General features: G+C 41.8%; 3 protein-coding genes, 1 long non-coding RNA gene and 1 pseudogene across 7 annotated transcripts in view; 1 reads left to right on the top strand and 4 right to left on the bottom strand.

Annotated features, from left to right (window-relative positions):
• Positions 1-1,422: 1,422 nt before the first annotated feature.
• LOC118368193 (eukaryotic translation initiation factor 4E-like) lies at positions 1,423-24,725 on the bottom strand. The gene is made up of 7 exons (XM_035752051.2): positions 24,585-24,725; positions 4,474-4,577; positions 3,800-3,895; positions 3,556-3,619; positions 3,271-3,384; positions 2,990-3,129; positions 1,423-2,785 (listed from the first exon to the last, which is right to left on the bottom strand). Exons 1-7 carry the CDS (start codon positions 24,657-24,659, stop codon positions 2,671-2,673), a joined length of 708 nt encoding a protein of 235 aa, XP_035607944.1. The 5' UTR covers positions 24,660-24,725; the 3' UTR covers positions 1,423-2,670.
• On the top strand, positions 23,699-42,276 carry LOC118368192 (methionine aminopeptidase 1-like). 2 transcript variants are annotated; one of them, XM_035752050.2, is made up of 12 exons: positions 23,699-23,716; positions 25,082-25,272; positions 26,563-26,614; positions 27,123-27,229; positions 27,493-27,553; positions 37,921-38,012; positions 38,123-38,206; positions 38,337-38,475; positions 39,999-40,130; positions 41,200-41,343; positions 41,505-41,570; positions 41,707-42,276. In XM_035752050.2, exons 2-12 carry the CDS (start codon positions 25,159-25,161, stop codon positions 41,871-41,873), a joined length of 1,158 nt encoding a protein of 385 aa, XP_035607943.1. In that variant the 5' UTR covers positions 23,699-23,716; positions 25,082-25,158; the 3' UTR covers positions 41,874-42,276. The 2 variants fall into 2 exon arrangements, with proteins under 2 accessions (XP_035607943.1, XP_035607942.1); XM_035752049.2 differs by lacking the exon at positions 23,699-23,716 and adding an exon at positions 24,657-24,806.
• A 2,073-nt stretch (positions 42,277-44,349) lies between these two features.
• Positions 44,350-49,312, bottom strand: LOC118369072 (alcohol dehydrogenase class-3-like; annotated as a pseudogene).
• An 8,639-nt stretch (positions 49,313-57,951) lies between these two features.
• On the bottom strand, positions 57,952-59,968 carry LOC118368009 (uncharacterized). 2 transcript variants are annotated; one of them, XR_008091376.1, is made up of 4 exons: positions 59,872-59,968; positions 59,202-59,564; positions 58,304-58,624; positions 57,952-58,186 (listed from the first exon to the last, which is right to left on the bottom strand). It is a non-coding gene; the product is annotated as an uncharacterized LOC118368009 (long non-coding RNA). The 2 variants fall into 2 exon arrangements; XR_004822248.2 differs by having other exon boundaries at positions 59,202-59,638; positions 59,872-59,965.
• Positions 59,969-61,085: 1,117 nt separating this feature from the next.
• Positions 61,086-62,136, bottom strand: part of LOC118368191 (uncharacterized protein FAM241A-like) — a 7,544-nt gene continuing 6,493 nt past the window's right edge. For both annotated transcript variants that reach the window (XM_035752048.1, XM_052496735.1), the window contains exon 2: positions 61,086-62,136. This exon is cut by the window's right edge and continues 3,807 nt beyond it. The gene's annotated coding sequence lies outside the window, so the exon portion shown is untranslated.

Below are 62,136 nucleotides of genomic sequence, written 5' to 3'. Positions count from 1 at the left end.
TTGAAAGCAGGTGAGTTAATTAAGCAATTAGGGTCATGGGTAAAAATGTCATTGCCCATTATTTTGGTTACCATGGCTAGAAGAAGAGATCTCAGTGAATTTGAAAGAGGGGTCTCAAAGGAGCATAGGGGGTTTAAAGTGAGTGTGTCAGTTAGCAGAGATTCTGGAGCGGCGTCTCAGACAGCGTTTTTTTACCACCATCAACAAACCACTAAATTATGGAATTTCTTGTGGAAGAATGGTGGTGTCGCATCGCATCCCTCCAAGAGAGTTCCAGACAGTTGTAGAATCTACAGTATGCCAAAGCGCATTGAAGCTGTTCTGGCAGCTCGTGGTGACCAAACGCCCTATTAAGACACTCTATGTTGGGGTTTCCTTTATTTTTGGCAGTTACCTGTATTCCACTAGTAGGCGGTGTATGTGTTAACCATTTTCTCAGATGATTTCAGCTCATTAGATCTCCCATATGTTTCATGTGTATGTCTAAGTCAAAGGCATTATACTAAATCCTTAAGTGCGTCTCTGATTATCCTTTCTATTCCCATAATCTCATTTAACAAATCTTGCCATTGATCTTCACACTAGTGGGGGTGAAATGAAAGCTCCAACCAGACCCTCTGTAAAATGATCAACTGTCATCCTCGCCACTATAGCCTACAATACAAGTACAGAATGGAATAGAATACTTCAACTCTTTAAAAGGGAATTTTTCTTGTGCATGCATGCTAATATCCGCAGTACTGACAGTAATGCCAAAGTACTAGGATTAATTAAATGTTTATGTACTGCTTTGGAATTAAGTATATGGTGTACTAATGGGTTTTGAAGTCCTCCTTATGTAGGTACCCTTGAAATAAAGTGTGGGTTTGTTTTTGTTGGCCTTTGTAATGTATGTGAGTCAAATAAGTCTCCATGTCCTTCTGTAGCTCAGTTGGTAGAGCATGGCGCTTGTAACGCCAGGGTAGTGGGTTCGATTCCCGGGACCACCCATACGTAGAATGTATGCACACATGACTGTAAGTCGCTTTGGATAAAAGCGTCTGCTAAATGGCATATATTATTATTATATATTATGTCAAAATAACACCTCTGGACAAGACACCCACCGTGGGAACAATGTTCTAAATTGTAGACATGCCCATTTGTGATTAGTAACCGTGGCAATTGACTTTTAGTCGTTCTGCCATCACTGGACCTGGTATAGATTTTTTAGGTCTAGTTTTATGTTGTGGATTTTGGTCTGTGGAGAACTGACAATCAAGATCCCATACCGGCTGGTCAAATAAGCCCCTATTCCAATGACTGCCTGCGATTCAAAATGGGGTCACAGCACCCTCAAGAGGGAAGAGATGAAACTTCATGGTGACTTCAAATGAGTAAATCACTGACCCTCACTGTAAAGCAATTGGATAATACTTCAAATTCAAGTGTAAAACTCAGTTTATTAATGCATTGCAAATAAAATAACCAAATTCATAAAATATTGTATGAATGTTGAAGAGCGGTTATGAAAAGTAAGTAATAAGAATGAAACATGCCTGAAATAATGGCAACTTTTATTTTATGAAATGGAAAGTATTTGAAAGCTCTGATTTGGTGACATGACAATGTTATAGGTTGCCATTGTTGTAGGCTGTCATGATATGCTGCAACCGGTGATATACTGTATGTACTGTAGGTGTAGCTACTATAATATTTCTTATGGCTTTATACATTATTCAGCTCTACATGAAGTCCCTAGGGGGCTACAGGATGGTTGTTTCTGGATGGGGCCAAAGAGCTATGGCAATTACAAGTGGCAGAGAAAGAGATTATTTCCTGTTGGTTCCTGGGGTTGTAATGGCATATATTATATCATACTATATAATATTATAAAAAATCATCCAAAGTCACAGAATAACTTTAAAGAATCATTAGTGCTGTTTCCATTGCAGGCAGAAGATCAAAACAAATCACTAATAAATGTATACTTTGCAAAAAAAAAACATCACTGTAAGTCAAATGTAAGACCATTTCTAACAAGAAATGTACAAATAACAAGTTGCAAAAAGTACTCCACAATATAAAAACAGATTCTATTGAATTGCAAACCCAAAGTTTTAATCATGTTAACACAGACTAATTGATTCATGAGATGATCAGAAAGTCTTGATTACATCCATTTGAAGTTTAGGGCCATAGCACAGAACAACTCTAAAAATAGCTAAAAGGCGAATTGGTATAATAAATTAAAATGGCGTAACATAATTAAGGATAACAGCAATTACAATGCTGTATAAGGGCAGAGAAATTTTGACTTTTTAAATGTCAAATTAATTCCCTGCCATTAAATAAATCAACAAAATAATTTTCTTTATAAGAGCACTCTGAACATCTTACATTTCTATGAAAGGTATTAATTTGCGTTTTGAGGTTTGCATGTTCACCTGTGTGGCTGTGGCAGGTGTCTTTGTGTGTGTGTGTGTGTGTTTCCAGAGAAAGTAGTGTGTCCGTGTTGTGAAAGTGTTTCCTGATTTTAGGTCCAGGACGGTTCTGTAGAAGTTTTTGTATATAGTCGTGAGTTTTTCCAAGATTGTGTCACGCAGTCATTGTAGCTATGTAAATAAATGCACCCACAAAGAAATGTAGTAGACCGCAAAAAATGTAATAGACAAGGCACCTGGTGCATTTTCAGACCACAAACTTGTTTTTGGTGGTCGAGCCGCTCTTGGTGGAGGTGTCAGAGTGTGACTGGTAGCCAATGGTCATCTTCATGGGGATTCCCAAGCGCTCCTTATACACTCTCCTGTTGTCACACAGATGGCCATATTTGAAGGGAGGTGGTAGCAACAAACTTTTTGGTATTGGATCTTAGTAATTTAACCAAGCCCAAAATAATTTACAAATACTAAGACTATACACTTTTTTGTAAGTCAGTACATTTTCCTGAGTCCTGATCAAAGTTGGAGTGATAACTAACAAACATTGACTTCACATTGATCTAACTTACCCGATGTGTGTTATGGCTTCCCTGTTGTCAAAGTCTGCCGTCCAGATGGCGATTTTGTCTCCTTTCGAGCGAATATTGACTACTGCTCCACACACTTCGTCACTATAGTCATCAAAAGTCTCCCCAACAAGGCAGAGAAGCTGAACAGGTGAAGTGTCAGGAAAAATATGGATCCACACATTAACATTTCAGTGGCATCACATAATTCCTTAATCCAGCCACACAGGGTCAAGGTTGCATTTCATTCCAAATTGTCTTCACGCCCACACACACAAACTCACGGTTTCTAGCCAGAAGCGGTCCAGGTCTTGTCTCCTCTGCTGCTTGCTGAGAGTGATCAGCCAGCGCCCTCCACGCTTGTTCCGCTCATCCTCCCACATGGGCTCAATGCCATCCTGTCACACCAGAGGAGAGACACAGCTATACTTGCATTAACAAGGCCATGGCTGAACAGTCCTAAACAACTTTCTTCCAGGTACAATTCTGAATTAAGTTGCAAAGATACTATGTAGTAACATGGAATAAAATGAGTTCCTTGTCTGCTTTTTGAAATGCAACAAACCTACCTTAAAGAGGGAGTAGTCGCATCCAGATATCAGATTGCTTGACAACTGAATATGATTATAGAGACTGAAATGACAAGATAATTTCGTAAGTACAATACACAATTGCAGTGTATTATTGACAACTGAATGCTATCAAGATGATGAATGAAGACAAATGTTGTTATAATCTCAAATCATCCTTTTCATATTAATTCAACCCTTGTCATCACAAAACAAGATCAACTTTAGTCTTATTGATTCTTACGCCCAGAAATCTTCAACAGTGTCAAACGTGGAGATGAGGCAGAGGTTCGCCTGCCATGTTTTGGTCTTATCATTTTTGAAGAACCAAAGAGACCATCTGTTGGGCCAAAAGAGAAATGGGATTTACATAAGGTAAACACTGGCTACTTAAACACATGCTAAACAAATGTAATCAACAGCCCATAAGCCTCAAAGCAAATTAGGACCTTATGGATGATGGGGAAAACATTGACACGGTTTATTGCTTTGTGACATTCATTCAATGTAAAATCCTTAGGCAGTTCAACTGCGCTTGACTGCAATAAGAAAGGGCAATGCACGGTTGGTAATCACACACAGACAGCCTCAGCTTGTGGTGGTATGAACACTCATAAACCAAAGTCACCTCTTTAGGTTTGGGTCATGATACTACCAATGTGAATTCACCATGCCTGAGACCTGGGGGGGCACAAACTCAAAGTGGTAACACACAAGATTGAATTGGTGCTTTGCATTGGCAGCTGTGCAACACTGCAAACGGGTGGGATCTATGTGATACTTTACATCAGATTAATACCCACCACTCTTACAGAAAACAACTCCCGAAGGCCTTTTGCAGGAAAAGTTTCCTAACCACGGAGCAGCAGCCTGTAATGAACAAGGGTTTTTAAAGAGCAGTAGCCTGGGTCAGCTTACTTGTTCTGGAGGGGGTGTTTGATATAGCTCTCAGGATTCACTATCTCCTGACCAGTCTCTGCTTCTTCTCCTCCTTCAGCATGTTGGGGATTTAAATTGATCTCCTAGTGGAAAACAATTTTAAAGAAGTAAGAAGCGTGATCTTGCAGGACTGTCATGCCTTGGGTCATTATCATGTTTTTTTTGTAGTTTATTTTATACAAAGCTGGGATGATAGTGAGTATAGGTAACAATCAATGAAAGCTTTTCCTCATGACCTCGGATGGAGTTTTTTTTTGCAACATATTGTAATTAAAAAAAAAACTTTATATAGACACTAATCACATAGATGGTCCAACATTATTTAAAATCAATTAAATAAACCGTTTGGTTTTGCTAGGGTGGAAATATGGACAAGCATAAACTTTTGCACCAGCCATAATGATTGGGCAAGTTGGTGAACTGTCTATCATCTAGATCTGGACAACAAAAGGGGGTTTAAAGCTTCCCCTCTTGGGTTCTTAGCTGAAGGTATGGACCACAGCTGGCTCCATGTGAACTACAATCCCGACCCTCTGTTTTAATGTTTAGAAACGTTATAATGCTCACTTGCGATACAAATTTGGAAACATAAAGCCATTAACCTTTCACATCACACCAAAATAATTTCACAAATAGAAAATGCACACCTCACCGGTTGTAACATAGTTGAAGCTGACAGTATTTTTCTGGCATCGTTCTTCTGTTACACACGTGTTTGAAGACATTTCAATTAGAGGTTGACCGATTAAATAGGGCCGACTTCAAGTTTTCATAACAATCGGCATTTTTGGACACCGATCATGGCCGATTACATTGCACTCCACGAGGAGACTGCGTGGCAGGCTGACTACCTGTTATGCGAGTACAGCAAGGAGCCACGGTAAGGTGCTAGCAATAAATGTATCTTATAAAAAAACAATCTTAACATAATCACTAGTGAACTACACATGGTTGATGATATTACTAGTTTATCTACTTACAGCTGAAATCCCGCTAACGGGATTGATATGACAACAGCCAGTGAAAGTGCAGGGCGCCAAATTCAAACAACAGAAATCTCATAATTAAATTTCCTCAAACATACAAGTATTTTACACCATTTTAAAGATAAACGTATTGTTAATCCCACAACAGTGTCAGATTTCAAAAAGGCTTTACGACAAAAGCACACCAAACGATTATGTTAGGTCAGCACCTAGTCACAGAAAAAAGCAGCCATTTTTCAAAGAGAGGAGTCACAAAAAGCAGAAAGAGATACAAATTCATCACTAACCTTTGATGATCTTCATCAGATGACACTCATAGGACTTCATGTTACACAATACATGTATGTTTTGTTTGATAAAGTTCATATTTATATCCAAAAATCTCAGTTTACATTGGAGCGTTATGGTCAGTAATGTTTTGCTTCCAAAACATCCGGTGATTTTGCAGAGAGCCACATCAATTTACAGAAATACCCATCATAAACATAGATAAAAGATACAAGTGTTATGCATGGAATTATAGATCCATTTCTCCTTAATGCAACCGCTGTGTCAGATTTCAAAAAAACTTTATGGAAAAAGCACACCATGCAGTACAGCGCTCAGAGACCAAACAAGTCATACAGATACCCGCCATGTTGTGAAGTCAACAGAAGTCAGAAATAGCATTGTAATTATTCACTTAACTTTGATGATCTTCATCATAATGCACTCCCAGGAATCCCAGTTCCACAATAAATGTTTGTTTTGTTCAATAAAGTCCATCATTTATGTCCAAATACCTCCTTTTTGTTCGCGAGTTTAATTCACAAATCCAAATTCATGAGGCGCGAGCACAAGGTCCAGACGAAAAGTAAAAAAGTAACATTACAGTGCGTAGAAACATGTCAAACGATGTATATAGAATCAATCTTTGAAGATTTAAGTTAAAAACATCCTAATAATGTTCCAACCAGAGAATTCCTTTGACTTTAGAAATGCAACGGAACGCAGCTAACTCTCACGGGTGCGCGTGACTCTGAGCTCATGGACCTCTGGTTGAAACAGCTCTCATCTCTCGTCTGATCCAAGATGGCATAGCAGTTCAGACGTCTTTTGTCCTCGTCTTGTCGTGTCTCATATATATATATATATTTACTTACAACTTTTTTCACATACATTTTTTAAATTTTCCATAAACTCATCTTCAAAACACTCTCCTGCAACCCGCCTCACCAATTTATATTTATAAAAAAGTATTATTTACCTCAAATCTGTAATCCTCCAAGAAGCTAGCCAGAAACTAGCCAGGAGCTAGCCAGAAGCTAATCCAGAAGCTAATCAGAAGCTAGTTAGCTTCTTTACTGGCAAATCTTTAGTATTCAGCTAACCACGGTTTGTGGTCATGAGCTATCCTTTAGCTCGAAAATCTATCGCCAGTTTTGTATGGCGCAGCGCAGCGCGGCTCGGAACGGAACATACCGGACCAATTTTTTTCTCTCCATGTCCCTGGATTTCAACTGTTAACTCTGGACATTCATACCTGGATCTCACAGCTAGCTAGTTGCTGTCCGTGTGACTATCGGCTTTCTGCGATTCCGGAGCAAACATCAATTATTCCGGAGCTAGCCGGCTGAAGAGTTCCATCAATCACTCCTGGGCTGCAGTCACCTATCCGGACCCATTTTACTGCCTACGCGGATCCCCACCGGGCCTTCACAACTGGACTGCCGACGTTATCTACCCGAAGGAGTTATCCGTCTGGCTCTTCCGTCGCGACGTTACCTGAACGCCCATCTGCAGCCTGCTAACCGTTAGCTGTCTTATCGGCTGCTATCTGAATAGACAATCGGACAATTTATTTTTATTATTATTATTATTTATTTTTCTTCTTGGGCCTCTATAACTATATCTATTGTTTTTATTTTTGTTGTTGTTGTGTGATATGGATTAATCCCCTCTACCACACGGAACCCCACTAATCTACTGACGGAACGCAAGAGGTGGCTAATAACAGACCCCCATCCTATGCTAGCTTGCTACCGATGACCTGGCTAGCTGTCTAAATCGCCGTGACCCCCAACCAACCTCTCCACTCACTGGACCCTTTTGATCACTCGACTAAGCATGCCTCTCCTTAATGTCAATATGCCTTGTCCATTGCTGTTCGTGCTTATTGGCTTATTTCACTGTAGAGCCTCTAGTCCTGCTCACTATACCTTATCCAACCTATTAGTTCCACCACCCACACATGCAATGACATCTCCTGGTTTCAATGATGTTTCTAGAGACAATATCTCTCTCTTCATCACTCAATACCTAGGTTTACCTCCACTGTATTCACATCCTACCATACCTTTGTCTGTACATTATACCTTGATGCTATTTTATCGCCCCCAGAAACGTCCTTTTACTCTCTGTTCCAGACGTTCTAGACGACCAATTCTTATTGCTTTTAGCCGCACCCTTATTCTACTCCTCCTCTGTTCCTCTGGCGATGTAGAGGTGAATCCAGGCCCTGCAGTGCCGAGCTCCACTCCTATTCTCCAGGCGCTCTCTTTTGACGACTTCTGTAACCGTAATAGCCTTGGTTTCATGCATGTTAACATTAGAAGCCTCCTCCCTAAGTTTGTTCTACTCACTGCTTTAGCACACTCTGCCAACCCGGATGTTCTAGCTGTGTCTGAATCCTGGCTTAGGAAGACCACCAAAAATTATGAAATTTTAATTCCAAACTACAACATTTTCAGACAAGATAGAACTGCCAAAGGGGGCGGTGTTGCAATCTACTGCAAAGATAGCCTGCAGAGTTCTGTCCTACTATCCAGGTCAGTACCCAAACAATTTGAACTTCTACTTTTAAAAATCCACCTCTCTAAAAACAAGTCTCTCACCGTTGCCGCCTGCTATAGACCACCCTCTGCCCCCAGCTGTGCTCTGGACACCTTATGTGAACTGATTGCCCCCCATCTATCTTCAGAGCTCGTGCTGCTAGGAGACCTAAACTGGAACATGCTTAACACCCCAGCCACCCTACAATCTAAACTTGATGCCCTCAATCTCACACAAATTATCAATGAACCTACCAGGTACCTCCCCAAAGCCTTAAACACGGGCACCCTCATATATATCAGACCACTGATAATCTCCCTCGATCTGGGGCTCCACGCAATATCTCACCCCGTGGGGTCAAAATGATCACAAGAACGGTGAGCAAAAATCCCACAACCACACGGGGGGACCTAGTGAATGACCTGCAGAGAGCTGGGACCAAAGTAACAAAGCCTACCATCAGTAACACACTACCTGCCAGGGACTCAAATCTTGCAGTGCCAGACGTGTCCCCTGCTTAAGCCAGTACATGTCCAGGCCCGTCTGAAGTTTGCTAGAGAGCATTTGGATGATCCAGAAGAAGATTGGGAGAATGTCATATGGTCAGATGAAACCAAAATAGAACTTTTTGGTAAAAACTCAACTCGTCGTGTTTGGAGGACAAAGAATGCTGAGTTGCATCCAAAGAACACCATACCTACTGTGAAGCATGGGGGTGGAAACATCATGCTTTGGGGCTGTTTTTCTGCAAAGGGACCAGGACGACTGATCCGTGTAAAGGAAATAATGAATGGGGCCATTTATCGTGAGATTTTGAGTGAAAACCTCCTTCCACCAGCAAGGGCATTGAAGATGAAACGTGGCTGGGTCTTTCAGCATGACAATGATCCGAAACACACCCACCGCCCGGGCAACGAAGGAGTGGCTTCGTAAGATTTACTGCAATGCATACTCTGCAGAAGTCAGAGCAAACATGCTTTTTGCTGTTATGAAAGAAGTTGTCATGGAAGTGAGTTTGTTTTTATACAGGACCTCCTGCCCTCACATACCGTCAAACAATTACAGTGCATTCGGAAAGTCTTCAGATCCTTTCCCCATTTTGTTACGTTACAGCCGTATTCTAAAATGGATTCAATCTTTTCCCCCCTCAATCTACACACAATACCCCATAAAGACAAAGCAAAAACAGTTTTAGAATATTTTGCTCAATTAAAAAAAAAAATCACATAAATATTCAGACCCTTTGCTATGAAACTCGAAATTGAGCTCAGGTGCATCCTGTCTCCATTGATCATCCTTAAGATGTTTTTACAACTTGATAGAAGTCCACCCGTGGAGCATTTTATTGATTGGACATGATTTGGAAAGGCACACACCTGTCTATATAAGGTCCAACAGTTGGCAGTGCACGTCAACGCAAAAACCAAGCCATGAGGTCGAAGGAAATGTCCGTAGAGCTCCGAGACACAGATAATGGGAAGGGGTACCAAAAAAAAATGTCTGCAGCATTGAAGGTCCCCAAGAAGACAGTGGCCTCCATCATTCTTAAATAGAAAAAGTTTGGAACGACCAAGACTTTTCCTGGAGCTGGCCACCCAGCCAAACTGAGCAATTCGGGGGAGAAGGGCCTTGGTCAGGGAGGTGACCAAGAACCCAATGGTCACTCTGACAGAGCTTCAGAGTTCCACTGTGGAGATGGTTAAGCCTTCCAGAAGCACTCCACCAATCAGGCCTTTATGGTAGAGCGGCCAGACGGAAGCCACTCCTCAGTAAAAGGCACATGACAGCCCACTTGGAGTTTGCCAAAAGGCACCCAAAGGACTTTCAGACCATGAAAAACAAGATTATCTTGTCTGATGAAACCAAGATTTGAACTCTTTGAACTGAATGACAAGCTTCACATCAGGAAGAAACCAGGCACCGCTCATCACCTGGCCAACAGCATCCCTAAGTTGAATCATGGTGGTGGTAGCATCATGCTGTGGGGGTGTTTTTCAAGCGGCAGGGACTGTGAGACTTGCCAAGATCGAGGGAAAGATGAACAATTTAATCAATTTCAGAATAAGACTAACGTAACAAAATGTGGGCAAAATGAAGGGGTCTGAATACTTTCCGAATGCACTGTATAATGGAAAAACAGAGTCAAAACAAATCAAAAGGAAGTTGTTTTGAGAGATATGAAAGATCAGGACTGATCTCCCTTTCTTTTGTCACTAAACTACTTCCATAGCCTATATACTTCCATTCATTATTGACTTTTTTTACTGGTACTGGGCTCCCTTCAGACGAGTCTTGAGAATTGGGGGTGTCCTAGAGCAAAACTCCTTTCCATGAAGGGGTCATATTAGTGTATAGCCCAAACTGCTCGGATGCTACAGACAGAAGTTGGCAGATCGGCTGAACCGACTTTAGAAGGGGTCGTAGAGCCAAACGGAGAACACTATCATATTCGTGAGTCTCATCGTTCCATAGAGGGGTCGTTAATAGTTTGCCAAATTGTTCGGACACTAGACGTTTGTGAGAACACCGATTTTAGGGATGTCTCCTGGTCTGACAAACACCACTGTAACTCTGCCACCCTCCACCGCTGATGTGCAAGTCTGACAATGGCGTATGTGGTGGATTGAGATGCAGCCCATGCAACAACAAAAAAACATCTAGCTTAAACAGACATTTCTTTGGGGATTGTTGTATTATGCTAATTATATTTTTGTGGGGACATTGACTCTAGGGGTTTTTAAACTATCTTTAATATAAAGCCCATAAAATAAATTATATAGATCCTATAAGTATAATTCAGACTCTGGATGACACTTAAGTGAATTTACTGCTGTATGCTAATACCCTTACATAACATCCTGACCTTGAACGCAAACACTAACACGACTTTTGTAATTGATTTATTTGAACAGGGAAACGTACCAAACCTGAGCTGAAGCATTTAAAGAGTTGAACCATCATAATTACATTGCAAAAAATTCAGCGAAAAAAATTGCATCGATTTAAGGTTCAAAATGTTATGGCCCCCCTAAACTGAGTCTCTGCCCCACCTTGGCCACCCCCTTCATAATATTCTGGGCACGTGCACAAGACGGAAGTATATGCCCACGATACATGCCAATGAAAGTCTTGCATGTGTTTACATGGTTTGGCATATATATGCCAGGTGATATAAATTTCAAAGGCTATACTGGCACTCTAAAAAGTCTGGTAAATAATACTTTCCTGTGGATATTTTGTCTCAAATTTCAACCAGCAGAAGGACCAACCACACTGACAACTGGTAGAGTAAGTTCAAATGTAATTTTATTCAACATTCTGGCTTGTAAGGGAACTTTCCATGTTTTTGCAGTGCTTTGTTTCCGACTGTATACCAAGAATGTACAGGTAACTGCCAAAATAAAGTAAACACAAACAAAGTTTCTTAATAGGGCGTAGGGCGACCACGAGCCAGAACAGCTTCAATGCACCTTGACATTGATTCGACAAGAGTCTGGAACTGTATTAATTTTTTTTATGTAACCTTTATTTAACTAGGCATGTCAGTTATGGGACTCCCAATCACGGCTGGTTGTGATACAGCTTGGATTCGAACCAGGGTGTCTGCAGTGACGCCTCTGGCACTTAGATGCAGAGAAATTCCATAATTTGTTTGACGGTGCAAGAAAACACTGTCTCAAGCACCACTCCAGAATCTCCAAAAAGTGTTCAATTGGGTTCAGACAGACAGACATAGCATATGGTTTACATCGTTTTCATGCTCAAACCATTCAGTGACCACTCAATTGTATATTAACTGATTCTCCCTATGTATCCCTCATTTACCTGTTTCCAGTTAAGCGATAATACAGGCAAACCATGCCAATATATCCTCCAAATGACGGCTTTGATGGCATTGTCACTTTTATACAACGGGCTACCAACATATTCGGCTGGACATTCGTTCTATTGGTTCGGTTGTCAGAGACCCAACCCCGTCGTTCAGTCTTTTTGTTCTGCATCTATGGACGAGACCCTGTCGTTCATTCTAAAATGTTCCATTTCCATACTGGCTGCTTGCTAGTTGGCTGGCTGCTTGCTAGCCAGACAACTACGGCTAACTTAGTCACGTCAAAGAAAAACAACAGAGCTACAGTAGAGCAGCTTCGCATTTGCATTTGTTTAAGTTGTTTCTAGTGACATTTATTTGGAAACATCCATAACAATAGGCTAATGAGGTGCGATTTTTCCCGGGATAGAAAATGTACTCTCTCGTCAGGACACTATTGTTCAGAGGAGCTAGCCAACAACACAGCTAACACAATCACTTCAAACACTGAAGCTGTAAAGACTGCAAACTAGCTGCACTTTGTTTCATTTGATTTTTTTCAATTGACATGTATTTATTTGTGTGTGTATATATATATATATAAGCCTTATATATAAATGTATGTGTGTGTGTGTGTGTGTATATATATATATATATATATTTGTGTGTGTGTATATATATATATATACGTGTGTGTGTGTGTGTGTGTGTGTGTATATATATATATATATAATTTGTGTGTGTGTGTGTGTGTGTGTGTGTATATATATATTTGTGTGTGTGTGTATATATATATATATATATGTATTTGTGTGTGTGTGTGTGTATATATATATTTTTTTTTGTGTGTATATATATATTTATATATATGTATATGTGTATATATATATATGTGTGTGTGTGTGTATATATATATATATATATATGTGTATGTGTATATATATGTGTATATATATATATATTTGTGTGTGTGTGTGTGTATATATATATATATATATATACACACGAAAAATGATGGCAGCTGATTCATGATTTCGACTGGCTGAGAAATGCTGCCTGCCTGTCTGTCTAATCCAGACATCTGACCCATACACGTTCATTACTATAGGTAGGCTGGACAATAGAACGAGTCTAAATTCACCTAAGGCTGAAAAATGGCAAAAGAACATTGGCTAAACTGGAACACAAGCGCGAGCCCATCGCAAATGAATGGAACGTTCGCAGAGCCTGTCTTGATTGGAGTGACACTTAAGATTTTTCAATTTTCCTTAATAGAACCCCAAATAATGTATTCCTTTCTATTTTATCACCACAATTTGTTCTTAGGATGAAACTGGAAAAAAAAAAACGTGTGTAGAAAGTAAACATCTGCACCTCGATGGTGCCAAGTGTTCTCATCTCTGCATCATGCCTTAGCTAACCCTTTAGCTCCACCTCCCACACATGCGGTGACCTCACTTGGTTTAAATTATGTTTCTGGAGACAATATCTCTCTCATCTTCACTCAATGGATAGGTTTACCTCCACTGTATTCACATCCTACCATACCTTTGTCTGTACATTTTGCCAAGAACCTATTCTATTGCACCCAGAAACCTGCTCCTTTTACTCTCTGTTCCAAACGTACTAGACGACCATTTCTTATAGACTTAACCGTACCCTTATACTACTCCTCCTCTGGTGATGGAGAGGTTAATCCAGGCCCTGCAGTGCCTAGCTCTACTCCTACTCCCCAGTTGCTCTCAATTGTTGACTTCTGTAACCGTAAAAGCCTTGGTTTCAAGCATGTTAACATTAGAAGGCTCCTCCCTAAGTTTGTTTTATTCACTGCCCTAGCACACTCTGCCAACCCGGATGTTGTGGCCGTGTCTGAATCCTGGCATTTTCTGAAAAGACAGAACTGCCAAAGGGGGCAGAGTTGCAATTTACTGCAGAGATAGCCTGCAGAGTTCTGTCGTACTATCCAGGTCTGTGCCAAACAATGAGATTCTACTTTTAAAAATCCACCTTTCCAGAAACAAGTCTCTCACCGTTGCAGCTTGCAATAGACCACCCTCTGCCCCCAGCTGTGCCCTGGAAACCATATGTGAATTGACTGCCCCCCCCATCTATCTTCAGAGCTCGTGCTGTTACGTGACCTAAATTGGGACATGCTTAACACCCCGGCCATCCTACAATCTAAGCTTGATGCCCTCAATCTCACACAAATTATCAATGAACCTACCAGGTACAACCCCAAATCTGTAAACACGGGCACCCTCACAGATTTCATCCTAACCATCCTGCCCTCCAAATACACCTCTGCTGTCTTAAACCAGGATCACAGTGATCACTGCCTCATTGTCTGCGTCCGTAATGGGTCTGCGGTCAAACGACCACCCTTCATCACTGTCAAACGCTCCCTAAAACACTTCAGCGAGCAAGGCTTTCTAGTCGACCTGGCCCGGGTATCCTGGAAGGATATTGACCTCATTCCGTCAGTAGAGGATATCTGGTTATTCTTTAAAAGTGTGTTCCTCACCATCTTAAATAAGCATGCCCCAATCAAAAAAATTAGAACCAGGAACAGATATAGCCCTTGGTTCAATCCAGACCTGACAGCCCTGGCCAGCACAAAAAAAATATTTTCAGGGAATTAGGAACCAATATACACAGGCAGTTTGAAAAAGCAAGCCTTTGCTTTCCTAACAGAAATGTGCATGCTGTAGCACAAACTCAAAAAAGTTCTGGGAGACTGTAAAGTCCATGGAGAAGAAGAGCACCTCCTCCCAGCTGCCCACCGCACTGAGGCTAGGGAACACTATCACCACCAATAAATCTTGGTAATTGAGAATTTCAATAAGCATTTTTCTATGACTGGCCATGCTTTCCACCTGGCTACCCTTACCCCTGTCAACAGCCCTGCACCCCCCACAGCAACTTCACCAAGCCTCCCCAGCTTCTCCTTCACCCAAATCCAGATAGCTGATGTTCTGAAAGAGCTGCAAAATCTGAACCCTATCACCCGGGCTAGACCACCTGGACCCTCTCTTTTAAAAAAATTATCCTCCGAAACTGTTGCAACCCATATTACTAGTCAGTCAGATACTTAGATACTTGTATGCTTGTATGCTCAGTCAGATTATATGCAACACAGGACACGCTAGATAATATCTAGTAATATCATCAACCATGTGTAGTTAACTAGTGATCATGATATAGCTGTCTTTGTATCCAAGATAATTGTGTAGTTTAGAGTGTGTAGTCTTGGAGTGATTATCTTAATTTACCGAGGTTAGCTAGCCAGCTATTTGTCGTCCTTAACGTAGGAGACTCTGCTAGCTAGCCAACAGCTAACAGCTAACAGCTAGCCAACGTCTACTGAATTGAACTCAACAACATTACAGCACAACGGTTTGATTTGTTTGATCGTAGCTAGCTACAAAGCTAGCTACATAGCCGTCTTTGTATCAAAGATAATTGTGTAGTCTAGAGCGATTTTCTAGGTTAGCTAGCCAGCTATTGTCGTTCTTTAACGCAACGTAACGTATACAACACTGCTAGCTAGCCAGCTAGCCCCCGAATAGCAGCACTGCAGAAACTATTACACTCAACGGAACGACTTGATTAGTGTAGTGTCAACAACGCAGCTATTGCCAGCTAGCCTACTTCAGCAGTACTGTATCATTTTAATCATTTTAGTCAATAAGATTCTTGCTACGTAAGCTTAACTTTCTGAACATTCGAGACGTGTAGTCCACTTGTCATTTCAATCTCCTTTGCATTAGCGTAGCCTCTTCTGTAGCCTGTCAACTATGTGTCTGTCTATCCCTGTTCTCTCCTCTCTGCACAGACCATACACACGCTCCACACCGCGTGGCCGCGGCCACCCTAATCTGGTGGTCCCAGCGCGCACGACCCACGTGGAGTTCCAGGTCTCCGGTAGCCTCTGGAACTGCCGATCTGCGGCCAACAAGGCAGAGTTCATCTCAGCCTATGCCTCCTTCCAGTCCCTCGACTTCTTGGCACTGACGGAAACATGGATCACCACAGACAACACTGCTACTCCTACTGCTCTCTCTTCGTCCGCCCACGTGTTCTCGCACACCCCGAGAGCTTCTGGTCAGCGGGGTGGTGGCACCGGGATCCTCATCTCTCCCAAGTGGTCATTCTCTCTTTCTCCCCTCACCCATCTGTCTATCGCCTCCTTTGAATTCCATGCTGTCACAGTTACCAGCCCTTTCAAGCTTAACATCCTTATCATTTATCGCTCTCCAGGTTCCCTCGGAGAGTTCATCAATGAGCTTGATACCTTGATAAGCTCCTTTCCTGAGGACGGCTCACCTCTCACAGTGCTGGGCGACTTTAACCTCCCCACGTCTACCTTTGACTCATTCCTCTCTGCCTCCTTCTTTCCACTCCTCTCCTCTTTTGACCTCACCCTCTCACCTTCCCCCCCTACTCACAAGGCAGGCAATACGCTCGACCTCATCTTTACTAGATGCAGTTCTTCCACTAACCTCATTGCGACTCCCCTCCAAGTCTCCGACCAGTACCTTGTATCCTTTTTTTTCCTCTCGCTCTCATCTAACACCTCCCACACTGCCCTACTCGGATGGTATCGCGCCGTCCCAACCTTCGCTCTCTCTCCCCGCTACTCTCTCCTCTTCCATCCTATCATCTCTTCCCTCTGCTCATACCTTCTCCAACCTATCTCCTGATTCTGCCTCCTCAACCCTCCTCTCCTCCCTTTCTGCATCCTTTGACTCTCTATGTCCCCTATCCTCCAGGCCGGCGCGGTCCTCCCTCCCGCCCCGTGGCTCGACGACTCATTGCGAGCTCACAGAACAGGGCTCCGGGCAGCTGAGCGGAAATGGAGGAAAACTCGCCTCCCTGCGGACCTGGCATCCTTTCACTCCCTCCTCTCTACATTTTCCTCCTCTGTCTCTGCTGCTAAAGCCATTTTCTACCACTCTAAATTCCAAGCATCTGCCTCTAACCCTAGGAAGCTCTTTGCCACCTTCTCCTCACTCCTGAATCCTCCTCCCCCCCCCCCTCCCTCTCTGCAGATGACTTCGTCAACCATTTTGAAAAGAAGGTCGACGACATCCGATCCTCGTTTGCTAAGTCAAACGGCACCGCTGGTTCTGCTCACACTGCCCTACCCTGTGCTCTGACCTCTTTCTCCCTCTCTCTCCAGATGAAATCTCGCGTCTTGTGACGGCCGGCCGCCCAACAACCTGCCCGCTTGACCCTATCCCCTCCTCTCTTCTCCAGACCATTTCCGGAGACCTCTCCCTTACCTCACCTCGCTCATCAACTCATCCCTGACCGCTGGCTACGTCCCTTCCGTCCTCAAGAGAGCGAGAGTTGCACCCCTTCTGAAAAAAACCTACACTCAATCCCTCCGATGTCAACAACTACAGACCAGTATCCCTTCTTTCTTTTCTCTCCAAAACTCTTGAACGTGCCGTCCTTGGCCAGCTCTCCCGCTATCTCTCTCTGAATGACCTTCTTGATCCAAATCAGTCAGGTTTCAAGACTAGTCATTCAACTGAGACTGCTCTTCTCTGTATCACGGAGGCGCTCCGCACCGCTAAAGCTAACTCTCTCTCCTCTGCTCTCATCCTTCTAGACCTATCGGCTGCCTTCGATACTGTGAACCATCAGATCCTCCTCTCCACCCTCTCCGAGTTGGGCATCTCCGGCGCGGCCCACGCTTGGATTGCGTCCTACCTGACAGGTCGCTCCTACCAGGTGGCGTGGCGAGAATCTGTCTCCTCACCACGCGCCTCACCACTGGTGTCCCCCAGGGCTCTGTTCTAGGCCCTCTCCTATTCTCGCTATACACCAAGTTACTTGGCTCTGTCATAACCTCACATGGTCTCTCCTATCATTGCTATGCAGACGACACACAATTAATCTTCTCCTTTCCCCCCTTCTGATGACCAGGTGGCGAATCGCATCTCTGCATGTCTGGCAGACATATCAGTGTGGATGACGGATCACCACCTCAAGCTGAACCTCGGCAAGACGGAGCTGCTCTTCCTCCCGGGAAGGACTGCCCGTTCCATGATCTCGCCATCACGGTTGACAACTCCATTGTGTCCTCCTCCCAGAGCGCTAAGAACCTTGGCGTGATCCTGGACAACACCCTGTCGTTCTCAACTAACATCAAGGCGGTGGCCCGTTCCTGTAGGTTCATGCTCTACAACATCCGCAGAGTACGACCCTGCCTCACACAGGAAGCGGCGCAGGTCCTAATCCAGGCACTTGTCATCTCCCGTCTGGACTACTGCAACTCGCTGTTGGCTGGGCTCCCTGCCTGTGCCATTAAACCCCTACAACTCATCCAGAACGCCGCAGCCCGTCTGGTGTTCAACCTTCCCAAGTTCTCTCACGTCACCCCGCTCCTCCGCTCTCTCCACTGGCTTCCAGTTGAAGCTCGCATCCGCTACAAGACCATGGTGCTTGCCTACGGAGCTGTGAGGGGAACGGCACCTCAGTACCTCCAGGCTCTGATCAGGCCCTACACCCAAACAAGGGCACTGCGTTCATCCACCTCTGGCCTGCTCGCCTCCCTACCACTGAGGAAGTACAGTTCCCGCTCAGCCCAGTCAAAACTGTTCGCTGCTCTGGCCCCCAATGGTGGAACAAACTCCCTCACGACGCCAGGACAGCGGAGTCAATCACCACCTTCCGGAGACACCTGAAACCCCACCTCTTTAAGGAATACCTAGGATAGGATAAGTAATCCTTCTCACCCCCCCTTTAAGATTTAGATGCACTATTGTAAAGTGACTATTCTACTGGATGTCATAAGGTGAATGCACCAATTTGTAAGTCGCTCTGGATAAGAGCATCTGCTAAATGACTTAAATGTAAATGTTACTAGCTTGTTCAACCTCTCTTTCGTATCGCCTGAGATCACAAAAGATTGGAAAGATGCCACGGTCACCCCTCTTCAAAGGGGGAGACACTCTAGACCCAAACTGCGACAGACATTTTTGTATCCTACCCTGCCTTTCTAAGGTCTTCGAAAGCCAAGTTAACAAACAGATCACCGACCATTTCAATTCCCACTGTACCTTCTCCGCTATGCAATCTGGTTTTCCGAGCTGGTCATGGGTGCATCTCAGCCACGCTCAAGGTCGTGTCCTGACTACACGGTGCACTACACAGTGAATGTTCGTTTTGTTTGATAAAACATCCATTTATATAGCCTAAGTCGAAACATTTGTAAACCGTTTGCGTCGTGATTTGTCTCATTCAACTTTGGACGAAGCGTTCGTGGTAATTACACACACTAAACAAATGGTTTCATTGCAATCCTCTGGTTGTTACTACCACAACCATACGTGACGGTTCTTTTCCCGGGACGTATTGACCGAAACAAACCGATTTGAAGACACCAATCAATGACCTCAATGCGCACCAATGGTAGGACCGGTCTATTGTTGATTTGACTCTATTTTGGCCCAATGATCATCTTGAAATCTAGCTTGGAAGATAGCCAATGAGCTGAGGTAAACGGCAATATGTAATGGTTATACGTTCGAAGATCAGCCTTTGTCGTAAACTCTGGTGTAACAGAGGTTCATTCGCCATTGCAAGTCCTACTTGACGGAGCCACAAGTGTTACGCATAGAAGTTTAAATTATGGCGAATAAATCAGAAAAAGCTAAAACAAAGTCTAGATATAGTCTAGACCAAATTATAGAGGAAATTGATAGAGAAAGCGAGACAGAGTAAATAGTTATTTTTTATATATATATTATTTTGGTGTGTGTTAGAATAGCATTTATGTATATAGTTATTTCCTTCAAAATATATCACTGTACCAATTCGACCACTTGGTTACATTTGTGGGGGACACCTGGGTGACTTCATGCTCAATGTCATGTAGCTCGCTCATTTTTGAAGTTATCTGTCTCAACCTTTGCTCAGCTATTGATGTCATCTTATGTTCTTCATTAAAATCATCCCCAGCATCCTATCTGTATGTTTGGCTGTTCTTGGTCATTTGTAAGATGATGCAGCAACAACAAAAAACAGAAAACGGAGGTTTATGTCCTTGTATTTTCTTCTACCAGATCTATTGTGTTATATTCTCCTTCATTCAAATGACATTTCCACAAAATTCAGAGTGTTTCCTTTCAAATGATACCAAGAATATGCATATTCTTGCTTCTGGGCCTGAGCTACAGGCAGTTAGATTAGGGTACGTCTTTAGGCGGAAATTGAGAAGAAGGGGGGTACCCCAAAGAAGTTAATGCAACCGCTGTGTTAGATTTCAAAAAGGCTTTACGGCAAAAGCACACAACGCGATTATGTTAGGTCTGCGCCTAGCCACAAAAACCATACAGCCATTTTCCAGCCAAGGAGAGGGCTCACAAAAGTCAGAAATAGCATTAAAATTAACCACTTACCTTTGATGATCTTCATCTGGTGGTACTCCCAGGTCTCCATGTTAGACAAATGTTTGTTTTGTTCGATAAGGTCCCTCTTTATGTCCAAAAACCTCAGTTTTGTTGGTGCGTTTAGTTCAGAAATCCAAAGGCACAATATGCGCGCTTTCAACATCAAGACGAAAAGTAAAAAAAGTACAATAAAAGTTAATAGAAACATGTCAAACGATGTTTAAAATCAATCCTCAGGTTGTTTTTGTCATAAATAATATTTCAACCGGACAAAAGCTTTGTCAATAGAAAATGAGAAACAAGCAATGCACGCTCCCGATCATGCGCAGGACTCATGGCTGGAATTTTCCACTGGCCTCTCATTGAAAGTGCTGTATCTCCCTCATTTTTCAGAGTAAAAGCCTGAAACCATGCCTGAAGACTGGCCACGTGTAGAGGAAGCCATAGATATCGTGAACTGGGTACTAAGTCTTTGTATGGTGGATAGGCTTTCAATGGAAAAACAGCCTTTCAAAATAATAGTACTTTCTGGTTGGATTTTCCTCAGGTTTTCGCCTGCCATATCAGTTCTCTTATACTCACAGACATAATTTTAACAGTTTTGGAAACTTTAAAGTGTTTTCTATCCATATCTACTAATTATACGAATATCCTAGCTTCTGGGCCTAAGTAGCAGGCAGTTTAATTTGGGCACGCATTTCATCCAAAATTCCGTATGCTGCCCCATACCCTAGTGAAGTTAACCCACTGTTCCTGGCCCGTCATTGAAAATAAGAATTTGTTCTTAACTGACTTGCCTAGTAAAAAATATATATATATATATACACATACATTTGGGAAACAATTGTATCAATTTTTTGGGGCTGGTACCCCAGTAGCTCAGCTACTTTAATAATTTCAGTGGTGCCTTTGTGCTTTGTCGTTTCCTTAACACTGAACAAGGCCATGTTTTGCAAGGCGTCTAGGTTGTCTGGGAGCCTTACTTGCAGCTCCTTGCTTAAAGCAACAATGTAGTTGATGCATTGTCTCCGAATGACCTTTTCGTCCTCTGGCGCAAGACTGAGTTGGTACACCGTGCTCTCGAAAAGGTACCCAAGGTATGGTGATGGACTGAGATGTCCATCAATGGCATCCTTCAGGACCTCAAATTTTTTGCCATAGGGTTGACTACGCTGCTGAAAATGTATGTTAAGAGGTGTACCAGACTGTCCAAAAGCTTGACAGGATCTGTTAGCTCTCCCTCAACTGACTTCACTGCAACTTGTACTTCGGACAGGATTGATTTCAAGAATGTCAGGTAGAAATAGTTGGTCTTGTCCATGTACATGAAGTGGAGCACATACGCCATGTAGTAATGCTCACTGGCCTTGGTCAACTCAAAGTGGAGTTTCAGTTCTTCCCACTGGCTCAATATACCAGTTACCGCAGGCACAATCGATAGCCAACGTGTGGCACACACTTTGGTGCTCTGCAGGGGTTTCTGGCCACAATTAAATGGAGGCACACGCTGCTTTGTATGCCTCACACCATTTTGGGGAAATCGAAAACCAGTTGTAGGTTTCCCTGATTAAGTACTCAACACTCCTAGGGATAGTTTCTTTGGATACTGCACTGACAGCCAATTGTAAAGACTGGCACACACAGCGGATGAGTACCAAATTGGGCAATGCACATTCTTCCTTTAAATCTTGTGAACCCCGTTGTGCACCCCAGTCATCACAGACGCATTATCAGTGCCAATACCCTGAAGATTCTCCTTTTTAAGGTTACACTTCTCAAGAAACTCAACTACCGCCTTTGCTATTGATCTGGCTTCACCCCCTCCAATTCAACCAACCCGAAAAATGTGTACACAATTTATTTAGCTCTGAAATACCAAATCACCACACCCAGGTATTTCGAGACACTGACACCAGTGTACTCATCCAAAAGAAGACTGAACTTCTCATCCCCCAAATCTGATGTTACCCTTTTGAGAAAATAAGGAGCCAGTACTCCCCTAATCATTTCTGTGCACTTGCTGTGGTGCATTTGGAAGTTTGTTGCTGCCATAGAATCTGAAAAGGCAGCTTTGCAAGCCATACCTAAATGGTCGCATGCTAGCAGGGAACAATGCTCTGCAATGGCCATTGCCATAGTAGCTTCTACAGTTATCCACTTTCTTAACCAACTGTGGTAATGTAGACTGCGTTGTGGGGTTGTACGGTTTTGATTTATTTATATGCTTTGCAGTAGCACAATGTTTATTGATGTCATACATTTTTGCAAGCATATCTGATTTGCAGTACAGTATGCGCGACAATCATCCCCAATTACTGGCTTCAGCCACCCTTTAAATTCAGGTACAGACTCCCACTCTTCTATACTTCTGGCTGTACAATTTTGTAAGTTCTGTTCAAGATCAAACATTCGTGACCAACTATATTCATTGGGTTTGTCTCGTCGAACACATACTACTGCTGCAGTCAGCCAACCTGTGTTGCCAACTAATTTTCAGGGTAAGTTGCTAGAGGCAGGTTGATTTGTTGCTAAAAGTTGCTAAATGACGTTGTGATGTCATTGCGTGATAACTTAAACTGCGTCATTACTTAGAATACACAATAACGTTACTCAAATTGACTGGCCATTTCAGCTAAAAATACGATTTGACATTTGTTCAGGTACAGACTCCCACTTTTTTCTGTACAATTTTGATTGAAACTTGTTGATTGATGTTGTAAGTTCTGTTCAAGATCAAACATTCGTGACCAACTATATTAATTGGGTTTGGCTCGTCATGATTTGCAATTTGCTGAAATTGCTGCTGGCCTGCTGCTGCCTGTGCACGAGCTGAGCGCTTGCTGCTGACGTCACTCACAATGCACTTTTGCAGCCAGGCACGTGTGTTGTGACAGTGTGTGACAGAAAAGTTTTTTTCTCATTTAGAGGGGAAATGCGTGAATTTTAGCGTTTGAGTCACCTTTCAAAAGTTGCAAATACATTTTTTTAAGTAGCTAAATTTGTTGCTAGGTGATGAGTGAAAAGAAAAGTTGCCAGGGTAGTCTGAAAATTGCTAAACTGGCATCACTGGACAGGTCTCATTGCCAAAAATGGCAACGCACACATTGTGACGTCGAACAAAAGGCAGGGAATAGAACGTTCGGAAGGCTAAAAATGCCCTAAAATAAGGCCTGCTTTTTCGTGATTACTTAAACTACCGCAAGCAGCTGGGACATATGGTAATATTATTAAACTGGGCTCCACGGCGGATGCAATAAACGTTTTTAATCAGAAAAAAAAGCATTGTTAAAAATGTAATGTGTCCAGCCTACGATGGGGCAATTGGAGATCTAATTTGACTATTGAAACCATGTTGCAAATGTCGGAGAGACAGACAGCAAGGTTCATACAAATATCTGCTGTTAAACTAAATGTTTGTCTAAAAGCAATGTGAGATAATGTCAAGATGCTTTTTATAGTGGATATCAAGTTTATAATTTTCCTGGCTGGGCTGACGAGACAGTGAATTGCCCAGTCAGATGGATCAGATTAAATCGGCTAAATCTATGACCTTAAAAAGCCTGTGGTAACTTGTGGAATAGACACCGGCTGGAATGCGTTTTTAATCAATCAGCATTCAGGATTAGACCCACCCGTTGTATATTACCTGTATAGCGCAGTGTGATTTTATTAGGAAACCAGCTGGAGATAGCTAGCTAACTAGCCTGAAGTGGGATAAAAAAAAGTCCCAAGAAAGCACAAGCTGAGTTATACCATGTATAGTGCACTATTTATTTTATTAAAACATTTATGACCGAGCATATTTAACAGCTGTCACACCGTTTACCGAGCTTGGTAGCAAGCCAGATACTAGCTATTATTAAGGCTATTCACATAACCTAGCGAACATTCCCCTCTCACTTTGCCATGCTGCTTGGGTCGTGGCAGAAAAAGTTTCTACAACCGAAAATATGACCATAAACATGCATTTCATTCTAAGTTATTAGATTTCAGCTACTAATACCATATTTGGAGTAATAGTGTATATTTTTGGGAAACGGATTCCGATAAACTTTATTAAATATTTTGGCCGGTAAAGGTACTCACCGGTTCCGCGGTCGCCATCTTATGAGTCTTCGCGTAAACGTTGACACTCATTGGACTGACTTGGGGTGTAATCATTAGTCCAAACAGTTTCGTTTTGCAACGAACGCGATAGTTTCTTTTGAATAAATTCAGGTAGTTCCCTCCCGGTTTCGTTCCGTTTGGTTCCTAGTGAATCTACCTACCCCTGTTCCTCTTTGGGCATAGGTAAAAAAGTTTATTGAAGTAAGTCATTTAAATATTATTTGCCTACATTTTATTCGTGTAATTGTTAATTAAACACGTAATAATAGTCATAAAAGAGGTGAATTTTTCAAAATATAATTGTATTGTGTAAACTAATCAGATATTATATTACTCGTGCGCACAGTCAATACACAATCCTATTGTAAACGCTAACTATTTTTATGGTGAACACACAAATATACTTTATTTCAGCATATAAAATAGCCAGCCAAGGTCAGAACTACATGTTGAATTTCTCATAATTATGTGCACAGGCAGCGCTCGCGAGGTTCTCTCCAGCTGACAGATCGTCCAGTCCACTCCCCAGTCTCCACCCCTCCAGACTGCAGGCATGGCGGCTATCGAGGCTCGGGAATGCGAAACTGAAGGCTGTAGTAGCAAGGCCAAACTTCAATGTCCAACCTGCATCAAGCTCGGGATCCAAGGCTCATACTTCTGCTCGCAGGTAACATTCATTTTCTAATTCATTCAGTTAGAGAGGGGTCTGACATGATACACAGCCGCCCAGCAATACATAATTCATCACGAGGTAACATAACGGCCCTGATTGAGTTTCCTCACACACCCCTTTAGCTAGCCTAGCACATGAAGCTAACTTACAAGCAATTTTCTGCATAAAACCCTAACGTTAGCTAATAAGTAACGGTTTGTAAATATATTATCTAGGAGGTCAACAACTGTTATAATCATGTATGAAAAAATGCTTGTTAAAGTTCTCTATGGGTTTACTAGTAAGTTAGTTGCTAGCTAGCTACTAGCTAACGTTAAGTCTGTGTTAGTTCATCTGAGCATCAAGTTTGAGAAGTCTAGTAAATTAACGTTAGCTGGCTAGATAGCTCTTCCTTGTTTGGCTATTTAACCATTTCATTCATTTTAACAAACAATGTCATTGAGCAAGTTAACTGAGGCATAGCTAACTGAGGCATGCGTTCAACACGCTGATGTGACGTTAACTAGCTATATTCATTCATTTGATTTATCTGCCCCTGGCCTGGCTGTAAACCACCTGTGGCTTGCTTGTGTGAAATGTTGAGCAACTTTGAACGTTGTTAAATGAATGCATACCATTACCAATGGGTAACTAAGAGTATGTTAGAATGGGATACGATCATTGAAATTGCCAAGGATGCAGGGGCCAAGTGGCAGTTTAGCTGTGTACCACTAGAGATAAGGATAAAAGGCAATGTAATTAGTTTAAAGCTTAAACTTCTCTGGCAGTGTAGGCCTAGATTCATTTTTGTCTGATACAGATGGGTAGGTGGATCTGCTGCAACGTTCCACACAGGTAGTTCTGTCAGAGCCTCTATCCCACCCAGAGCCATGAGGCTAGTTGCATTCCAAGGGAAATTGTAACCCCACTACTCTCTCCTTATTCTATTGGTCATCCAAACAAACATTAATTGAACAACCAAGAGGTTAGTCATGGTCAAATGGTCATGGCCAATGGCCTTGTATGTCTTATTACCAGTTCGACTAGCCTCAATGACACTGTTGGAAACAAAAGTGGGTTATGTAATGTGTGAAATTCAGAGCTCATTGGTTTCACTCATCTGCCTTTAATATTGAGCAGGGATGCACAACTCCCAGTTAATTAGAGGAATTGATGAGGAATTGATTCCGCAATTAGGGCCAGTGAAAAACCAACAATCAGCAGACACTGCTGCCATTAACACCTGTACACCCCTGGTGTACTGAGTCATGTATTTCTCTCTCCTCCCCATGTCCTCTCATTCAGGAGTGCTTCAAAGGGAGCTGGGCCACTCACAAGCAGCTGCACAAAAAAGCAAGTATGTATCCTCAGTGATATTCTATCACATAGGCTTGCTCCCTTCCAAATCATTTTTCAAATAGACCGAAATGTCCTCTTATGGCGTTTGTCATTGTTCCCATTCTTACCTGTCATCTGAAAGCATAGAATAGGTGAAAGCCCACATAATTGCCCAAACTTTTCCATCCACTATTTATTATGGTGGAATAGAACAATGGTGTAGCTATTCAAAATGGATGATACACTGCAATCAGTACAAGCCATTAGAGCAGGGGCGGACAACCTGAGAGGGCAGCAACACAACTGATTCAACTAAACAGTGTCACCATTAAAGGCAATTATTTATTTTGTTTGTAGATTTGGGCATTTTACTGCTTGGCTAGAACAAAAAACGTGTACCCACACTTGGCCCTCATAGGCTAAGTGTGCCCACCCCTACCTTAGATGTTCACGTATACACACAAGACTAACTGTGATCTTTCACAATGGTGTCAAATCAGATGACCTAAATTACATTGTTTTTGCAGAGGAGGATAACCAGGATGAGGCAAAGAACTGCGTGGAGACCGACACCAACACAGACCCATGGCCTGGCTACCGCTACACGGGCAGACTACGCCCTCACTACCCACTCGTAAGAACACCTTTCTGGTACATTTCTAAATGGTGCTAATGTGCTGATATGAGCTTTTATGTAGGATATTTTTTTTCTTGGCTACATAGTAGTTAATCTAATGTCCACATAACATGATTAATAGACGTAAACCACACAAGCTTTGTAAGTTTACTCATTAGCCCCCGGGAGCTGTGTAATCATGTCTGTAATCGCTCTTCTTGTTGGTTGCTTCTGTGAGCTCCATATAATCCATCTCTGTTGTCATTGGTTCCCCCATGTAGACTCCGATGAGGACTGTCCCCAGTGACATCCAAAGACCTGACTATGCTGATCATCCACTAGGTAACACTACTCCTCTTAGACTGAAACAGCCTCCCGTTGCATTTAATTATTATGAAATCCTTTGGTGTCTATTTGGAAAATCTTCCCAAAGCTAGTATTATTTGTTGTGAGTTGTGTTGATATTGAAACATTACACTTTATCCAAGGAAAATTTACACTGTCAATACTAGAGGTCAGCCGATTATGATTTTTCAACGCCAATGCCGATTATTGGAGGACCAAATATGCCGATACCAATTAATCGGCCAATTTTTTTTAAATATATATATTAGAAATAATGACAATTACAACAATACTGAATGAACAATGAACACTTATGTCCATAGTGTCAAATAAATAATGAAACATGCTCAATTTGGTTGAAATATTTCAAAAACAGTGTTGGAGAAGAAAAGTAAAAGTGCAATCAATATGTGCCATGTAAAAAAGCTCACATTAAGTTCCTTGCTCAGAACATATGAAAGCTGGTGGTTCAATATTCCCAGTAAAGAAATATTAGGCTGCTGTTATTATATTATATTTTTTGTGAATGCGCCTTTGTTAAATCATCCCCTGTTTGGCGAAGTAGGCTGTGATTCGATGATAAATTAAAAGGCACCGCATTGATAATATGCAACGCAGGACAAGCTAGTTAACCTAGCAATATGAACTATGTGTAGTTAACAAGTGATTCTGTTAAGATTGATTGTTTTTATAAGATAGGTTTAATGCTTGCTAGCAACCTACCTTGGCTCCTTGCTGCACTCGCGTAACAGGTTGTCAGCCTGCTACGCAGTTTCCTCGTGGAATGCAATGTAATCTGCCATAATCGGCATCCAAAAATGCTGATTACCGATTGTTATGAAAACTTGAAATCGTCCCTAATTAACCGGCCATGCCAATTAATCGGTCAACCTCTAGTCAATACCCAGTACTATACCTAGAAATAGTGTTGTCGTGAAACCATCATTTTGAATTCGATACCAGGTTTTGTATCATAATACCATCACAATACTCAAAACAAAAAATGATGCCATGGGTGACCTACTGGGGAACAGTGGGTTCGCTGCCTTGTTCAGGGGCAGAATGATCGATATTTTTTATTTTTTAACCCTGTGAACTCAGGGATTCGATCCAGCAATCTTTCGGGTTACTGGCCCAACGCTCTAACCACTAGGCTACCTGCTGCCCCAATATCATTACATTCAATGTTTTTTTTACGTCAACATTTTTCAGACAGCCATGGAACAATTATACATTCATACAATTAATTGTACTTTGGTAAAAACAATCTAACAAGATGGTATATCTCTTAAACTGGGTACATCAAGATGTATGTAGCCTATGCCTATCCATAATACAGGTGAATGTGAATGTATTGTGGATAGGCCTGTGTGCATGCATTGCTTTATTGAACTTGTGCTGGCTGATTACATGAAGTTACAGATGACAATCTGTTTCCCTTCAATTTGTGACTTATTTTATCAACAATATTTGCGTAGAAGTTGTTTTTTTGAATTGTACCCCTTTTTCTCCCCAATTTCGTGGTATCCAATTGTTTTAGTAGCTACTATCTTGTCTCATCGCTACAACTCCCGTACGGGCTCGGGAGAGACAAAGGTTGAAAGTCATGCGTCCTCCGATACACAAGCCGCACTGCTTCTTTACACAGCGCGCATCCAACCCGGAAGCCAGCCGCACCAATGTGTCGTAGGACACCATGCACCTGGCAACCTTGGTTAGCGCACACTGCGCCCGGCCACAGGAGTTGCTGATGTGCGATGAGACATGGACATCTCTACCTGCCAAACCCTCCCTAACCCGGACGGCCCTAGGCCAATTGTGCGTCGCCGCACGGACCTCCCGGTCGTGGCCGGCTGCGACAGAGCCTGGGCGCGAACCCAGAGTCTCTGATGGCACAGCTGGCGAACAGTAATTAACAGTTTCAACATTTTTACATGCAGTGTTGTATTATTCAAATGTGTTAACTTCAGTGCAGCATGAGTGGGGAGCTAACATGATGCAGCCTAGCGCCCTTAACCACTGCGCCACCCGGGAGGCCATTGAAGTAGCTTCTTTTATAAAAATGTGAGCTGTCTCATTAACCAGCAATCACTTCATTCATGAGGCAAGAGTGAGGTGGCCCATTGCAACACAGTCAATTTGCAGAGGCAATAGATCATCTTTGGGAGAGATGTGAACAAGAGACCAAATAAGTGAATGAATCATTTTGGTGACAATCGGTTTTCAAATCAGCAAATTTTGTATTGTGATTTGCACATTCTCACTAAGTACTAGGATAGTGAATATATGTTAGCTTTAGCTGTCATCTAGCAAGGAAAGTCTGCCTATAAAGCTGGAAGCTACTGATACCTTCTTGTGTTGTAAAGTGTTCAAGTTTGTATGAACATTGTTTTGCGAACAGTAATTAACAGTTTCAACATTTTTACATGCAGTGTTGTATTATTCAAATGTGTTAACTTCAGTGCAGCATGAGTGGGGAGCTAACATGATGCAGCCTAGACTCCCAGTGCAGGCTAGCAATGAGTAAGTGGAGAAAGCACAGTGGGCACTATAATAAGAGGTCGGCTGCGCTGATTAACAGATTTGATCCGTGAGACACATTTGACAGAAGTGCCCAAAGTAAAGACCAATCTAGTGCCGAACCGTTTTCCATGATCTAGTATCAAAAAAGACCGGAACAACGCTTCCCAGAAAAGTATTGATGTTTCTATGTTTAACATATCACCTGAAATACAGTATCAGTCATAGAAAATGGGTTTATTGCCCCAGCCCTAGATTCCACTAAAGCTGGTTATTCATATTGTAACCATGGAAACCTCTAGGCTGAGCATCCATTCTGTCCATGAATTCATAGTGTTTTGTTCTCGGAGTGATTAGAGCGTAAACTGGATGCTCTGGCTGAGGAGTAGGGTTGATCTGAGCGTTCTGATATCACAACGGCAGTCAAGCACCCAAGCTAACATTAAGTAGCTTGCTAGCTACTTCGAGACACAAAAGAGAGAACACATCACTTTGACCATTTTACTCGCTCTAGCAGAGCTGATTAGGCTGTTTTAATGTTATCTAGAGTGTTGGTGACTAACTGTGCTGCTGGAAACAATGTTTTTTTGCGGACGTTTACTGACACCAGTCAACAATGGGTGTTGCGCATTTGTAAATTCATAAACTATTCTACACTCAAACACGAGTGCTCTGAAATCAGAGTGAATTTTACAAATGCACCATCTGACTGCTGATTTCGGGGTGTGGATTCGACTCCAAAATAATAGATTCCTTGACTCCCATTTCTGGGGCTGCGGTCCAAATACTTAAGACACACCCTCGCATTATGCCCTTAGGGGAATCCCCGTCGCCATCTTGGACGGTGATTCAAATGATTAGCCAAGCAAGGGAAATTTGCAACGTAAGCCCCTCAGTACTTGTTTTTAGTTGGCTTTGCGAGTGTACAATTATGTTCACTCCGGGGCCTGAAACTCCCCATAATTCAATTTGCAACGATTGTACACCCGCTAAGAAAAGTCTGCGAAAACTTAAACAACATCAATGGAGAAGTCAACATAGAAGTGTAAGTTAAAACCAATGCAAATAAATTAGAAATTGTGCTTCTAATGCGCATGATGGCACAAACACGTCTCTTAAATTGTAAATATGTTTTTGTTTGGTTATCTTTTGGAATTTGTAGAAATAAAACAAGTTCCTTCAGAAGTTCCAGCTAGGCAGGCTAACTTTAGTTAGCTAATTAATTTACTGGCTATCATACAGTAGGCCCTGCAAGTGTGTCCTCGTCAGACGTCATGATATGTCATCAAGTGTCCACTTAATTTGAGGGGATAGGGTGTGTCTTAAGTGTTTGGACCGCAGCCTGGGTGTCAAACTTCGATTCCACTAGGAATTAACTCATACGATTCAGTATTTTTGCGACGATAGAGAAAGTTTTCCATAGTTTACTTTGAAAACACAAATGCTCACATCTTTCACAGCAAAGAGTGAGCTACAGAGGGAGAGTGATTGGGGGGGCACAGCCATGCAGGGGGGCACAGCCAGGGGGGCACAGCCATGCAGGGGGAGCACAGCCATACACGGGTAGGCAGTCAGAACTGTGCATTGGTGATCAGAAGATGTAGTCTATCTCAATGCTTTAGTTCACAATTTCTTTGCTTGCAATGCCTCGGGCAAGTTTACTAAAGTAGGGGCTATCAATGAGTAGGCTGAGCTATACTGCACGCAACAGCCCGAACACACACTAGTGTTTTTCATAGCGAAGAGAAAGGGGAGCAAAGGAGGGGGGGCAGACAGTCAGAACCACATGCGTAGGCTATCTCTTGGTAATCTGTATCTGCCTCGTAAATTCACCAAAAGTATATATTAGGCTATCAATGATTAATGGCTAAACTATTCTTCATGGCGCCAGTGAATTGAAGTTGAACGAACATCAGTTTAATTAGGCCTTTGTCATCAGATCAGTCTGACATTTTAGTTGCAGCCCCATCTAGGGTTGCACATTTTATTCAGCGGTAGAAACTTTCCATGGGATTTAACAGGAAAATATAGCAATTAATATTAATACCATTTAAATGTAGATGTTTGTTGCATTAAATATATTTATCATATGAAGACAAACAGAACTTTTACCTTAACAATTGCAAATGATTAAATCCTCACAATAGCAATTTTAAATAGTAATTTAGTTACGAATTGAACTTTAATTAAATCAGTTGGCTCTTCACATGGGATGATTGCCCTGAACAACAAAAGGGAATATTGAATGATCCATCACATGTCCCAAAAACGTTTTCAACATCTGTAAAATGATAGTCGAGAAGCTAACGCTTTGGTTGTCTTCTCAGGCTTCCATGTCTTCTCCCTGGACCTCCTCAATGTCCACTTCTTGGACATCAGACTCTGAGGCCTCATCTTCACTGTCACTTTCCAACCTTGTTGAGGATGGCTCGTTGTCAGGCTCAGAAAGCCTCATTTGCCCGGATGGCCACAATTTTTCAACCCTTGTATTGTTCAGCCTGTTGCATGCTTTGGTGTGTGTGTGTTCCCGAACAAGGACCAGTTGTTCTCTGAGGGGGTGGGATTTTGAGGATGATGGAGGAAACAAGGGAAAGAGCCTCAGATGCACAAAGTCTCTTCCACCAGGTGATTGATGAGATATGTTGGCATGGCTGCCATATTGCATCTCCATCCCAAAGCCCTTGCCTGGAACTGTACTTCGCCAGACTGCCAAGAACCTTGCTCTCGTCCAGGCCAAGGGGGTGAGACACAGTAGTGATGACACCATGGGCCTTGTTGATCTCTGCACCAGACAGGATGCTCTTGCCAGCATACTTTGGGTCCAACATGTACGCTGCTGCGTGTATGGGCTTCAGGCAGAAATCTTCACGCCTTTTGATGCATTTCAGAACTGCGGTTTCCTCTGCTTGGAGCAACAGTTAAGTGGGCAGGGCAGTACGGATTTCTTCTTACATCTGAAAGCAGAGTCTGAACATCAGACAGGATGGCATTGTCTTCCTCAATCCGTGCAGTTGCTACTGGTTTCAGGTCTTTCAGGCTGCTTACCACTCTCAAAATGCATCATCCAGGAGGATCCTCTTGATCGGGCTTTCCATATCGACAGACTGTGATATGGCCATTTCTTGGAGAGACTCCTTCCCCTCCAGGAGGCTGTCAAACATGATAACACCACCCTAACGGGTGTTGCTGGGCAGCTTCAATGTGGGGCTCTTATTATTCTCACTTTGCTTGGTGAGGTAGATTGCTGCTATAACTTGATGACCCTTCACATACTTAACCATTTCCAAGGCTCTCTTGTAGAGTGTATTCATTGTTTTCAGTGCCATGATGTCCTTGAGGTTCAGATGCAATGCATGAGCAGCACAGCCATCGGGTGTGACGTGAGGGAAGGACTCCACTTTAGACCAAGCAACCTTCATGTTCGCAGCATTGTCTGTCACCAGTTTAAATACCTTCAGTGGTCGAAAGTCATTGATGACTGCCTTCAGCTCATCTGCAATGTAGAGACTGGTGTGTCTGTTGGCCCTTGTATGTGCTCTTGTAGAATACTGGTTGAGGGTTGGAGATGTAGTTCATTATTCCTTGCCCACAAACATTCAACCACCCATCAGAGATGATTGCAATACAGTCTGCTTTCTCTATGACTCGCTTGAACTCTGTTGAATTCTGCATCCAGCAAATTATTAGATCAAGCATGTCTGGTTGGGGGGGGGGGTGTATGCTGGGTGAAGAACATTGAGAAATCTCTTCCAGTACACGTTGCCTGTGAGCATCAGCGGTGAACCAGTTGCATATACAGCTCGAGCAAGACATTCATCAGCATTTCTCTGACCATGTTCTTCCATTGAGACAAAAAAACGTCTGATTTCAGGAGGACCACGAGCTGTTGTTATCGATAAGGTGTCTGATTCATCATTTTCACCTCAAATAGAAGTAGAGGGACTTTTGTCAGAGGTTGCTTGTTGTGAGCGCTGAGTGAACTTTGTGCACTTGGCCAGATGATTCTGCATCTTTGTTGCATTCTTCACATATGATTTGGCACAGTATTTGTAAAGGTACACAGCTTTTCCTTCTACATTAGCTGCAGTGAAATGTCTCCACACATCAGATTGTGCCTGTGGCATTTTCCTGTAAATATTTGAAAAAAAGAGTAAAAAAAAAAATGTACAATTCCGTGTACAGATAAATAGTTAAGCAGTTAGATTAAACTCCTTTGTAAGATAAATGTTTTAAAATGGAACATGTATGGAAACGGGTGAATTAAGACTCAGTTAGCAGGCTCATGCAAGCTAAAATCCACATGGTAGCAAAAACTAACTAGCAGGAATTGTTAGAAATGATTTAAACACACTTTGCTATAGGCTACTATTTACTAGTTAACAAAAAATCATGTATGTCATAAAATATATTCACCCCACCCAGTATTGTAATCCAAATTTACCAGAAAGCATGTAGTCCTAGACTCAGACAGTGTAGTAGTGTGGGCATAATAGCATCTCATTGGTGTGCAAGATCTTGAGAATCAGCTGTGATGGAAGAATGCACTGTGCATGCATAGGGTTGCAATTCCATTGAATTGGGGATAGTTTAAACAAAATGACACAAGACCTAGAATTGCCTTGTGTATCCCACAATAAAGGTTCACTGTTTATAAGCTAACGTTTTTGATGAATTTAAGCCAAATTCCTGCGTACACAGTGCATTCTAACTTCTCATGGAAAATGTACTCAAAATTCCTGAAACTGACAAAGTTTCCGAACCTTTGCAACCCTAGCCACATCTTGTGTGTAAGGCCAGCCAAAAGAGCTCTATTTTGCTGGCGATTTCAATGTTGGAACATGATATGATGGCAACTCCATACATTAATTTAGCTATGATCCCACAACCTTTCTAAAGATGACACAAGTACTCTCATTTCGACTTGTTACAATACCTACACTACCGTTCAAAAGTTTGGCATCACTTAGAAATGTCCTTGTTTTTGAAAGAATAGCAAAAAATGTTGTCCATTAAAATAACATCAAATTGATCAGATGTACAGTGTAGACATTGTTAATGTGTTGTGTATCTGGAGCAAAAGTAATTTACAACTAGTCTAAAGAAGGCCAGTTTTATTGCTTCTTTAGTCAGTACAACAGTTTTCAACTGTTCTAACAAAATTGCAAAAGGGTTTTATAATGATCAATTAGCCATTTATAATGATAAACTTGGATTAGCTAACAACATGCCATTGGAACACAGGAGTGAAGGTTGCTGATAATGGGCCTCTGTATATTCCATAAAAAAAATCAGCTGTTTCCAGCTACAATAGTCATTTACAACATTAACAATGTCTAAACTGTTTCTGATCAATTTGATGTTATTTTAATGGCCGTTTCTAAGTGACCCCAAACTTTGGAACGATAGTTTATGTATTTCTCTACTGAAGCAGCGAAGTCTGAGAGTAAGTAAGTAGTAGCCAGTGCACAGTGAATTCCAGTTCAGGTTCTCTGGATGGCAAGGGGCTTGAACATTTTCCTCCATAGCCAAATGATCCTGGCAAAACCTCATGTTGCTAAGCAACCATGCAAACTTCCATAAATAGAAATGACTATGTATGGAATCTGATTGGAATGTTGTCTCCGGCTAACTACTGCATAACATATATTTGATCATTCAGTTAGCCAGCACTAAGCGTGCGCATTTTCGTGAATTAATAACTTTACTCATAACCCATTTCACATCAGTCACTTCCCAGTTCTGATGATCTCTGCATTTTTTAATTGAAATTTAAAAAATCTAGACCTCGTACAGCTTGGCTGGGTTAAATATAACTATAAGCAGCACAACTGTCGCTTTGCTGTCCTTTCCCAGAATGAATCGCCAGACAGTCTGTTGGAGCTAGGAACAGAAGCCTATTGCTACACCTGCTAAATATGTCTATGTGAGCAATAATATTTGATTTGAGTCTGCCACAGTGCTGTTCATTGTTAATGGCATCAAATCGCTTCCTGTCGTCCTGAGTCTAGTCTACACAGTGTGACCCTGGCTAGTGAGATGGCATAATTGATCTACCCCTAGGCTTTCTCTGTTGGTTCAGAGTACAAACAACCCATTGTTGAACTGCAACTCAGTATTGTACACATGCACATTAATATTTCATCTCAGCAAATAAGTAAACGGGATGAATTCCTTTGTGTATGTTACAGTAGATGGCTGTTGTATTTTTGCTAGCTTCTTAGCAAGGTTTTGGGTCTACAGCACTTGAACTCTGTCCAGTTAAATTCTCCTACTCAGTCCATTAAACGAGAACTTTACCCTATAATAACGTTTTACCTCTGCTTAATCTGTAGACAAACTAGCTTAAACAATGGCATTCCTTTATACATTTGCTACCTTCGGAAAAAAGCGTATTCGTCTTGGTCGATCCCGTGGTCATTCCCACTTGTGTCTGGCTATGTATGCAAGTGCTTTTGAGTGTTTGTGTGAGTTCAAGAGGGGGTCCATGTGTGCTCGCATGTTTGAGTGGGAGAGGCTGGTGTCTGAAGCTCTTTTCTACTCATCACTTCAGCAGCAGAAGTGGGTCTTATGGCAGGTACGTCCTACCCCACCCACAACAATCCCTTATCCCCCCCATCTGTGCAGCACATAACCACACACTGTCTCTCCTCTTGTTGTATGTTTCTTTTGTATGTCTCCATCTGCGAACACCAGGCAGGAAACGGAACCATGGTCAAAGATATTGTGTTTCTGCATGGCATTGTTTTCATTCATCTTTTGCTGCAGCATTAGAGCTATGGTCTGTATTTTATCATAGTAATAGGGGTTTTGATTAGTAATTGTGTTGTCCCTGCTAAGTGGTTGATAAACATACTGATGTGGTTGTGGCTCATGCTTTAGTGATGTTGCCTACACCGACTATGACGCTCATGTCAGTGCTGTGGTCTATACATTGTATGTAAACATTGTTTGGTGTTGTGATCTGATAACCAGATAAAAACTGTACAAGAAGAATGACATGGGCCTTTTCAATGAAAATAGTCTAACCATGTGGCTCAACCAGAATAACTGTATGCCTATGTCAATAAAAATGCCCCCATGCCATAGAATTATGTAGCTCTGAAATATTTCCATAGGAGTAAACGATATAGAGAATTCCACCCAGCCGGATAAGGATCCTTTCAGCTCTACAGGTTTTTAGTGTAAGGGGCAGAGGTTGATTTGGAGCGCCGCAGAATTGAGGCGGCTTCAGGAGGTCTGCAGATCAATATTATCATGCCCCTTGGTCGACTTGTGTAGAACTGCATCCTTGTGACGTGCTGTGATATAGTGTATTTTTCTTTCATATAGCCAGGTTAGGTGAGGACGTTTGGTGTCTACTTTAATTTAATGCAGTGAATCTATTCTGTGAGGATGTGGGCTTCAAATGTTGCGTTTTACATAGGCAGCCCAATTCTGATATTTTATTGTTGTAAGTCTATGCTAGTAGATACCATAGACTTCCAGTCGTTGCGCTAACACTAGTTAGCATTGGCTTGCAAACTACGTCGAACTACCTTCATACTGGAGACACAAAAATGATATCCACTAGTTCATCGGACTATGGGGCAGTAGACAAAGGGCCTCATTTACCGAAGTATCCCTTTAAGCTCTTTCCAGTAGCATAACTACTTTTTTGAGCAGATGCATGAAGTGGTTGAGTCAGTAGACTGTTAGTCCATTTTGAGTGAAAGTCAGACTGGGCTGAGTGATGTTCGTTGACTCAGTTTAATGGAAAGCTGATCAGGGTGAGTTGGTGTATGGATAGAATAGTGACGTTAAAATGAGGCCAGTATGCCTATTATTTTTGCTTGTATTTTTTTAAGGCATGTCTGAGTCGGAGCAGTCTTTGAAGGGCACTTCACAGATCAAGATCCTTCCTGCCGAAGACATTGAAGGCATGAGAGTTGTGTCTACGGTAAATTATTAAATTGTTTTTTAATCTTTCGCTGTTGCAGTTAATAACATACTCAAACCGTTTTAAAAACATTGGTTTTGAAATGCAAAGTCTATTTCTGTCTTTTGTAGCTGGCCCGAGAGGTGCTTGACATTGCCGCCCTGATGGTGAAACCTGGCATGACCACGGAAGAGATTGACCACACTGTGCACCTGGTAAAGACACTAGCCTCCTTTTCCCTCTTTCCCATCCACTCACTTTCTCCTGTCGCTCTTTCCCTTTTTCACTCTTTCCTCCTCTCTCCCTCGTCTTGAACGTTGACGTGTAAGTACTTCCTTCCTCCAGGCCTGCACAGCCAGAAACTGTTACCCCTCCCCTCTCAACTACTACAACTTTCCCAAGTCCTGCTGCACGTCAGTCAATGAGGTCATCTGCCACGGCATCCCAGACAGGAGGCGTCTGGTGGATGGGGATATCCTCAACGGTAGGTTTCCCAAGGGCAAAAAGTGGCTTCCCCATCTGTCCCTTTACCGTTACTTACTTGAATTGACTGGACAGGTGGAATATAAATCCCCAGTTGGCATCATCCATATTCTTTCAGCTAATATGTGTTTTCAGATCATTGAGTTTGATGTGGTTTAAATAGGTGAGTGAGACTTTAGACTATTGAGATGCACATAGAGAATGGGCTAGTTCCCGTTAGACAGACTGCCAAAGAGCTCTTGCTGACATCATGGTTTGACAAGAGAAATGGTTTTTATTAGTATTCAGCAAGAGTCTATAGGACTTCAGCCAAAATGTAGCCTGTGTCCTATATATGTCTGCTAATGGGACTATTCTCAAGAGAAAGATCCAATGAGACACTGCCAAAAAAACTGACTTACAGCATGGTTTGACAAGACAAGTGGTCTCATGAGCATGATAGTGCCCAAGTATTTATCCCTCTGTTACAAAGTGTGACTGAAATTGATTTAATTGTGATTTTTTTTTTCGTCTACACAAATATTTCAAAGTGAAAATGTCAGTGTCAAAAGTGAAAATTAAATTAAATTAAATTTATGAATGCTAACAAATTAATAAAAATGAACAACTTCAATATCTTGGTTGTATAAGTATTCACCCCCTTTGTTATGGCAACCCTAAATTAGTTAAGGAGTAACAAGTTGGACTCACTCTGTGTGAAATAATAAGGGTAAACATGTTTTTTTAATGACTTCCCCTGTACCCCATTTATACAGCATCTGTAAGGTCCCTAAGTCGTGTTTTGAATTTCCAGCACAGATTTAATCTATAAAACCAGGGAGCTTTTCCAGTGCCTCATACAGATTGGTAGGTGGGTAAAACAAAAAGCAGACACTGAATATCCCTTTAAGTAGGCTCAAGTTAGCACTTAATCTGTGGATGTTGTATGAAACGACCCAGACACCACAAGGATGGTTGTCTTTCCTAACCCTACCCAAGCCTTGCATGACCCGACATTATACATAGGGCCTGTTTTTTTCATCAATAAATAGGGTATGTGCAGGGCTCGGGTATCACTAAATGAATCACTACCAATTTGAAACGGAGCCATTTGCTCGTGCTCTGCTGCACAGTACACCAGACACTGGGAGAGGAATTCACCTTTCAGCAGGACAATAACCCAAAACAGAAGGCCTAATATATATATATATACGGAGTTGCTTTCCAAAGAGACATCATGTTTCCATGTAGCCTAGTTAGTTTTGACTTAAAACTTCTTGAAAATCTATGGCAAGTCTTGAAAATGACCATTTAGCAGTTATCCCGCATCCAACTTGACAGAACTTGAAGAATTTTTAAGAATAATGGGAAAATATTGCACAATCCAGGTGTGCAGAGCTTTTAAATACTTATCAGAAAAGAGTCAAAAGCTGTAATGTCAGCCAAAGGTGTTTTTTTAATATATATATATATATCTCTAGCATTCATTTATTTTATTATAGGCGCTGTATATATTTCTGCTAATGTTCAGCATCCCCCCTGCAGTGGATATTACTGTGTACCACAATGGATTCCACGGAGATCTCAACGAGACCTTCTTTGTCGGAGAGGCAGATGAAGGGGCGAAAAAGCTTGTCCAGACCACCTTCGAATGCCTTATGCAAGCCATCGACTCAGGTAGGATCTCTTACCCGATGCCAGATAAACTAGTTTTTTTAAATTATATATAATTGTGGATGACCGGCTCGAATAGGTCTTATGTAGCAAAATTATAAATTGTGTTTTTTACATTGAGTAAAAGTAGAGACTAGAAAATGGTATGTCATATACCGCAGTTGATAAACAATGGGAAAGTAATTGTACTTTTTAAAGTTGATAAACTTGTAACCTCACTTTTGAGAAAATGCCCCTTGAATGTTTTGGTACATCTACTGGAGAGCTCCTCTTTGTCTACACCCATTCAGAATCGTTCACAACATTTTAAGCTTTAAGGATTCACATGTGAGGCTATGTACTAAACAACCAAAGATTTCAAGACTAAAGGCTGAAACTACGGGAGTGTTGGTACATTTAATTTGGAGTGCCAGTGTGCTCTGGGCGTTCGGAAACCCAGTGTTGTCAGATTGACCGTTTGTAAATTGAGAGCATTTCTCTCTCGGGGCGTTTAGAGCACACATTGGACACTCTGGATGAAACTTTGGGTTGATCTGAGCTTTCTGACCTAACAGCAGTCAAGCACCCAAGCTAATTGGCTAACTTTGGCTAACTACTTTCAGATACAAATGAGAGAACAGCTCACTCTGACCATTTTACTTGCCCTAGCAGAGCTGGTTATCCAGAGTGTTGGTGACTGCAACTGTGACGCTGGCAACTATTTAATTACACATTTTTTGCCCAAGTTTACTGACACCGAACATATTCGTTGGGTGTTGAGCGTTTGTACATTTGTCAGTTACTCTGCACTCTGGCACACTCGGGAGAGTGCTCAGAAATCGGAGTAGATAGCGAGATTAAATTTACCAGCTACGTCTATCGACAGTTGTCACAGTGACATCATAAACATTCTATTGAAATAGTTTCTTGCATAGTGGAGTCTTGTTAAGACATCTAGCTAGCTAAACAATGAAACATAAAGTTTGCATTCAAATGGCGCTCCTGTGAAGTAGTGACATGTGACATATGCCTAGTTTCCTGGAACGAGTCTCAATTAGGTCACTATCACAATGTCCCCCTCTTCCTTCTCTAGTAAAGCCTGGTATCCGCTACAGGGAGCTTGGTAACATCATCCAGAAACATGCCCAGGCTAACGGCTTCTCTGTGGTGCGGAGCTACTGTGGCCATGGCATCCACAAACTGTTCCACACAGCTCCTAACGTGCCCCACTATGCCAGTGAGTACCCCTCCGTCTCCTTCCACCAATACGCTTGTGAAATTGATGTCCCTTTCTCAGATAACACATCCTACTTCAAATTGTATAGGTCACGTACACGTTAATCCTCAAAAGGATTTTGGGGGAAGATGTATAAATTGGTCGGTTTCCTTTCTTTGCAGAAAACAAAGCGGTCGGGGTGATGAAACCTGGCCATGTATTCACCATCGAGCCCATGATCTGTGAAGGTAAGGGTTCTCAGACATGACAGCAGATTTGGGGTATAATTTTGTTTGTGTGCTTAATGTAATGGTTAGTAATTGTATACCTGTGTTTTAATAATGTACTTGTGTGCTTAACACTGGCTACCTGTGTTCTGTGTAGGTGGTTGGCAGGACGAGACGTGGCCTGATGGCTGGACAGCTGTGACTCGGGATGGGAAGCGTTCCGCCCAGTTTGAGCACACCTTGCTTGTGACGGAGACGGGCTGTGACATTCTGACACGCCGGCTGGACGACAACGGACGTCCCCACTTCCTCAACCAAATCTAAATGGGGGGAGGGATACAGCAACGAAATGACTGTCTCGTGGGCAGCTCACTTTGATCCCCAATGTCATATCACACATACACGCCTCTAACCTGAGGCACGCCGCCCGCCTGCCCCCCACCCCTCCGGAGGCTGTCCCTGCCGTGGCCTGGCTCTCACCGTTCCACAAATTTAGTGTTGTTCTCCAAGATTTACGGGAAGTACTTGAATACATCTGATATCAACTGTGTGGATTGTTTTAATGAGGCTGTTTTAAAAAATAAATGTCTCATCAGGAGATGAAAATTAAAAATAAAGAAGTGTATTTATGCGCAGTAGCAGGTTTAATTTTTACCTTTATTGTGAGCTTTGATTCTGTTGACATATTTGACTGCAGAGGTGTGGAAAGGGTCATGCTTCAGTTTGACTCCTTGACCTCTAGACATGTGCCACCTTACTGTGTTGCCTAATTGACAGCAAGGCAGCTGGGTCCTATTGACTGGCCAGAGAGGGGAGCTGTTGAGCTCAGTGTTCTGCTAAAGTGTGTAGTGCAGGTCTATTCAAACCTGGGTCCTGAGGTCTGCAGCACTGCTAGTTTTCTTTTCTCTCTTGTAGTGAACTAGTTGATTCAGGTTCATTGATTGACCAGAATCTCCTTGCCAGGTCTGGTTTGAATCGAAAGGAAAGCCTGCAGTGTGGTGGACCCCAAGGCCTGGACTGGAATTGCCCTGGTGTAGTGCGTTGAGCCTTAATCTGTGTGAATTAAGAATAACCATGCCAGATAATGTCTAGGCAGCATGTCTGTTATTCCTCAATCCAGTCGATCAATATTTACCTTGATATACTGTTGAGCAACACTCTTGAGTCTCCATTTTAATCCAATCTTTCCAGTTTCTCTGCCAGCTTTTTATTTCTTCTATGATGGGAGTAATAAACAGCTGTTCTGTAGTTGTGTGCGTATATGCGTTTGTGTTGGAGTGTGGTGAGGACTGTATAAATGCCAAAGGCTCTATTGCAGCAGAAGTCTGGGTTTACTACAGACCTGTGAATTAATACCCTTTTTCAGAGTACTGTATTATTAAAATAGTAATAACATAATCATTGAAGTATTGATTGTTTTGCATTAGCTCGAAGTTAAGCGTCTCTTGTTTTGTACTTCTATGATGTGCACATTAAGAGAATCTGACTGCAAATGACATGATACTTGTTCACTAGATGCTTTCTCCCAATGCTAGGCTCAATTATCCTGGCAACGGGGTTCAAAATTAATTTGACCAGTAAGACAATCCCTTGAGTATCCTTTAATTTAATGTATTCAATTGAAATGGAGAAATAAGGAGTGATGTTATGGTTTTCAGAGCCGCCTCTTGAAATCTAACATTTCAGGACAACACGAATACTGCAGGATCGAGGAAACGAGAAACATTTACATTTAGTAAACACAAAATGGAAAGCAGGCTTTGTTGTGATTTTTGTGCAATGCCTTAAAATTTCCCAGCATGCATTATACTGAAGCCCTCTGATCCGTTCGAAGGGTGGTGTGTGGGTCACAATCATCCACCTTCAGCTTATTGTTCATGTACTCACTGACCAGTTTAGGAACACCCTCCACACTTGTATTTCTTATGGAAAGCAAATGCAAAGCATGACCTCAGTTCAATCAAATGATAGACAACTACACAGAGCTTTTGCTCTCACTAACACACGAGACCCATCCCAGTTCCTGTCCAAGTTCATCCTGTCACCAGTTGGAATGGGTGAATGGAGATCTTTTGCCCGCCTGCTGACGAGCCTTCAGGGCCGCACTCTGGAACAGTCACTTACACAGCTGTAACCTTGCTATCGTGCCACTATGGCCATTAGGTGTAACATATGCTACAATTGGGATTACAACACTTAGCTGCAGTGGTGGAAAATGTACCCAATTTTCAAAAGTAAAGATACCTTAATAGAAAATGACTGAAGTGAAAGTCACCCAGTAAAATACTACTCGAGTACAAGTCTAAAAGTATTTGGTTTGAAATATACTTAAGTATCTAAAAGTATAAATCATTTCAAATTCCTTATATTAAGCAAACCAGTCAGCATCATTTTCTTTTACGGATAGCCAGGGGCAAGCCCCAACACTGACATAATTTACAAATGAAGCATGTGTTTAGTGAGTCCGTCAGATCAGAGGCAGAAGGGATGACCAGGAATGTTCTCTTGATGTGAAGTGTGAATTTGATCAATTCCCTGTCCTGCTAAGCATTCAAAATGTAACGAGTACTTTTGGGTGTCATGGAAAAAGTATATAATTTTCTTTAGGAATGTAATAAAGTACTGATACTCCCCCAAAACTACTTAAGTAGTACTTTCAAGTATTTTTGCTTGATTACTTTACACCACGGCTTAGTTGAGCATTTGTTGACGTTGTTTTTTTTAAATCATAAAATTGAGAAAAGCACTGTACACTATTTCTACACATTGTCAGTAAAATGGTCATTAATTCCCCAAACACTCAAGGGTGGTCTGTAAAGGTAGAATCCACTTCCTCACCATGATCCCTATGTTGCACACACGTATGAAGGAACAATCCAAACTCCTTGGCCACTTTAAACTGGGTTGAGGTCAATCCCAATGATCCTGGTCGCCTCAGCTGCTTTGCATCCCTTGATGGCAGCCACGCCCAACGCGCCAAGGCCAAACACTGCACAGGTCGAGCCCGTCTCCACCTGTAAGGATATCATTGGGCATGCAAATCACCAAAAGAGACTAGGTGAGAGTTTTGTCCTGCTATAAACAATCAGTTGTGTTCGTAAGAAAATATTCTGCTTTTACAAAAAGGCATGCTGTTTTCAAAACTTTTAGAAACGTTTTTTTTCTGAAGGAGAGACACTACCATCAGGAAATCCAGTGACACCTTAGCTATGTTAATTGCTGCCCTGTAGCCTGTGGAAATCCCACATCCCTGCCTTCTCGTCCACCTTGGCCAGCGAGATGTCTGCCACCACCATGTACTCAGAGAAAGAAAGTGCTGCAGCCCATGAAGTGGGCCAGACTTATCCCCTAACGGGAGAATTGACTGAATGAACCCAGCCTATTTCTACAATTTATCGTCTTAAAATCTGATTTTAAACCTAACCGTAACCCTAACCTTAACCATACTGCTAACCTTATGCCTAACCTTAAATTAAGACCAAAACCACATCTTTGTTTTCATGAATTATTATGATGTAGCTGTTTTGACCTTGTGGCTGTGGCAACTAGTGACAACCAGATGTAGTGGCTAGAGGTTGTCTCTGATTTTGTTGGCTGTGCCCGGAACACTCACCTGATCTTTTGACCAGGTTAGTCTTGTGATTTTTACAGAACTTGCACTCTCCACACAGGGAGGTACAGGAGGATCACAGTATCCCCTAAAAACACACACAATAAATAACTTGTGAAAGCCCTGTATGTATTATATCAAGATATTTAAATAAAATTATTGAAAGCTCTTGGAATGTGAGCAATAGGAGGTAACAATATCCTTTGGTTAAATTTTTCTCTGACTCACTCAGTATGATCAGAGATCTGTATATAATGATGAGATGCTCACATCTCCGCCCTAACAATGGGAGTCGTCGTCCCAAAGGCGGGAAGGCTGGCGACAAGCTTAGATCCAAAATAAACCCATAGAAACTTATTGGGTTTATTTTGGTGAGAGTGAAATCTCTCGCTTCGCTGCTACCTCTGGTATGACTAGCTGGTTTGAATTTTGTGATACCATCTTCAACGCTCTCCATCGTCCCAGCACCTTCACGACAGGGAAACCCCACTCTGGGTTTGAGCCACTCAGGGTTCAGGAATCTGTATGGCAGATCCCAGAGGCAACAATTTGCAACACATTCAGGGTATTTTAATTCGGCCAATTTAGGAGATGATTCAACTTTACCATTGTCCACTTAGGTAATTACAACAATTGCAGTGTTTTCAAGGGCAATCATGAAACCACCCCCCATACATGTCAATGATGTTAGTAATTTAAGGGCAACTGGACTCTTGCCCTATGATTTCTGGTCACCCACTCAACTCTCCCCCTCCCAGAGTTTGTCCCATCTTCACGGTAATCTCTTACTGTAAGGAGCACTGCAACATGGCAAGCTAAATCAATTGAATCGAAAGTAAATGAAAGAAAGCAGTTAATAATACTAAGTGTGCTATTGTGACCAAGGTATAAGGTACACCATTGGTTCCATGCTATAGTACATGACCTTGTGACCTTTATCTTGATGCGCACTTCCTCCACGGAGAGGGGCTCCCCAGCCTAGCATGCAACTGCGGCCCGGCATCGGATCACAGCAGTTCACTGTCACATGGCCAGACAAGATGCATTTCATTTCAATCAACACATTTGATAGAACAAAACACACATTTGACAAATCAAACCTTGTTTACTTTGTTTAAACTTGGCCACTAATTTCATGCCAAGGAATCATGTTTGGCTTAGCACTCAAAGATGTATTTCCGCCCAGACACATACAGTATATACAATTTATAAACACTAGTTTTTCCATTGCCACGGATTGTGTGGAAATAATTGCAACAGTGGACTGTCTCCTCTCCCAAAACTACAGATTGCTCAAGCCCTGGATTTCTGCCTTTCTTTTCATTTGAAAAACAATAATCATACTCTTTATAGTTTAGCAATATTCTACATGACCTTTGATACATTGGAATATAACACATGGCCTCATAGTACAGTTTTTTGGGGGAAGACATGGCTGCTGAGTAAGAATACAGCACACAAAATGGCACACCCTCTTATAAACACTGGCTGAGCTGGAGAGCCTAAAGATCTGTCTCCCTGCTTGTCTGACTGCACTATCCGTGGCAAAGGAAAAACTACTGTAAATATATTAAATATTCTGAATGCGCTTTGAGTGCTAAGCCAAACATGATTCCTTGGCATGAAATTGGTGGCCAAGTTCAAACAAACTGAACAAGGTTTGATTTGTCAAATGTGTGTTTCTTTCTATCAAATGTGTAGATTGAAATGAGTAAGGAGTTGCATCTTGTCTGGCCATGTGACAGTGAACTGCTGCTGTGGGGAGGACAGCTCATAATAATGGCTGGAATGAAATGAAAACCATGCCTTTGATACCATTCCATCCACTCCATTACAGCCATTATTATGAGCCATTCTCCCCTCAGCTGCCACCGCTGGAAGACACAGATAGTTTTGTTGACATATCACCTTTACAAGAATATGGAACAATTAAAATGCCTTCAGAAAGTATTCACACCCCTTGACTTTTTCCACATTTTGTTGTGTTAAATATAGATTTTATTTTGTCGCTGGCCTGCACACAATACCACATAATGTCAAAGTAGAATCTTGTTTTTTGAAATGTTTTACAAGTTAATAAAACATTTAAAGCTAAAATGTCTTGAGTCAACTATTTAGCCCCAATTTCCTTAACAAGTCACATAATAAGGTGCATGGACTCTGTGTGCAATAATAGGGTCTAACATTATTTTTGAATGACTACCTCATCTCTGTGCCTGCCCCACACATACAGTACAATTATCTGTAATGTCCCTAGGTTGAGCAGTTAACACAGATTCAACAACAAAGACCAAGAAGGTTTTTCAATGCCTCGCAAAGAAGGGCACCTATTAGTAGATGGGTAAAATAATAAATAAGAAGACATTGAATATCCCTTTGAGCATGGGATTAATTACACTTTGGATGGTGTATCAATACACCCAGTCACTACAAAGTTACAGGCATACTTCCTAACTCAGTTGCCAGAGAGGAAGGAAACCGCTCAGAGATTTCACCATGAGGCCAATGGTAACTTTAAAACAGTTCCAGAATGTAATGGCTGTGATAGGAGAATATTCAGGATGGATCAATAACATTGTAGTTACTCCACAATCCTATCCTAATCGACAGAGTGAAAAGAAGGATGCCTGTACAGAATAAAAATATTCCAAAACATGCATCCTGTTTGCAACAAGGCACTATAGAAATTTTGCAAAAAATGTGGCAAAGCAATTAACTGTTTGTCCTCAATACAAAGTCTTATGTTTGAGGAAAATCCAATACAACACATTAGTGAGTACCTTCACATTTTCAAGCATAGCGGTGGCTGCATCATGTTATGGGCATACTTGGGACTGGGAGGGAGGTTCAGGATTTAAAAAAATACGGAATGGAGCTAAGCACAGGCACAATCTTAGTGGAAAACCTGGTTGTCTGCTTTACACCAGACACTGGGAGATGAATTCACCTTTCAGCAGGACAATTACCTAAAACACAAGGCCAAATATTCACTGGAGTAACTTACCAAGAAGACAGTGACTGTTCCTGAGTGGCCAAGTTACAGTTTGAAAATGGTTACAGACCTGAAAATGGTTGTATAGCTATGACCAACAACCAATTAGACAGAGCTGAAAATAATAATGGACAAATGTTTCACAATTCAGGTATGGAATGCTCTTAGAGATTTACCCAGAAACACACACAGCTGTAATCACTGCCAAAGGCGATTCAAGCATGTATTGACTCAGGCAGTTGAATACTAACCTAATCAAGATATATTCCATTTTTCATATTATTATTTTTTTTTTTACAAATGTTTAGAATTTTTCTTCCACTTTTAAATTATTTTGTGTAGATCGTTGACAGAAATATGACAATTAAATCCATTTGAATCCCACTTTGTAACACCACAAAATGTTGAAAAAGTCTAGAGGTGTGAATACTTTCTGAAGGCTATTTACATGAGAATATAATATACACACTAACCTTTCCTGCAGTTGCCATTTTCCCTCTCATTCAGAGGTAAAAATGTTAGGGCAAAGTAGAGGTCTTATCAGCCACAGTGGGACCAATCAAAATGCAGCAACCAAGCAGTCATATGCTCACCATGTCCCAATTCTCTACAATGGTGCTGGTGCCTGAGTGCCTCTCCTCAACTCCTTTCTTTTAGGTTACTGATATAACAGTTCTGAATGGGTGAAAACAATACAGTGGATGGATACCTATGCTAACCAGGGCTTATTGCTCTCACATTATCTAATAGTTTATTACAAAGTTAAGGATTCAAGGGAAGGAAACCATGTAAGTGAATGTATACTGAACACAAACATAAATGCAACATGTAAAGTGTTGGTCCCATGTTTCATTAACTGAAATAAAATATCCCCAAAAAGTTCCATACACACAAAAAGCTTATATCTCTCAAATGTGAACAAATTCATTTACATCCCTGTCAGTGAGCATTTTTCCTTTGTCAAGATAAGGGCAAACAAGATGAGGTAATACTGATGTATCTGTTTATTGTTAATTGACCGTAACCCTCTCTCTTTTAGATGGTTGCCGATGCCTTGGAAGAGGCAGAAGGCAGAGGAGTTGAAACAGAAGCAGCAGCAAGATGCTCCATGGGAGGCATGGAGGAGCGCATGAGGGAGAAGGTGCAGAAGGTCAGCGCCATACTGCGCCTCAAGATAAGCTGGGGTGGATGAGCTGAGAAACTACAAGGTCTCTCAATGCCAAGAATACAGTTGCGGGGCCTTTGTGATCAACTCCAACAAGAACAAGTCCTGGGTTATGGAGGAACTGGTGGAGAACCTTGAGAAAGAGTCCCTCCCATTCAGCTGTGGCTTCATGTGTGGGACTTCGAAATAGGTGAATCCATTGCGTCCAATATTATCAATCTGGGGATTATGAAAAGCCACAAGATCATTGTGATAGTGTCGAGAAACTTTGTTGACAGTATGTGGTGTTGCTTTGAGTTGCATGTGGCTCAGTCCTGGTTTCTACTTGAGGGCAACCCCAACATCATACTGGAAGACTTAGAGAAGGAGAGGACCGGAGACACGTGATGCCGCAGAGCTGAGCAGACGTTGACAAACCGAGCTCTTCAAAGTTATTCTATTTTTACCTAAATAACAACGTTGAAACAATATTCTAACATCGGCTGATAAATTGTCAAGTACTTACCTTCCCAAAGAGCCATGGACCTCCGACCGAGAGGCAAGAAGGATGACCAAAACGTTGTTGATTCCCAAGATAACGATAACGCTACAGCTAGCAAGATTAGCATTAGCCCTCATAACTCAGATGACAGTTCCAGACTGTTGCTCTCAGCAGCCTCTTGCGAGCCTGCCGACATGCTGGCCACTCTCCTCCGGGAAATTCAGGATGGTAACAGAGGTCTTTCTCTGAAAATCAATAAGAAATCGGCTGAACTCCATTCTTCCATTGACGACCTGAAATCATCCATGAATTATCTCCTTTTGAGAACGACTGAGGCAGAGCTGCGCATTAGCACAGTTGAAGATACCATCGCTAGACATGACCAGGTCTTGACACAACTGCAAAAGGACAATGCCTACCTCAAAAACAAAGTAGATCAGATGGAGAACCAGAGTAGACGTAGTAATATCCGTGTGGTGGGATTGAAAGAGGACAGCGAGGGCCGTGACCCGGTCCGTTTCTTCACTCAATGGATCCCGGAGGTCCTAGGCATAACCAACTTCACCAAGCCGCTGGAAATCGAACGCGCCCACAGAACATCAGCGCCGAAACCCCGGCCAGATGAGCCTCCACGAGCCGTCCTGATCAGGTTCCTCCGTTTCCAAGACAGAGAGAAGATACTGTAACTCGCAAGAGCCAAAGGGGACATCGCCATCGATGGGAAGAGGGTCAGCCTTTTCCCGGATATGAGCGCGGACCTCGCCAGACGCCGCAAGCAGTTCAGACCTGCCGCCAAAGCACTGAAGGAGAAGAACATCACCGGCTACCTCATCCACCCTGGCGGATGAAAGTTCAGTACAAAGGCCGAAGCCATCTCTTCAACACACCGGGAGAAGTGCACACTTTTCTCAAAGAACTGAGCAACGTCTGAGTTTGAGCCAGGACGGTCTCTCTGGGGGATAAAATGCAGTTCGTTTGTTTTCTCTTATCCGGATTGAACTGCTGGTATCTCCCGGTCACTTTAATTGAGTTGTACATTTTCAACTAACCGTATCTTCCCGGGGTGAGTTCTATTACATTTACAGGAGAGTATATTTTGGTTTAGTCCATATCTACTGGGCGAAGCAATAAGTGGGTTTTGGCCCACTGCTTTCCCCCTCATTTATGTTAATCTTTCGTAAAGAGACTCAAGCAGCCCTTACCATGGGCAGTAAATATTCAGCCATAAATATCTATTCACAACGTTTGTTTTCAATTTAGAGAGCTCACAGGTTTTAGTTTACGCCAAGGTTTAGCTAGTAAGAGCAAGATGGAAAGCGAGCAGCAACGTATCTCTACAAGTGTATTCATTGTTGGGACTGTTGTTCTAGTCTGACAATCGGGGTGGGTGGGATTCTTATTATTTTTTTCTTCCTTTTTTCTATGTTTATTGTTTCCCTCCTAAAGAGACACACAGGTCACTTTTGTGCTCAAACCAAAGTTGAAACATTTCCTAATTATCTGCATATGATAGATTTCTATTCAGTTACATATTTGAAACCCAACCTATGCTTAATCCACTAAAATATGTCACATTCAACGTAAAAGGTCTTAACAGCCCGATTAAAAGGAAAAGAGTCTATACATACCTTAAGAAATTAAAGGCTGACATTGTGTTTTTACAAGAAACACATCTTACAGCCAGTGAACACAATAAATTGAAGAGGGAATGGGTAGGACAAGTTTTTGCATCCTCTTTTAACTCCAAAGCAAGAGGAACTGCAATTTTGATAAGTAGACACATCCCCTTCTGCGTCAACAACACCATCTCTAATCCCTCTGGCAGGTTTGTTTTGGTGCAGGGGCATATGGTTTCAGAGTCTTGGACCCTATTGAATATTTATGCTCCTAACTTCGATGACCATATGTTTATTCAGAATGTCTTCCTTCAGGTTACTCAAGCACCACCAGGATGGCTACTGGTTGGAGGAGATTTTAATTTTTGCTTAGATACAGTTCTTGATAGGTCTTCTGATAAACCCTCACTTCTTACCAAAGCCGGCAAGCTCACCATGTCATTTATGAAAGATCTCAATTTACTAGACATCTGGAGACAGTTGCACCCACAGGATAGGGACTACTCTTTTTATTCACACCCACACAAGACACACACACGCATAGATAACTTTTTACTTTCGACACAACTGTTTCATAGAGTGTTAGATGTCGAGTATCTCCCCAAATTGCTTAGTGACCATTCTCCTCTGGTATTATCAATCTCCATTCCTACCAAGGTAAATGGAGCATATAGATGGAGACTAAATTCTACACTTCTAAAGCAACCTGAATTTTGTGCATTCATCAAAGAGCAGATCAATATTTTTACTTTGACAAACAAACCCTCTGCTCCGGACAGCTTCATTCTTTGGGACACATTGAAGGCCTACCTGAGGGGACAGATTATTTCCTATACTAAAGGGCTGAAGAAAAAACACGGTGCGGAACTAAGTGCTCTTGAATCTGAAATCTCCGAAAACCTACCAAAGAGGCCCGACTAAAGATCTATACAGGCTTTTGGTAAATAAAAAACTTAAATATAATATTCTGAACACAAAAATCAAGCTGAGAGGGCCATCACTAAATCAAAACAGCGTTATTATGAGCTTGGAGAGAAAGCTCACAAAGTATTGGCATGGCAACTGAAAGCAGAGGAAAGTAAGAGGACAATTAATGCCATAGAAACTCTCACTAAAGAGATATCTTTCGACCCTACTGAAATTAATAATACTTTTAAGAAATACTATGAAGAGCTCTACACTTCCCAATCAAGCGATGATCTATCAGAGATAGACTCCTTTCTCTCCTCTCTCAACCTCCCATGCCTGTCAGGGGAAGACAGCGAGCGCCTGAGTGAACACTTCTCAGTCCCTGAATTGTTGGAGGCCATTAAATCCTTACCTTCTAATAAATCTCCTGGGGAGGATGGCTTCCCTCCAGAGTTCTATAAAGAATTTAGGGAGCTGTTGGTCCCCTACCTTATGGAGGTACTTAAAAAAGCCAGAGAATACAACTGCTTTCCAGAGTCCTTCTCTCAAGCAGTGATTACTGTAATCCACAAGAAAGGGAAAAACCCGCTAAAGTGCGCCTCCTATACACCAATCTCTCTCCTTAACACAGATTGTAAACTGGTCACCAAGATGCTATCTAAGAGACTGGAGTCATGTCTTCCCCTGTTGGTCAACCCAGATCAGATTGGCTTCATAATTAATAGATTGTCCTCCAATAATCTCAGAAGGTTATTTGATATAATTCACCTTGCTAACAAAAACAAATACCTGGTGTCGCAGTCTCCCTCAACGCTGAAAAGGCCTTTGATAGGGTTGAATGGCCACACCTCTTTCGCGTCTTGGAAAAGTTCGGTTTAGGTACCGTGTTTGTAAATTTGATAAAATCACTCTACAAATCTCCTAAAGCTAGGATTGCTACCAATGGGATTACTTCCTCCTCTTTCCTTCTTTATAGGGGGAACAGACAAGGTTGCCCAATTAGCCCCCACCTCTTTGCCCTCGCCATCTAACCGTTGGCTGAGGCTATTAGAACGTGCCCTGACATACATGGCTTTGAGGTGGGCCCCCATACCCATAAATTATCACTCTTTGCGGACGACCTTATCTTATTCCTAACAAACCCAGAACACTCCCTCTCTCACTTGCAGATCCTACTACAGTGTTATAGTTCTTTCTCTGGATATAAGGTCAATCTTGATAAAAGCGAAATCTTACCGTTGTCTGTCTTTGACCATCATACCATCAAGCACAAGTTTCCTTTTAGATGTTCGCCTATGGGCTTCACATATTTGGGCATAATGGTGGATGGTAATCTGAACAACCTCTATAAACTCAATCTGGACAGTTTGTTGCAAAAGGTGGAGGTTGACCTTTGTAAATGGATGGACTTACCTCTCACTCTACTGGGTAGAATCAATGTAATTAAAATGAATGTCCTGCCCAGGTTTCTATATCTGTTTCAATCTCTCCCTATCCCTGTTCCCGCAGCATTTTTTTCCTCTCTCGACAAGCTGACCAGAGGGTTTATCTGGCACGACAAAACCCCTAGGGTTGGCCTGGATAAACTGACCCTTGATTACAGTCAAAGGGGCTTAAACCTCCCCAATTTTAGAATGTACTACTGGGCTGCACAGTCTAGGTTTCTGGCTCAGAGGTTTGACAATGGTCCCTCTCCCTCATGGTTGAACATTGAAAAGCTTGAGGTAAATTATGACACTGGGGCAGATCTGTTTTACAAATGGGACAGAAAATCTATAAAAACCATCACAGACAACCCTTTAATCATACATTCTGTCCTGGCATGGTGCAAACTGCATGAGCTGTTCGGACGAGGGGGGTTCCTTTCCCCTAAAACCCCTTTATGGAACAATAGATTGATCCCTATGTTTTTCCAGAATAGTAACTTTAGACCATGGTCTGATAAGGGGATCACTCTTCTGGAACATTGTTACGAGGAGGGAGTTCTTATGTCTTTTGATCAGCTGAAACAGAAATACCACTTGCCTAACAGGGACTTCTTTAGCTACCTACAACTACGAAACTTTATTAGAGTGACTCTCAAGGGACAATGGAACCTACCTAAGATGTCACCTATTGAACAACTCTGCCACGCAGACCAACCACTGTTCAAGACTATTTCCAGTGTTTACAATGCTCTTATGTCAGGACTAACACTGCATGGGCTAGATAAACCCCGACTTAGATGGGAGAGAGATCTGGGTATTGATCTTGATGAGGATCTATGGAGTGACCTATGCAGGGATGGGGTTACATCCACATTGAACTCCAGATACAGACTGATCCAGTTTAATTTCCTCCAGCAGCTCTATATCACCCCATCTAGACTGCACAGGTTCAACCCAGATATCTCCTCCCTATGTTTTAGATGTGGCTCAGATGAAGGAACATTCCTCCATTCCACTTGGCAGTGTTCAAAACTACACGGTTTCTACACCAATCTTAGGCAAAGCCATACTATAAAGCTAACAGAAATATTGCTAGCGATTGCCAAGAAATGTATTGCCTTGAAATGGAAATTGGATTCCTCCCTGCCAGTTGCAATGTGGCTTTCGGAAGTTAATAGTTGTATCCCTTTGGAGAAAATCACTTACTGCTTGAGGAATAAGTTAAAGACATTTTACAGAATTTGGCAACCTTTTACTGACTATATGGAGAATCTCCCCCCACATCTCATTGATTGAATCTATATATAATCCTCACATAATGTTTCACACGTAATGTATATTATGTAGCCTACGGCAGGTGATCCAATGTCTCGTTATTTTTTTATTAATTAAAAAACAAAACAAATTGTATATATTTTTTATATTTTTTATTATTGTATGTTTGTTTATATAACTATAATTCTAATTTATTTTTGTTACGTTCGTCTGTTACTGTCACTTTGTCCTATCGTTGTCTAATATCTTTTCACTTTTGTTTTGAATGTTCTTAATTGGAAAATGCAAAAATAAAATATTTTTAAAAAAAGAGAAGGAGAGGACCAAGAAAGTTGTTGGGTTCCATAGGTACCTCAAAAGGAACACTTACCTGAAATGGAGGGACAACCCCTTTAGCTAAATAAGACTCCAAAAAGTGACAAAAAAATTGGCATTTATAAAATTGTAACTAAACTGCCTGTTTCCATCACAGCTTTCTTTTAATATACGGTATGACTTTCCTCACATAAAAACTGTGGATGGAAACGGGGTTAGTGTGTGCAATTTCATCTTGGCTGTGTTACTCTGCAGTATGCTTGTGATCACATGCGGTCTGTGTAATCACTGTGGTCTCTGTGTGTTTGATCCAAGATGCTTCTGTAACTTTTCATCTGTGTGAGTTTGATTCAGATAATTTGTGTCACTTCAGTGTCTGAGTTTGATTTATCACTCTGTGGTTTTTATTCAGGTCTGATAGCAGAAATGTGTTAAACAAATGTTTAATGCCGGAATCAATCGTACTCCGTTTCAAGTCACATAGAGAATTATAAATAGGACTACAGAATATCATCAAATGTAGGAACAAGCTGATACCTGACTTAATATTATTAATAACTAGACTACACTGTCTGATTCGGTAACAACGAAAGAAACAACTGGGTCACTTTCTGTCACTCCACTCAAACACAATCACTTAAATGACAATAGAATAACCTGGAAAATAATTGGTGAGAAGCAGTGTTGTTGAAACATGTTTCTGTGTGAAAATGTGTTTGAGCACAGACATTACACTGATAAAGGGTATTAAAAAAGGCCTGGATACCAAACAAAATAAAAACTTTACGATTGTCACGTTTTGACCTTTATTTCCTTTGTTTTGTATTTATTTAGTATGGTGAGTTGGGTGGGCAGTCTATGTTTGTTTTTCTAGGTTTTGGGTATTTCTATGTTTCGGCCTAGTATGGTTCTCAATCAGAGGCAGGTGTCATTAGTTGTCTCTGATTGAGAATCATACTTAGGTAGCCTGGGTTTCACTGTGTGTTTGTGGGTGATTGTTCCTGTCTCTGTGTTTGCACCAGATAGGACTGTTTTTGGTTTTCACACATTTATTGTTTTGTTAGTTATTTCATGTATAGTTCCTTCATTAAAGAACATGAATAACCACCACGCTGCATTTTGGTCCGCCTCTACTTCACCACAGGAAAACCCTTACAACGATTATCATTGTTACAACGGTTACTATCATTAAGCCTACAGTATGCTGCATACTATTGAGTATTCACCCTTACTAATAACTATTGTGATATAGTGAATGATTGGTTTATCAAACCATATTTGACAGTTTTGCTGTTTATTCTGCTGACCAGCAAAAAAATATGTGCAGTTGGATGGTTGACCCTCTTACTGAAACAAGCATTTCCGTCCATTGTTGAGGGAAGTGTGCCACAGGGAGGAGGACAGAGGATCATGGCTGAAGGGAACACATTTGCCAACAACATACTGGAATTTGGAATTTGGACTAAGGCACATTCACTGCTGTTGTCCTCCCAAGGTACTCCAACCTTTGCAAATAATGGCAATCTGTTGGGCACAGGGAAACACTCATTCTATAGGAAAAACCGCACCCTCAGATAACGAGACATACCTGGGCACAATCACAGTTAGGTGACGCATGTCACACTGTGTAGAAATGTATTCTCAAACCACCTGTGGGCCATATGTTGACACCCCTGTATGACAGTATGACCCCCAAAAAATACTTAATTAGAAATAAATCTAATTACGTTGGTATCCAGGCACTCCGCGCTGTGTTAGGCATAAGAACATTCCTTAGCTATGGTATTTTGGCCATATACTACACCCCCTCGGGCCTTATTGCTTAATTATACACATGATTTCAGGACTCGTTACAGACAACATACAAAATGATAAAAAAATTGCTATATTCTGTAAATAATTTTGTCAGCTATCTGTGCTGATGAACTGTGTCACAGCACTTTTCTGATTAGACCCCGTTTGGTCTTCTCCTTTACCTCATGGTTAGTGGATAGATGATTAGGTCAAATATCCATTTAAGCAGCAGTACTTGACCTCTTTTACAATAAATGTAATACCCAATACCTATGTAATTACATTGGGAGTTACATAGGCAGGTATTGTGTATTCACAGTGCAGCTACATATTGTCACAACTACTTTCAGGTATTATACCAGTTTGCATCATACAAAAAACAAAAAAAACAAACTCAATTAATTTGAGCTTGTTTAAAAGTTTATTGCAAATGGAAATGTCATGTTTGGGATTGTTATTTTATTGGTTATGCAAGCCATTTCTAATGCTTCTCAGGTCACTGTTGTGAGGTTATTCCCTACTGTTCTGATAAAAGGGTCATCAGAGAAGTGCAACATTTGTAAGTTGGATCGGCAACTGTCTGCATTATGTGCGGTTACGCCCTCTAAAATAAAGAGAACTTTGAATCTCAGATAGCATAGGTTATCAGTATAGTCTAGTAGATAATTGTAGCTCTTATTGTAAAGATAAAGGGCAATAAAGTTATATTGACTTAGGGCCATATAAAGTGCAGGGAAAGACTAATAGTTAGATCATTTAGATCATACATTATAAAATGTTTGAGCCCAAAAGAAACAGTAAGCAAACACAATAGGATCCACAATCAGAAACTTTTATTTATCAGTCCTTCAGAGTTCTTTTTACATCTTGTGTTATATGGAGTTGTCCTTCATGGTGTCCTCCACAAGGACCTGGTGGTAGGTGAGCAGGGGCTGCAGGTCGGCCACCAAGGACTCCACCATGCGAAGCAGGCAGCTCAGCTTGTTGTTCTCCTTCAGGAACTTGGCAGAGCGGTTCGGCGCCACCTCAAACTGGGGTTACATTTTCAGACAACTGAAACAGAACAATAGACTGGGTTTGTAGCACAAGGCTAAAACGGAGGCCCTTTATTATAAAACATTTTAAAAAACGAATTGTAAAAGTGAGTGAAGCATGACAGTTTAGACTCACTTGAACTAACCCGCATTTAATTTTCATTTCTCTCTGCCTCCACCCCCAGATCTTCAAGAGGCCAGCGAGCAGAGTCTGCAAGCTCTCTGTCTCCCTCTTCATGTCAGTCTTCAGCCTCCTCATCTCGTCCCTCTGGCCCCCCAGCATCCTCTGCCACCTCCACAGCACCGTCTCCAGGTAGGAGTGCTCAGCCTGAGCTCTCATCTCTGCTTCTAGTTCTGGATTCCCTTGGGCCTAGTAGAGCAGTTGTGGATGTGGGTGCATTTCCTGACTCTGGTTTAAGGCGTTTGGAGGCTTCCTCTCATTCTCATCTTCTTCCACCTTCCCAAATCAACAGTATGACAGGTAGATTTGAAACTTGTAGGCCAAGGCTAACAGAACAAGTAATGAAACTACAACAAATGTTACCACAATTATTTTAACTATTTAGTTGTAGAGACAGTGGAAATTAGTATGGAAATCAATCACTTCCAATAGAGAAGAATTAGACAATGTTTTACACTGAAAAAAATATAAACGCAACATATCAAGTATTGGTCCCATGTTTCATGAGCTGAAATAAAAGATCCGCAAAATGTTCAATACACACAGAAAACAAAACTCTCTCAAATGTTGTGAACAGATTTGTTACATCCCTGTTAGTGAGCATTTCCCCTTTGCCAAGATAATCCACCCACCTGACAGGTGTGGCATATCAAGAAGCTGATTAAACAGCATGATCATTACACAGGGGCACCTTGTGCTGGGGACAATAAAAGGCCACTCTAAAATGTGCAGATTTGTCACACAACACAATGCCACAGATGTCTCAAGTTTTGAAGGAGTGTGCAATTGGCATGTTGACTGCAGGAATGTTCACCAGAGCTTTTGTCAGATAATTGAATGTTAATTTCTTTACCATAAGCCGCCTCCAACGTTGTTTTAGAGAATTTGGCAGTACGTCCAACTGGCCTCACAACCGCAGACCTTGTGTAACCATGCTAGCCCAGGACCTCCAAATCCGGCTACTTCACCTGCTAGATCGTCTTAGACCAGGTACCAGGACAGCTGATGAAACTGTGGGTTTGCACAACTGAAAAATGTCTGCACAAATTGACAGAACCGTCTCAGGGAAGCTCATCTGTGTGCTCGTTGTCCTCACCAGGGTCTTGACCTGACTGCAGTTCGGCTTCATAACCAACTTCAGTGGGCAAATGCTCACCTTTGATAGCTACTGGCACGCTGGAGAACCATGCTCTTCACTGATGAATCCTGGTCTCAACTGTATCGGGCAGATGGCAGAAAGCGTGTATCGTGTAGGCAAGCAGTTGATGTCAATGTTGTGAACAGAGTGCCCTGTGGTGGAGGTGGGGTTATGGTATGGGCAGGCATAAGCTATAGACAACAAAAACAATAGAATTTTATCTATGGAAATTTGAATGCACAGAGATACCGTGATGAGGTCCTAAGGCTCATTATTGTGCCATTCATCCACCGCTATAACCTCATGTTTCAGCATGTCTCAAGGATCTATACATAATTCCTGAAAGCTGAAAATGTCCCTGTTCTTCCATGGCTTGCATACTCACCAGACATGTCACCCATTGATCAAGTTTGGGATGCTCTAGATCAATGTGTACGACAGCGTATTCCAGTTCCCACCAGTATCCAGCAACTTCACACTTGAAAAGGAGTGAGACAACATTCCACAGTCCACAATCAACAGCCTGATCATCTCTATGTGAAGAATATGTGTTCCACTGCAAGAGGCAAATGGTGGTCACACCAGAAACTGAATGGTTTCTGATCCACGCCTCTACCTTCTTTGTTAAGGTATTTGTGATGAACAGATGCATATCTGTATTCCCAGTCATGTGAAATCCATAGGTTAGGCCCTAATGAATTTATTTCAATTGAGTGATTTCCATATATGAACTGTAACTCAGTCAAATCTTTGAAATTGTTGCATTTTGTGTTAATATTTTTGTTTAGTATAGTTTGGTCAAATCAAAATTAAATCAAATGTTTCTTTGTCACATGCTTCGTAAACAACAGATGAAGACTAACAGTGTAATTCTTACTTACAGGCCCTTCCCAACAATGCAGAGAAAGAAAATAGATAAACAATAGAACAGTAAAACACGCAATAATAAAAGTAATAATAAATACACAATGAGTAACAATACCTTGGCTAACCGAGTTAATGTGCAGGGGTACGAGGTAATTGAGGTAGATATGTACATATACAGTAACTAGCAATAAAGTGACAGATAATAAACAGTAGCAGCAGCGTATGCGATGAGTAAAAAAAGTTAGTGCAAAAAGGGGTCAATGCATTAGTCGAGGTAGCTGCTGTAGAGTATTTGGTTAACTATTTAGCTGTCATGCCTGCTCCCGCTTTCCGTTCCTGGCACTCGAAGGCGCCAGGCTGCACTGCATTACGCACTCCTGCCACCATCATTACGCACACCTGCCTCCCCTCGTCACACACGTCAGCGATTCATTGGACTCTCCTGGACTCAATCACCTGTTTTATTACCTCCCCTAAATCTGTCTGTTTTCCAGAGCCATTCCCCGCTTCTGCGTCTGTGTATTACCCGGTTCTGACGCTGTTCCATGTCTGTTCCCATTAAATGTTCTACTCACCGTACCTGCTTCTCTACTCCAGCGTCTGTCCTGACATTAGCAGTCTTATGGCTTGGGGGTATAAGCTGTCCAGACTTGGTGCATCGGTACCGCTTGCCGTGCGGTTGGTATTTCTCAGAACCACATGTTCATGTGTTGAGAAAATGACACAAAGGAATACTTTTTAAAAACATAACTTTTATCTACATGTTTTAAATTCAAGTTCAATCATTTTGCAAGTATGTATAACATTGTAAGATCTGAATATCACTCAGAAATCTTAATCTTAAAATAAATCAATATAACTAAAAATCAATAATAAAAATGAAGCACGATTATATTAATTCATTGGTATGAGTACGGCACAATCAGTGATCCATGCTATGCCATCCTTTTCTGTCCTGAAAGATTCCTCTGTGGAAGACTTACATTTTACATTCTTAGTCATGTAGCACAGTGGGTCCCAAACTGTGGGGCGAGGGGTCGGCAGGGGGAACTCAGTCTGGCTTTCAATTTACTCTTGAAAAGTGTAATAGTAGAATGCACAAGGTGCAAAATCGAAATTGGGGAGTGCATCATCAGTTTTCCTCTTGTCATGTCAGTCATGACATACTTTAGAGAGCTATTTACAACTTGTCAGAAATGTCTAGATCAACTGACCCATGTCAGCTAACGATATTTTGCTAGGTTTTTTGCCAATGCTGGAAGGGGGGCCTGAGTGAAAAAGTACCCCTGATTTAGTAGACACTCTTATCCAGAGCAACTTACAGGAACAATTAGGGTTTAAGTGCCTTGCTCAAGGGCACAGACAGATTTTTCACCTACTCGGCTCAGGGATTTGAACCAGCAATCTTTCAGTTACTGGTCCAACGTTCTTAACCGCTAGGCTACCGGCCGCTTGGCTTGACATACAACATCTTATACTCATACAGTAGCAAAGCATTTACACTCAATTAGTGTACAATTAATGCCAAAAAGGAGAAAACCATATTAACATTTGTTACAAATTTCTCACACATCGTCCAGCTTTTCAATCATCAAGTAATTTACCCAAATTTCAACATTCTTATACACAGAAATGACTGTATATTCTCATTGTTAAAGGAATGCGGGATCTATGTTTACCAAACTGATCACAGACATACCTATAGTGAATATGATATATCAATTCAATCCAACAAATTCCCTCTCAATTCACACTGCAGATCCACATCTGTTTTGCTTTGTGC

The sequence above is a fragment of the Oncorhynchus keta genome, chromosome 35 (assembly GCF_023373465.1).
Source record: "Oncorhynchus keta strain PuntledgeMale-10-30-2019 chromosome 35, Oket_V2, whole genome shotgun sequence".
Taxonomy (NCBI): domain Eukaryota; kingdom Metazoa; phylum Chordata; class Actinopteri; order Salmoniformes; family Salmonidae; genus Oncorhynchus; species Oncorhynchus keta.
The sequence above is the reverse complement of the archived record's forward strand: the minus strand, read 5'-3'. Positions and strand labels throughout refer to the sequence as shown.

Coding starts and splice junctions, on each gene's coding strand:
- LOC118368193 (XM_035752051.2), bottom strand. CDS start 24,659: ATGATTACACCCCAAGTCAGTCCAATGAGTGTCAACGTTTACGCGAAG. Junction 4,578..24,584: donor AGATGGCGACCGCGGAACCG/GTGAGTACCTTT, acceptor GTTTTCCACTAG/GAGATCAATTTAAATCCCCA. Junction 2,786..2,989: donor GAAGCCATAACACACATCGG/GTAAGTTAGATC, acceptor GTGTGACAACAG/GAGAGTGTATAAGGAGCGCT.
- LOC118368192 (XM_035752050.2), top strand. CDS start 25,159: ATGGCGGCTATCGAGGCTCGGGAATGCGAAACTGAAGGCTGTAGTAGC. Junction 38,207..38,336: donor TTGACCACACTGTGCACCTG/GTAAAGACACTA, acceptor TCCTTCCTCCAG/GCCTGCACAGCCAGAAACTG. Junction 41,571..41,706: donor CGAGCCCATGATCTGTGAAG/GTAAGGGTTCTC, acceptor TGTTCTGTGTAG/GTGGTTGGCAGGACGAGACG.